General features: G+C 42.3%; 2 pseudogenes; one reads left to right on the top strand and one right to left on the bottom strand.

The window, feature by feature from the left end:
- Positions 1-33,621: 33,621 nt before the first annotated feature.
- Positions 33,622-33,740, bottom strand: LOC134938914 (5S ribosomal RNA; annotated as a pseudogene).
- A 2,012-nt stretch (positions 33,741-35,752) lies between these two features.
- LOC134938903 (5S ribosomal RNA) lies at positions 35,753-35,871 on the top strand (annotated as a pseudogene).
- The last annotated feature ends 36,218 nt before the right edge of the window (positions 35,872-72,089 follow it).

The raw sequence follows: 72,089 nt of genomic DNA, 5'->3' as shown, positions 1-72,089 counted from the left end.
TAGGCTGCTGATTACCGTAATGATACGCTACCAGCGTAGCGGACGCTCGAGACCACGAGGAGATCACAAGCGGCGCTGACGCTCACAGAATTAAACCTTAATAAATATACCTTAAAGAATGTACTTATACTGTAAACCTTTATGCAGTGATAATGTGTAGATGCAACGCAATGTAACCTTGTTAGTTTAAAAGCTGTATGAGCGACTGAGACGCTCAGAGAACCCTTAGAAATATAATAAACACTCAAATACCGGTCTAAGGTTCTAACACCTTTAAGGGAGAGAATGAACGTTCAATTGCAAAAGAATATACAGTACAATTTATACACTACCAGGCTAACATAAATATCTAACAGAATTACTACACGTTAAAATACAATAGTGGCACAATTACATTTAAAGGGGAAGGAGAGAGAGAATGGCTTACAACAAATTAGGAGGTAAAATGGCTGCAGAGAACTTACGCACAAGGGGAAACAATCGCATGCGCCTTCCTGGATATCCAGCTCCCGATTATCAGTGATGAGAATGTTATGCACACCAGTGCCTGCAGGAATGTACTGGTGTTTGAACTGTTATGCACACCAGTGCCTGCAGGAATGTACTGGTGTCTGAACAGAGAGGGATGCAAAACAAATGAACTCACAGACAGACTGGGAAATATGACATAACGTACACAGAAGGTGATAGGGTAACAAAACCAACACAGAGTGAACAGAGAAGCCCAGAGGCTAAGAAACTGGGTGTCTCCCTAGTATTAGAAATGCTCAGATGGAAAAAGCAAGATGTTGTGTTTTAATACGTAGAGAACCCGAAATGCTGTTGCTAAGGGCAACAGCAAAACCCTAAAGGGTTACCAACGGGTGTGGCAGTAAACTCCTTGGTCAGAGATGGAATAATAGACACAAGGAGAGTCTCCACAATCCTAATTCTCACTTGCAGGGCCCAGGTACAGCTTACTGCCACTAAACTGACACATGGACACCCTGCACAGTGAGAGAGGATTAAGCAGGCAGGTCTGAAAGTACAGCCACAAACCTGCTGGGTTCACAGAATATCAAAAGAACCTCAGCAGGCTAAACGACTGACTCCAGTCTTACTGCTAGGTCTGGATTGGCAGAGTGTAGTACCAAATCCCCAGGCCTATTTGCAGTAAGCAACAACAAATACAAAGCTACACAGTACTGGCTAACTTTCAGGAACTGACTAACCAACAAAGATTCAGCAGCATCTGCTTAACCTGAGAAGAGGCCTTATAAAGCAGGTGCTGTCCACGCCCCCCTCAGACCTCACAGACTGTGAGCACAAAAACCAGCACCGGATCCCCTGCCTGTAACCACTGCACAGCAAAAGACCCGAACCGGAGTATCAGCTGCGCTCAGGTTACTCCGCTAGCACTTGTCTCCCGGTTGCCATGACGACGTGGCAGCACAGGGCAGGAGACCCTAACAGTACCCCCCCTCTGACGAGGGGTCAAAGAACCCCTACCACCGGGTTTATCGGGGAACTGCGAGAAGAAAGAGCGTATCAGTCTGGGGGCATGAAGATCACAACTGCGCACCCACGACCGCTCCTCCGGGCCATACCCCTTCCAGTGCACCAAAAATGACAGCCGACCCCGAACCATCTTGGAGTCAAGAATCCTTTCAACAACAAACTCCCTCTGGCCACGTATCAGAAGAGGGGAAGGTCTTCCTCTGGAAGAAGGATTACTAATCGCCCGTTTTAAAAGGGAACAATGAAATGTTTTATTGATACCCAAAGAACGGGGCAGATCTAACTGAAATGCCACCGGATTGATAACCCTGGTGATCTTATAAGGGCCGATGAACCGGGGGCCTAACTTATGAGATGGCTGTCTCAACTTCAAATTCTTGGTAGACAACCAGACGAAGTCTCCTAATTTGAAGCTGCAGGGTCTTTTCCGCTTATCAAAAACCCTTTTGGTCACTAATGACACAGACACAAGGGCTTTCTTCACTTTCCTCCAAATACCTCTAAGGACCGAAACGACAGAGGAACCACCAGGCGTGGAGTCCAGGGGGTCAAAAGAATTGGCCTTAGGATGATGCCCATACACACAAAGGAAGGGAGAGATCCCTGTAGCAGAGTGAGCCGCGTTGTTATAGGCAAACTCCGCCATTGACAGATGAGCAACCCAGTCAGTCTGACACTTGGAGACATAACACCTGAGGAACTGCTCCAAGGACTGGTTCACCCTTTCAGTCTGCCCATTAGACTGCGGATGGTAGCCTGACGACAAGCTGACAGAAATCTGGAGATCGGAACAAAATGCCCTCCAGAATTTGGCCACAAACTGGGATCCGCGGTCAGAGACCACATCAAGTGGCAACCCGTGGAGACGCACAACATGCAGCATAAATAATTCAGACAGGCGTCTGGCCGATGGCAGCCCAACCAGTGGAACGAAGTGCGCCATCTTCGAAAACCTGTCAACGACAACCCAGATGGCTGTCATCCCCGAGGATTTGGGCAAGTCCACAACAAAATCCATTGAAATATGGGTCCATGGCTTAGATGGAATAGAGAGTGGATGTAATGGGCCAACAGGAACCCCTCTAGGAGTCTTATTTCGGGCACAGATGTCACATGCCCGAACCCACTGATCCACATCCTTAGCCACCGAGGGCCACCACACCGCCCTAGATAGCAACTCCCGAGTTCTGGCAATACCCGGGTGACCTGCCGACTTCTTGGCATGGAATTCCAGGAACACTCACTGTCTTAACCTAGGAGGCACAAACAAAAGACCTACCGGAAGGTCTGGAGGAGCCTGCTCCTGTGCTCTAAAGACTAATGACAAGAGGTCCTGGGTAATGCCCACTTTAATACATGATGGGGACACAATGGGCAACGGCTCCTCGCTGGTCTCCTGGATTGGAGCAAAACTCCGCGAGAGCGCATCAGCCTTGATGTTTTTTGACCCAGGGCGATATGTTATCAAAAAATTAAAGCGAGCAAAAAACAAAGCCCATCGTGCCTGCCTGGCATTGAGACGCTTCGCTGACTCTAAATATGCCAAATTCTTATGGTCGGTGAGAATTGAGACCACAAACTTAGCCCCCTCAAGCCAGTGTCTCCACTTCTCGAGTGCATCCTTAATAGCCAACAATTCCCGGTTAACCACGTCATAATTCATCTCGGCAGGCGAAAATTTACGGGAAAAGTAAGCACAGGGATGAAGGCGATTATCAGACACTCCCATCTGAGAGAGCACTGCCCCAATACCCATCTCAGAGGCATCCACCTCCACCACAAAAGGACGCTCTGGATCTGGGTGTCGCAGCACCTTGGCCGAGACAAATGCCCTTTTGAGACGGGCAAAAGCCGCTTTGGCCTCACGAGACCAGTGAGCAACATCCGCCCCTTTCTTAGTGAGTGCCACCAAGGGCGCCACTATAGACGAAAATCCAGCGATAAATCGTCTATAAAAATTTGCAAAGCCCAGGAAACGCTGAAGCGCCTTCAAACTAGTGGGCTGCACCCAATCCAGGACTGCCTGTACCTTGGAACCCTCCATTTGGAAACCTTCTGGGGAGATAATATATCCTAGAAATGCGATTTGCTGAACTTCAAATTCGCACTTCTCCAGCTTCGCCTCAAGCCGGTGGTCTCTGAGTTTCTGGAGGATTAAGCGTACATGCTTCCGATGTTCCTCCAGGGAATGGGAGAAGATTAGGATGTCATCTAAGTATACAACTAAGAATCTATCCAAATATTCCCTGAGCACATCGTTCATGAAATCCTGGAAGACTGCCGGGGCATTACAGAGCCCAAAAGGCATCACCAAATATTCATAATGCCCTGAGTGGGTATTAAAGGCAGTCTTCCATTCATCCCCCTCTCTTATTCGGATTAGATTGTACGCACCGCGTAGGTCAATCTTAGAAAAAATGGTGGCAGTACGAAGCTGGTCAAACAAGACCGAAATGAGAGGCAGTGGGTATGAGTTTTTAATCGTGATACGGTTCAATTCCCTGAAGTCGATGCAGGGTCGCAATGAACCGTCCTTTTTACCCACGAAGAAGAACCCCGACCCAACTGGAGACTGTGAAGGTCTGATAAATCCTTTAGCCAAGTTCTCCTGAATGCCATAGCCTGAGTCTCAGGACGTGACAGGGAGTACAACCTGCTCTTGGGAAGCTTAGCATTCGGCAACAAATTAATGGCACAGTCATAGGGGCGATGGGGAGGTAGTACCTCTGCAACTTTTTTGGAGAACACGTCCGCAAAATCTGCATAACACCCTGGCAATCCTGGCAAACTTAGCTGCGAGAGCCTGACTGGAAGGCTCAAGCAACTCCTGAAACAATCAGTACCCCAACTAAGAATCTCCCCAGAGACCCACTCAAATTGAGGATTGTGGGCCCTTAACCAGGGTAACCCCAACACCAATGGGGCAAAAGTACAGACAGTCACATAAAAGGACAATTTTTCAGAGTGTGTGGCTCCAATAAACAAAGAAATCTGGCTAGTGCAAGAGGTAATTTTACCCTGGGATAATGGTTCCCCGTTTAACCCACAAATCTCAATTTCCGACGCCAAGGGTACTAAGGAAACAGAGTGTTTCAGGGCGAATTGGCGGTCCATAAAAACCCCGTCGGCCCCACTGTCCACAAAGGCCCCAGTCTTGACAGTTTGACCGAGGATCTTCAAGGTCACCGGAATGATAAAAGTCTTCTTGGGAAATTCTGACTTCTGGCCTGACAGGATATTTCCCATCACCCTCAGGCCCTGAAGTTTTCCTGCTTTTCTGGGCATGATACTACCACATGACCCTTATTCCCACAGTACAAACACAACCCCTGCTGTCTCCTCCGCATCTTCTCACGCGAGGATAGGCGGGTAGCCCCAATCTGCATAGGCTCCTCGGAAAATTCCTCAGAGTCTGAGGTTCCCTTGGGAAAGAAGGAAACCTCGGTCTCCCTTTCAAGCCTACGCTCTCTCAGCCGTCTATCCACCCGGATGGATAACTGCATGAGCTGATCCAAGCTATCAGGCAAGGGATATTGTACCAGTTGGTCTTTTATCTGGTTAGAAAGACCTCTTCGGTACTGGTGTCTCAGGGCTGGGTCATTCCACTGGGTATCATGGGCCAACCTCTGAAACTCCGTACAGTAAACTTCAACTGGCCTTCGCCCTTGCTTAAGGATCGAAATCTGAGCCTCGGCTGAGGCCGTCTTGTCAGGGTCATCATACAACATGCCCAGTGCCGTAAAAAAAGCATCAACACTTTTAAGCGACGGACAGTCAGGCTGCAACCCATATGCCCAGACCTGTGGGTCTCCTTGTAGCAAGGAAATCACTATGCCCACCCGCTGAATCTCTGACCCAGAAGACTGAGGCCTAAGCTGGAAATATAACTTGCAGCTCTCCTTGAAACAAAAGAACTGCGAGCGATCTCCAGAAAAACGATCCGGAAGATTTACTTTCGGCTCCTTAACCCCTGAAGGTGCTGCTGCTACGGGAGCTCCGCCAGCGGCCTGGGAGGTGTGCATTTTAATGGACAAATCATTAAATTGACGAGTCAGGACCTGCACCTGATCGACCACCTGTTGCAACGTATTTTGAGGGGTATGCTCCATATTCCCACAAAATTTCAACAGGAGTATTGGGCTGCTGAATATGTTATGCACACCAGTGCCTGCAGGAATGTACTGGTGTTTGAACTGTTATGCACACCAGTGCCTGCAGGAATGTACTGGTGTCTGAACAGAGAGGGATGCAAAACAAATGAACTCACAGACAGACTGGGAAATATGACATAACGTACACAGAAGGTGATAGGGTAACAAAACCAACACAGAGTGAACAGAGAAGCCCAGAGGCTAAGAAACTGGGTGTCTCCCTAGTATTAGAAATGCTCAGATGGAAAAAGCAAGATGTTGTGTTTTAATACGTAGAGAACCCGAAATGCTGTTGCTAAGGGCAACAGCAAAACCCTAAAGGGTTACCAACGGGTGTGGCAGTAAACTCCTTGGTCAGAGATGGAATAATAGACACAAGGAGAGTCTCCACAATCCTAATTCTCACTTGCAGGGCCCAGGTACAGCTTACTGCCACTAAACTGACATATGGACACCCTGCACAGTGAGAGAGGATTAAGCAGGCAGGTCTGAAAGTACAGCCACAAACCTGCTGGGTTCACAGAATATCAAAAGAACCTCAGCAGGCTAAACGACTGACTCCAGTCTTACTGCTATGTCTGGATTGGCAGAGTGTAGTACCAAATCCCCAGGCCTATTTGCAGTAAGCAACAACAAATACAAAGCTACACAGTACTGGCTAACTTTCAGGAACTGACTAACCAACAAAGATTCAGCAGCATCTGCTTAACCTGAGAAGAGGCCTTATAAAGCAGGTGCTGTCCACGCCCCCCTCAGACCTCACAGACTGTGAGCACAAAAACCAGCACCGGATCCCCTGCCTGTAACCACTGCACAGCAAAAGACCCAAACCGGAGTATCAGCTGCGCTCAGGTTACTCCGCTAGCACTTGTCTCCCGGTTGCCATGACGACGTGGCAGCACAGGGCAGGAGACCCTAACAGAGAACCGTTGAGAAGAGTAGAATGGAGCTGGCCCAGGTCGGCTTGTCTTTATATACACTTACACACAGTACAGTACAATGGTCCCTACATTCTTATTGTTCATTGGACACAGGAATCCGTCTCCGCATTATAACAAAAGGTCATAGGTTGGTTCATACAGGTGGGCTGTGACTATTTCAAACTGCTCAAGTGGGAGGGAAACTCAGGTTTCTCGCCGCATGGGAAATAAACTGCAAATATAGCAAATGTCCATAAACTTCTTATAGTCATAACTATACGCACGAGCGATTAATCCGTTTCTAACCAACACCGGAATATTGCTAATTATATACCCTTCCGATGGATACTAAACACCACTGTGTAACCCCTGTCTGACCCTTCGTATCAAACAAAGAGGGATCTCTTTGTCTCTGAACATGCTACATTAACTAAACTTTCAGATTCTATCAACGGGACCATAATCTACAAAATACATTATATGACTAAAATATGTAACGATTGAGTCGCCCGCTAGACGCACACAAACTCTACCGTAAATGCGCATACCATGCGCCTGCGAGTGCACGCGACTGCGAGTATACGCACTCACGGGAGAGCTCATGCACGTGCAGCGGGCACACGCATGAGGTGCATATATGGCAATGTGCAGCGTGATATTTTTCTGACTTTGACAGTGTATTAGGGGTGCTACTACTGTGGGTATTATGTGTATTAGCGGTGCTACTACTGTGGGCTTTGTGTATAAGGGGCTTTAATGTGTGTCATAACATGAATAAGTCAAACAGATTTCACTAATAATGACGCAAAAAAGGTAAAAATATTTAATTTAAGTACGCATATCCTTTCTGAGAACGAAATCTCTGTGCTACAAAAGGGTTTGAAATATGCCCCCAGTAATTTTGCGAATCCCTTTGATCTATATATAGATATTCAAAAATATGTCAGAAAATTAACGGTAAAAAAGTTTTTTGCCAATCAAGCACCCCAAAGTGACCTAAATTCGGTCTCTCTCACTCCCTATAAACCAAAGTAATTTTTTTTTCCCCAGACACGTACAGGGACCTTTTCTTGAATCCTTTGCCAAATTAGTCATGGATGACCTAAATAAATTACAAGATCAGCCAAAAAAATTGTTTAATTTAACAGCAAAGGAAAGGAAAGCATTGAGAGACCTTAAGAAGGCGGATACCTTTATTATCAAACCTGCAGATAAAGGGGGGGATTGTCTTAATGGACATTGAGAAAAACGAAGATGAGGTTTTCAGGCAGTTGAATGACACCACTGCTTATAAAAAAATTAAGAAATAACCCTAGTGATTTAATCTACTCCAAACTTAAAAACCTGGTAGAAAAATATGAAAAGAAGGGGACTTTAAGTAAACAGGAGGTGAATTTCATTATGATAGAAAATCCTAATTTGCCTGTAATATATATCCTCCCAAAAGTCCATAAAAGCCTTGTAGATCCTCCAGGGCGACCAATTATATCAGGAGTGGACTCCATTACAGCAAATTTGTCGCAAGTAATCGATTATATTCTCCAACCCTTAGTCTTATTAAATAAATCACATTTAAAAGATACCAAGGACTTTTTGTTGGCTTTGGAAACTATTGAATGGGAAGAGGGAAACTATCTGGTCACTGAAGATGTTACCTCCCTCTACACCATTATCGATCATAGACAGGGTGTAGAGGCAGTTAGAGGTTTTTTGAATTTATCAGACCTTTCAGATGATGTAAAGGAATTTACTGTGGAGGGTATATCCCTGATTCTGGAGAATAATTTTTTTCTGTTCAAGGATCAGTTTTATCTCCAAAGAACGGGGACGGCGATGGGCACCAGGTTTGCCCCAAGCTACGCCAACCTCTTTATGGGGCAGTGGGAGACCGATGTCATCTGGTCTAACGGCGTGCTTGGGACGAACCTGGTGGCCTATCTCCGCTACATAGACAATATTTTTTTCGTCTGGCGGGGTGATGCAGATTCCTTGAGTGTTTTTTGTGAAGATCTAAATTCTAATAATAGAGATATTAAGCTGTCTTTCAATATTGATCAAGAGTCAGTTAATTTTCTAGATATAACAGTCTACATAAATGACGGTAGGATAAATACTAAGACATTTTCTAAGCCTACAGACTCGGGGGCATATATACTAATGGATAGCTGTCATCATCAAAGTTGGCTTAATTCCATCCCTGTGGGCCAATTAAAAAGGTTAAAGGGAATTGTGGTGACAATGTGATTTTTAAAGAACAAGTCTCTGACTTATCCAAGAAATTTTAAAACTGTGGATAAAAGGGTGCCAATATGGCTAGGGCCATGGAGGATATTAACATAGTGGAACGGAATGATCTGTTAAAGAAAAATAATTCGAAAAGACAGAAGGATAAGAAATATGAATGGGCATTTATAACAGATTATACTGTTCAACATAAGTCTATTGAAAAGATTCTCCATAAACACTGGAATCTTGTGAGAAACGATCCTGTTATCGGTTCCCTTGTCCCAGCCAAACCCGTACATATTTACCGTAGGGCCCCCAACTTAAAGTCCAAATTAGTATCGAGCACCCTCCATACTAAAGCACCCACATCTGGAATCACCTCAAAAGGCTTTTTCAGGTGTGGGAATTGCATGGGTTGTAGGAACGTCAAAAGTGGCGGTTGTAGTAAAATTGACAAAATATCTATTAATGGGAAAGCTATCGAAATAAGGGATTTTATCACTTGCGACACGAAAAATATAGTGTACGCCATTACATGCAAGTGTAATTTAACTTATATAGGACGTACATCAAGACCTTTTAAAATAAGGTTAGGGGAACATATCAGAAATATTAGAAAAGGAATGGAGTCCCATTCACTATCTGCCCACTTCAAATTAAAACATGATTGCCGCACTTCAGATATTAGTGCTTTTTGTGGTCTAAAGCACATTAAAAGCTCCCAGCATAATAATAACACAGCAACCAGTTTGGCTAAAATGGAAATGAGTTGTATTTTTAATTATAACACAATGTATCCTGCAGGCTTAAACAACGATTTTGAGCTTGAATGGTTTATGTGATTGGCTTCTCTTTCTGTGTTGTCAATTTTCTGCAGTTAAATAATATATAAAAGAATCGCTAAAAACATTGTATTTATATATTATATATCATATTTGTCCTCTGTAAGATCGATAGCTTATCAGTATATTTTATGTTTACTCATAGGCGTTATTATCAACATATCTCTTAAATTCCAATTCTGATGTCCGGGATATATTACTAATGTCTTAGAAACTACGTTTCCCATGAACCCCGTCACCGGAAATGCGATACTTCCGGGTATGATGACTTCCGCCGGGAAATAGGAGAAAGAACATCAGTGGACTACGTCCCCCAGAAATCCCGGGAGCGGATACAAGTTGGAGAAATTCCGCTCGAGGCACACTAAGAATGGACTCCAATACCCATGATGCCTGGGGTGCATAACTTCCGTTCCGGCGCGAATGTTTATTCTAAATAGTTTATTTGAATCCTGGGTTTGCATTATGTTAATTTAGGCACTATGAGGACTGTAATTAAAATCTCATGTGTTTGTTATCCTCTGCGGAAACGGCAAGGAGGATTATTTTAATAATAATATATCATTTAATTATGATGTCACTTCCTGCCAATTTTTGATTGGACAACTGCCCTTTAAATATCAAGCCACCACCACACTCCATTATATCTTGATAAAGGCCCAAGCCAGGGCTGAAACGCGTTGACAAGCAGGAGTGTGAGTAGTGACTACGTTTTTTCTGGATGTCTATTTATTTTTTTAGTTTTTTTAGTTAAAAAATTATATCTTTTTTCCTTGGATCTCCCTTTTTTTCCTTGTCGGTTCTGCTAAGGAATCTTTTTATCTTGTATGTTGTACTTTTTATGGACTTAATACAGTTTGTCTGTATTTGTGACTTTTAATACATTTTTGTACCCCCCTACCTCCATTTGAGGAGAGTGAGTTCTTTTCTGGGGATGCTAAGCCGCTACTACTAAGAACACTGTACGGGGAACTGAACTTAAAGATACCTTGATGAGAGTACTACTACATTAAGAACTGTGAGTTTGGGTACGCATAAGTTGACCCACAGATTTCCTGTTGATATTAAAGATACCTTGATGTGCTTATTACCCATCTCGCAAGTGTGAGTTTTGGGGTACGCTCCATCTATATATTACAAGTTTCTAAAGATACCTTGATGCGCTTATTACCCATCTCGCGAGTGTGAGTGTTGGGGTACGCTTCACCTATATACTACAGATTGCATTAACACACCGGGCATAGTTCAAGTGAATGAGGCCTTGGTACTGAAAAAGAAACCTTGATGGGCTTATAAATACCTGATTAAAGTGTGAGTGGGGTACGCTTTAGAACCACCACTAGTCTTCTATAAAAAGAGCCATTTAGATTCATTTGACGTATATAAGGAATTTACTACACATTGGTGCTTTTGTTTTCATATTTCCCTACATGTTGTCATACCTTGGAGAAATCACACCAGTCAATATATATTGAAGACTCCACCACAGGAATTGCCAATAAGGGATGTAATGGTGATATCTTTTTTAAATTTTTTGCTATAGCGCTGTTGGTATAAATACAGATCTCAAATTTCTGGCATTATTACTATGTGGTGTAATGTGAATAAGATTTACTATTGTGCGGCGTAATTTAAAATGGGGATACTATTGGGTGACCACGCCCCTTTCTTTGAGATCATGCCCCTTTTTTGCGGCAGGCGCCAATGGCGCACATAATCCCTTTAGAGCTGCAGTGGGGGAGGGGAGTGTTCCACCGCCTCTCCAGGACCACTTTAAGCACTGATGGAAGCCATATAGAGAGTTCAAATTGTCAGCCCTTGGCTGACATTGCACCAAGTAGAGAGCCTACCGATATCCCCAGGACCTAATCAGAAGGTCCTTTAGGAGATAGAGGAGCCTTAGGTCATATATAAAATTTATATGTATTGTACCAATCATATTGTGCAGTGGTGTACGGAGAATCACTCAGTCAGTCTCTGCTCCAGTAAAGTTTATATTTTAAGTTTGCAGTGACACACAGTCAGCCTATACGGTAGGTTTATTTTGTTAGAAGCCAATTAACCTACTCTACTTTTTTGTTTTTGGACTACGGGAAGTAGCTGAAGTACAAGGAAGCCCATACAAACACAGGGAAAACATATAAACTTTGGCATATTTATTAATGGGGTCACTAACAACAATAACCATTAGTTTGGGGACAGTATACATGTCCTTCTAATACCAAGTATAATCTTACTGTTTACATTCTTCTTTAGATATACAGTAATAAGATGGGCACTTGTTGATTATGGCACAAAAAACAGTAGTAGCGCTAGATGGTCATATATGAGAGAGATAGGTCAAATCTAGTACACATGATTTATTGGATCACATTTAAAATGTTCATATAAAAATTAATAAAAACAATGAAGAAATGAAAGAAAGCGGTATGTATCTCAAATGAGCTGTGCCCCTCTCAATTCAAATGGCTTTCCCTTGATTGGCTGTGTGAAGGTTTCACAGTGAGAGTGGAATTCAGGTGAGATCTGCTGCTTGTGCCCACTCTATGTGGATTGGATCCATTGCGACATCTACACCTGGACCAGGTCCCCAACACTGCACCATCTTGGGGAATTCCACTCTCACCGTGAAACCTTCACACAGCCAATCAAGGGAAAGCCTTCTGCGGATGCCAACCGCTTAAACGCCTTGAGAACTGCTGGTGGTAATTATACTACACGGTGTGACGTATATGGGACATTCAAGAAACAGGGGACTGTTATTTGGAACAGGTTAAATGAACTATTTACATCCTCTCCCATTTGAATTGAGAGGGGCACAGCTCATCTGAGATACATACCGCTTTCTTTTATTTCTTCATTGTTTTTATTAATTTTTATATGAACATTTTAAATGTGATCCAATAAATCATGTGTACATGATTTGACCTATCTCTCCCATATATGACCATCTAGCGCTACTACTGTTTTTTGTGCCATAATTGTTTGGGGTCTGACCAACCCCTTGTGTTTAGCTGCTGTGTTGAACCTACCCTCCCAGCGCCAGGAGTAAATTCACCTTCGGGTGTTTTTTTCACTTGTTGATTATGGGTTCCATAATAGAATTATAGGGGTAGGGACAGCACACCCCTGCCTCTACTATCAGAGAGTTTCCCATCACTTCTATCAATCCCCTTGGCAAGCCCCTCCCTTTGCTGCCAGTGAACATTGTGTATGAGGAATGTCAAAGAAATTATCTATTTTTATACTTTTGCAATAGAAATTGTCTATTTTTATACTTTTGCAATAGAGTACTTGTAAGCAGTCTAAACGCCTCCAATTTGAACTTTAGTACACAGATCCAAGTGATTATAAGGACATTAATCTGTAAAAACTGTAAGAGTATTTGTGCTGCAGCCAGTTTTAGTGAGAATTGGCAACAAGGAACACCTCAGAGTGAGCAGATAGCGAGTTCGGGAGCACCATTACTTGTTAGACCACTCCAGATGTTGGTGTCTACATGGCCAAGTAATTACCTGTTTCTATGCAAGTTGGTAGAAATACAGTTTGCCAACTCTCTCACCACCTGGGGAAAAGAAAAACAGTTAATATAAATTTGAATGAGAGACCTAAGTTGTTTTGTGTGGCTTATGTTCTAGGAAATGGGCAGTTAGAGCCAGACCGGCCTTGCATTCCATTTCAGTTTCTTGTTATTGTCAACCTGCACAACATAATATATGCAGATAACTGCACAATATCTGCTGCACTGTCTCTCTTATTGTCTGTTTTGTTTTGAAGTAAGCCACCATCTACCCCAAGGTTTGGCTATCTTCTCAAGCTCAACACAAGGTGAAGGGGGAATGATACTAGGTCCTGATCGGTGCATCCCTCAGGTGATGCCCAAGGTATGTGCCCTCAAGCACATATACTGTACTGTATGAAGTCATGTCAAGTACACAAAACCATTCTTCTCAACTATTGTGTACATTTAATGCACCTATTTATTTATTTGTCTGCCTATTTGCTTGTCTGTCTGTATGTCTATCAGTGACACATAAATATTGTATGCACAGTCAAGCTCTCAGGCAACGGTAATGGATAATAATAATGAAAACTGTGTTATATTAACCATCAGCAGGGAATGTTATACATAAATTGGGTATGAGGACATTAATCAAATTGTTAGCAACAGACCTAATTTGCAAATACTTATTACATGGTTTCATCCCTGCTATTAGAAGGTCTATCACATAATTACTGGATTGTTGTAAATGATGGTTTGAGTATCTATGGCAAAAAGAAATTGGCTTAAGAAATTATTTTCTGATATATGGCACCCTTGAGAGCTCTTACGCAGACAATACTTGCACATACACACATTACAAAGCTCAGCTTGATATAATCCACTGCCTTTTTTTTTATTTATTATCATTGTATGTATTAAATGTCCCTATTCTTAGATTGAATGTGTTGTGCTAATGTTATGTACAATGATTTGCTATCCAAATAGTTGAATAAAATTGAACATAGATATATTGTAAACATTTTAAGAAAATGCAGTCTACCATGCATTTGGTTTAGATTTTTATCTAAATTTTGAAAATATATCTGATACATGGTAGAGAGGTGTAGAGATTACACACACACACACACATATATATATATATATGACATATTGCGAGTTATGATTTTCTGTTGAAACTAGATTTGTTAAGTGGAAGTTATAGAGGACCGGCATAAGACGACCTTATGTTAGCCCATGAAAGATATGTTATTAGCATGTTATTCCACTCTGGAGAGGGGGTTGGTTTTCTTCATTAAAATGCATTTGTCTGAGGACACCCTGTGAACTGGAAACACAATTAACTGAGTAGCGGTTCATATACCAAGCCTATCACATAATACTTACTTAGGAGAAGCTGGCACAGAGTGCAGGAGGGGGTAAGCTCTTAACAGTCTAGGCACCAGGGGGAGAATGTAATAGCATACCTCCCAACATGATCCCCTCCAGGAGGAACAAAACGCTCTGCTTCTGGACTTTTCTCTTAATTTATGATTGCTGGCACCTGTTTTGAACAGATTAATGGATAAGAAAGGTGTTTCACCACAGGTGATAGCAATCATAAATTAAGAGGGAAGTCCAGGAGCAGAGCATTCTGTCCCTACTGGAGAGGGTCATGTTGGGAGGTATGAATAGGTTGTGAGAATCAGGAAGTGAGAGCTTTTGTGTAAGTTCTCCTGTTTTTTAAAGTAGCAATCATTTACATAGCAAAACCAGGTTGATTTTGCCACTTTAAAAAAAGAAACAGGAAAACTGTCACAAAATCTCTAACTTCCTGATTCTCACACCCTATTATCCCCCCCCCCCCCCCGCCCCCAATTGTGACTACACATAACAGATAAATGGCAAACCATATGTGATCTATTTTAAAATACATTTTATATTTCTTTAACCACCAGGAGCTTCCAAATTCATATACTTTTTTTTAAGTTTTACACAGCGTAGGTACGATTACTAGGATGTGTGGTTTAAAAAAAATAAGTTATGTAACTAATCCCACATCACATTACTGTGTTCAATCCATATTTTCTGCAGTTATTACACAAGGGAAGCTATGCATCATTTCTGGGATGGTCCCATATTTAATTAACTTTAACAGACTGTCATCAGAGACTTGGGAAACTTCATCCATGGGGTGGTGTGATCAGCTAATTAAAGGTATGGGCCCTTTATTCTAGGTTCAGACTGGGGTATATTTTTCTAAGATGAGCCTGTACTTGCATGTACTGCTTTTCCTGTTGTTCCTACCGGCCAGATTAGCTGCATATACTGTGTAAATTCTCATTTCTATTTGAAATTACAACACATTTATAACTTGTAACCCTTTTTGTTTATAGCCTTTGTGTAAATAAGCATTGTACTTTTTGTGAATAAAGTGTTCTTTATTAGTCTATTTTTTATATGCTTCAGAACCCGGTCTTTAAGGAGACGTTAGATAACCAAGGTTATGCTACAACTATTGTTTGTTGCTAGAAGCAAGCAGAGACCGTGTACAGATGGAGCCACGCTCATCTTGGCTTCTCTGCTGTGCCTAGGCACACCAAGGTTTATTAGCATAAGCCCTTCATATATTGTTCTCAGCTGCAATACAATACAGAGAGAACAATACATCAAGGGATTAAATTATTACAGCAGGGTATTAAGTCCGACTGCCCTGGCTCAATTAATCCTATTAAAGGCCAAAATTAAGATGGCTTCATCTGTAACTGCGTGGTAGTATGTGTTGCCAAGCATGTGCAATTATTTGGGAACCTGTGGTCCTCTGTGTGTTTACCACGGGTGGTATTGTACCATGGGCAGTTAGAGAGAATATTTAGTGTGAATATTATATTCAGCTCTGCCCTCACTGAATCAGGAATTAGGGCTCAGCATGATCCCAGTCTTGACACTACTGTGATACAATCAAGGTAAATCAAATTACTGCCTCTGTCCACAGTCTTAGTGCAAGCATCAGGGATACCTGCTGGGGGTCCCTGACACATTGCTATGTTATAAACTATCAGAGTCAGGAGTTCAAGCCAATGTGTTCATTTGGAAACTTTTTGTTTAGGTGTTCAGCAACAGTAAGCACAGTGATGTGAATATTTACTAAAATTATATTATTAATGATAGACTTGGTTATTTTATGCCATTATCTTTCAGAACCATACTATTATGCTAGATAACTATTAATCTACTTTGTTCGTAAAATCTAAAATGTTCTACTATTGGATTATGGTTGGGGTTAGGCAATGGCAATCCTGTCGATGCATGGAAAAAGTGGTCTGGAGTAGCATGAAAAATATAACTGCTAACCTGCCATTTAAAACAAGTAGTTTACTTAACAGACAAGGTTCAACCACTGGTACAATGGGAAAACAGCCATCTATGTGTTGTGTGTAACTGGTCACTTACTCCACTTATATGGCAGTGCTGTTCATATATTTACCTAACGGTTTTGGCTGATCTGCTTAGTGGACTACAGTCCTGACTTTTGTGTACTGTACCTCATGGGCATTATCTATCATCTTCTTTCAGTATATTTCATTAACCTTCCTTTTTGTATCATTGAAATATAAGGATCACATAATGACATACTGTTTATGAACTTTTGTACAGTTCCACTTGCAAAATATAGTCCTAGGTAGGTACAGTAGCTACCTTCTTCAAGCAATCAAATAAACTATAGATGAGCAGGTCCCAAACTCTGAGTCTGGCTCGGGGTTTCCCACAAGACTCTGATCCCAAAAAGAGGCAAAACGTCATCATTCTGCTGTTGTGTTCTCGTGGGTTTTGGATTCTATTAAGGCCCCCAGTGATCATCACCATCTTCAGTACGGCTGTGGGGAGTGTACTGGATGTACGTGTCCATCTCAGTGCTGTGTTGTCTGGCGTAGGGTGGGTGCTTTGTCTGCTGTATCAGTCCAAGGGTGTTTTGTTTGCTGTATCAGTCCAGGTGTCAGGAACCACAGTTCACGCACTGCTCGCACACGCCACTTACCGGCACGCTTGTGTATTCTGTGCCACAGATCAGCCACTGGTGCTTTCTGTGGTTACTAGCATGATTTCCACTGACTCTGGCAGAGTCACATGATCCAGAGTCACATGATCCAGGTTATCCAGGTAATTACTTGCTGGTTCTGTGCATGCTGCTGCTGCTGCCAGCAGCAACCAATCAGCATCCTTCTGGGGGGATATAAGCAAGCTTCCCAGAGTCCTCATTGCCTTGAACAACTTGTCAGTTCTCCTGCAAGTTCTCCAGCATTGCTCTCAAGGCTCCAGGCTTGCTCCAGAGATCCGTTTTCCCGTGTCCTGCTGTACCTGCTTTTCCTGGTTATTTACCTGCCCCCAGAGACTTCCACTATCTCCATCTCAGTGTGTTACCAGTCTGCGGTGCTCAGTCCAGGATTCCCCTCACAGGCTCCGATATCCTCAGCTACCCAAGTACTCCTGAGTTCAACATCTCTGATATACTTACCTTTTCACGTCACCATCCAACTCACTATCGATGTTTAAATACTTCAGTATAATCCGGTAAAATGCATCCCTGTATACCCGAGTGTCTCACAGCCTCCACAGAGGAACCTGAGCAGAGGGCTGCGACCTGCCCATCAGGCACAGCGAAGACCATATCCCCTGGCGGGGGCCACTGGTGAAAACCCCTGGCGAGATAGCCTCTGCTTCAGGTCTCGCCAATTCTCTGTGCTCACTGTGTAATCTTCTAGAGTGCTCCAGCATATGACTTGTCCATATCTCAAGCCACCTAACTTCTGCCTCCCTGCGCCCTCCACTGGCTCACCCAGGTCGTTACCGGGAACACAATCAGACCAGCCCGTGACAGATTGTTCAAGGCCGATGGACTCAGCACATTACCACAGTGTGGGCCCAGCGGCTCTTCAGGAAGTTATTTCACGAATAGAGACACAGGAAGCCACACAGCAGCAAGTCACTACCTACCTACAGGAAGTGTCCACTTGCTTGGGTGCCCTACATCAGTCACTCAGGTCACCTGCCCCTGTTGTGTCCACTCCACCAGCTGCTCATTCTTCTGTGTCTGTCTCTCACTTACAGTTTCCTGCTCCTAATAAATATGTTGGCAACCCCAAGCTCCGTAGAGGATTTCTCAATCAATGTGACATCCAATTTGAACTACAACCACAGAATTTCCCTTCTGCTAGGACCAAGATAGCTTAAATTGTCTCCCTGCTAGCTGGTTCAGCTTTAAGTTGGGTATCACCGCTGTGGGAAAGGTCTGACCCTTTACTCACTGATTACGTCAAATTTATTTCCGCATTCAGAAGCATATTCAACGAGCCAGGTCGTGCGGTGTCTGCCTCTACAGAGATACTCCATATTAAACAAGGCTCCCGTCCCATGGGACAATCTGTAGTCCAATTCCAGACCTTGGCTTCCGAATTAAAGTGGAACAATGAAGCACTAACTGCTGCTTTCTGGTTAGGAGTTTCGGAGTGCATTAAGGACAAGTTGGCTACCCGTGATCTTCCAGTTCAGTTAAAAGATTTAGTCTCCCTGTGTGTTAAGATAGACCTATGTCTCAGAGAGAGAGGTCTAGAGCAGCAGGAAAAAGTTTTCTACAGAGTTTCTTCCCCGCCTCTGCATCGTCCAGTGTCTGCTAGCATAGAAGAACCTAAGCAAACAGGTTAATCTAGGCTCTCACCGGAAGAACGATCCAGGAGGCAAAAAGAGAAATTGTGTTTGTATTGTGCCACTTCCGGTCACTTTATCGGGTTCTGTCCTGAGCGTCCGGGGGAACACCAAGCCCTAACCTGCAATGGGGGAGTCAGGTTAGGATGTTTAATAAAGTCTCCTCCTTCTCCTGACTTAGTACTTCCAGTTACCCTTGTGACTCCAGCAGGCTCCTATCATGTCTCTGGGGCATCAGGGAACTTCATTACCTCAGACCTTGCCAAGAAATGTAATATTCCAGTCTCTTCATTGTCTCAGCATCTCTACCTGACTGCAGTCGATGGTAGTAAAATTTTTGGCAGTGATGTCACACATCAGACAGCTCCTGTTACCATCCAAGTGGGGGTTCTTCATCAGGAACGCATTGAGTTTCTCATCATTCCTAAGTCATCTTACGACATTGTGCCCACAGCATATGAAGAATTTTGTGACGTATTCAGTGAACAGGCAGCTGATGTGTTTCCTCCTCATCATAAATGGGATTGCCCCATTGACCTTCCCGGAAAGTCCCCTCCTAAGGGGCACACCCGAGACTAAAGCAATGTCTGATTACATTCAGGAAAAACTGCAAAAAGGTTTCATCCGCCCTTCCTCCTCTCCCGCTGGAGCGGGTTTCTTCTTTGTAAAAAAGAAAGATGGAGGCCTGCGTCCCAGCATTGATTATAGAGGCTTAAACAACATAACAGTCAAAAACAATTATCCTCTTCCTCTCATAACTGAGCTGTTCAATCGTGTCAAGGGAACAAAGGTCTTCACCAAACTGGACCTCAGAGGATCATATAACTTAATCAGAATCCGTGAGGGCGATGAATGGAAAACAGCTTTTAACACCAGAGATGGGCATTACAAGTACCTTGTAATGCCCTTCGGATTAAGTAATGCCCCTGCAGTTTTCCAACAGATTGTGAATGATATATTCAGAGATGTATTAAACAACTTCCTCGTAGTATATCTTGACGACACCCTGATAATTTCCCAAGATCTCCAAACCCATCGCAATCAGGTGAAAGTAGTCCTGTCCCATTTACGTGCAAATAAATTGTGCAGTAAACTCTCTAAGTGTACCTTTGAAATACCCTCTATACCTTTCTTGGGGTACATTATCTCCGGGTCAAAATTACAGATGGACCCCGAAAAACTTGAGGCCATCAACGGTTGGTCCCAACCAACTACACTAAAGGCTGTCTAGTGCTTCATTGGCTTTGCCAATTATTATAGAAAATGTATTAGGGGATTCTCCACGCTCATCTCTCCAATTACAGCCCTGACCAAAAAAGGAGCAAATCCCGCAGCCTGGTCCGAAGAAGCCTTGTCCTCGTTCCATCTGCTAAAACAAGCCTTCATCTCGGCTCCTATTCTCCAGCAACCAGACCCTGATAAGCCCTTTTCCCTTGAAGTTGATGCCTCTAATGTGGGTATTAGCGCAGTGCTATCCCAGAGCGCGGAAGATGGGTAGCTACATCCATGCAGTTTTTTCTCTCCAAAATTCCTTCCTGCAGAGAAAAACTACTCCATTGGCGATCAAGAGCTGTTAGCGATCAAGTTGGCATTGGAAGAGTGGAGGTACTTGTTAGAGGGTGCCAAATTCACCGTAATCATTTTTACAGACCACAAGAACTTGCTCTACCTCCAAGCAGCCCAGTGCCTGAATCCTCGCCAAGCCCGATGGTCACTATTCTTCTCGCATTTTTATTTCAAGATCTTGTATCGCCCAGGCTCTCAGAATGTAAAAGCAGACGCGTTATCACGGTCCATGGAGGAAGATGTTCAGCCTCATGACCAGCGTCCCATCATCAGTCCCACTGCCTTTGCCACCACTCATGTGTCTCCTATGCCACCTCCAGGGAAGATATATGTGTCACCTGAACTTCGGCTGAAGTTACTATCTTGGACTCATGCCTCACCCTTTTCTGGACATCCTGGGTTTCTCAAGACACTTGAACTTGTTTGTTGCTCTTACTGGTGGCCCAAAATGAGGAAAGACATCCAAGATTTTGTGGCCTCTTGTTCCACATGTGCCCAACATAAAGTACATCGCCAAGCTCCTGCAGGAGCTCTCCTCCCATTGCCCATTCCTACACGTCCATGGACACACTTATCCATGGACTTCATCTCAGAGCTCCCGAAGTCCCAAGAGTGTAACACCATTTGGGTAGTGGTGGATCGATTCTCAAAGATGGCACACTTTATACCACTCACCGGTCTACCTTCGGCTCCCAAGCTCGCCAAAATATTCATACAGAATATTTTCAAGATTCATGGACTTCCTACAGAAATTGTCTCTGACCACGGTGTACAATTCGTAGCCCGCTTCTGGAAATCCCTTTATTCTGCCTTACAAGTGAAGTTAAGTTTCTCCACAGTATACCACCACCAGTCCAATGGGCAAACGGAGAGGGTCAACCAGGACCTTAAAGCATTCCTCAGGCTCTACATTTTCCTCTTTACAAGATAACTGGGTTAGTCTACTTCCTTGGGCACAGTTTGCAAATAATTTCAGGTACCATACGGCTATGGGTTATTCACCATTCTATATTGTGTACGGTCAACATCCGCGTCCACCTAACTTTGAGGCGCTACCAGCTTTAGAAGTGCCAGCTGCATCTTTTATACTCAAGCACTTTTCTCTAGTTTGGAAAAATTTCCATGTCTTGCTCAAGAAAGCTTCCGAGCGATATAAAGTCTTTGCTGATCGCAAACGGCGAGCTGTTCCTCTGCTAAAACCTGGAGACAAAGTTTGGCTCTCCACTCTGAATCTACGTTTAAGGGTTCCTTCCATGAAGTTTGCCCCTTGATTCATAGGCCCATTCTCCATGGAACAAATGATCTGTGGCATACAAATTAAAACTACCAGCCTACCTGAGAATACCTAATTCTTTACACATCTCCTTGCTGCGGCCTCTCATTCCCAACCGCTTCCAAAAATCTTCCCCTGAGTCCCCCAGAGTGTACACCCATCGAGGAGTTGAGTTCTAGGTTAAAAAATTGTGGATTCTCGCCAGAGATATGGGCATATCCAGTATCTTATCGATCGGAAGGGCTATGGCCCAGAAGAGAGAGAAGCTGGGTTAATGCCTCTGATGTTCATGCTCCTCATCTGATCTCAGCCTTCCACAGGGACAATCCTTCCAAGCTTCGTGGGTGTTCGGTGCCCACCCTAAAAGGAGGGTACTATCAGGAACCACAGTTCACGCACTGCTCACACATGCCACTTACTGGCACGCTGGTGTATTCTGTGCCGCAGATCAGCCACTGGTGCTTTCTGTGGTTACTAGCATGATTTCCACTGACTCTAGCAGAGTCACATGATCCAGAGTCACATGATCCAGGTTATCCAGGTAATTACTTCCTGGTTCTGTGCATGAGGCTGCTGCCAGCAGCAACCAATCAGCATCCTTCTGGGGGGATATAAGCAGGCTTCCCAGAGTCCTCATTGCCTTGAACAACTTGTCATTTCTCCTGCAAGTTCTCCAGCGTCGCTCTCAAGGCTCCAGGCTTGCTCCAGAGATCCGTTTTCCTGTGTCCTGCTGTACCTGCTTTTCCTGGTTATTTACCTGCCCCCAGAGACTTCCACTATCTCCATCTCAGTGTGTTACCAGTCTGCGGTGCTCAGTCCAGGATTCCCCTCACAGGCTCCGGATATCCTCAGCTACCCAAGTACTCCTGAGTTCACCATCTCTGATATACTTTTCACGTCACCATCGGACCCACTATCGATGGTTAAACACTTCAGTATAATCCGGTAAAACGCATCCCTGTATACCCGAGTGTCTCACAGCCTCCACAGAGGAACTTAAGCAGAGGGCCACGACCTGCCCGTCAGGTGCAGTGAAGACCATATTCCCTGGTGGGAGTCACTTGCGAAAACCCCTGGCGAGTTAGAATCCGCGCCTCTGCTTCAGGTCTCGCCAATTCTCTGTGCTCACTGTGTAATCGTCTAGAGTGCTCCAGCATATGACTTGTCCATATCTCAAGCAACCTAACTTCTGCCTCCCTGCGCCCTCCACTGGCTCACCCAGGTCGTTACCGGGAACACAATCAGACCAGCCCGTGACACCAGGGGTGCTCTGTCTGCTGTATCAGTCCAGGGGTGGTCTGTGCTATATCAGTCCAGTGGTGCTCTGTCTTATGTATCTGACAGGTGTGATCTGTCTGTCCATCCAGGGGTTTTGCCGCAATGTAAAATTAAAAGAATAAAAGCTAAAAACAAAAAGCCTAAAAATATAATTACAATATGAAATATATAAATATATTTTTGTTTGTGCTGTATCCCAGTGTACTATATAATTTTTATTTTATTTTCATAAGTACTGTGACACTGCCGGTCAGACAGCAGTATATTATTTCATTCTCGTACGCATATTGTGGGATCTTGTTGGTGAAGGTCAACCACAGTTTTCGATTACTATTTCTGATGCACACATGTATTGTGTGACACTGTGGGTGAAGGTAGGGCCGGAGCTTCCACTAGGCAGCTTTAGGCAGCTGCCTAGGGGCGCCGGGACCTGAAGGGGCGGCCTCTTACAGCTGCATGAAAAAGGTAGTGTGGTCTAACATCTCATAGCAGCCGCACTCCCCCTGGCACTCGTATCTACAATAGCCGCGACTGCCAAGCTCCTGTATTGCAGCATCCAGCTCCACCTGGCACAGGCAGTAATTTTTACAACTCCTGGAGTCCTGGCTGGAGGTGACATGCGGTGCTGCTCTTCATTCCAGACTCTTTCACAGACTACTCAGTCCCAACTCTGCATCGCAGCCTGCAGGTAAGGTGGCTGCACAGTGCACTCTCTGCATTTAATAAGAAAAGAGGGGGAGAGCAGCAGTCTGGGGGGGGGGGGGGAGAGGAGTAGTTGGCATGCACACAGATGGTGGAGGGTTAGAACAGAAGACATTTAAAAAAGTGTGGTGGGGGGGGCAGCAGGAGCCCACACAGGCTGGGGAGATGGGGAGAAGGGAGCAGCCATACAACAGACGGGGTGGGGGAGAGCAACAGTATGCCTTTCTCCTGAAGGGCAGGTAGGGGGAAGTTTTGCCTAGGGTGCTGAGAGACCTTGCACCGGCCCTGGGTGAAGGTGGTACCACAGTAATATATTTTATTTCCTACTCATACACGTATTGTATGACACTGTTGGTGAAATTAAACCGTAGCATTAGATAACAGTATTATCTTTTATTATTATTGTGACACTATTGGTAGTACATTTTTTGTACAAATTGTGGTGTGTGCTGCTGTATCCCACTTGTTTCATGTTTGTTGATAGATATGGAGGACAATTGAGAGGAGAGGCATAGACAGCTTAATTCAGGGCATGTAAAATCAAAGAAAAAGTCGAATTAGTAAAAGTCAGCTTAGTGCAATAACATAAGCAATAAAAATTGTTGGACCGTCACGAATGCCGGCAATGATTAATTACAATTTTTAAAAATTAAATTAAATTACTAATCAATCATTCCGTCCACTACAAACATACTCTACCTCCCTTGGGCCCCTGATCTAGTTTTTGATAAAGATCTGTATCAGATCATTTTTGCTGATTTTGGTATCATATTTTATTAAGAAAAAATTACAAAAACAGCTAAAATCACATGATTTTGACTTTTTTTTGTTCCTAGAGTATTATTAACCCCAATGACATTAATTTCCAGGTAATTTTGACCACAGTACAAACTATGAAAATATATATTGTCCAATATATACTTTTAGGTGCTATAATCATACTGTATGTGTAGATTATTTTCAGCCTCAATGTAGGAGCAGTTCCTGAAAGTTATGTTTGACCTGGAGAAGATAACCGCTTCATCCAGCTTTATGCAAGGTACAGTATGTAGTACCATGTAAATGTTATTGACCAATATACACAAATAATTTTTGTGTTAATTCAACATATTTCCACTTTATTGCAGACATTGTGGAAGAAAGGGAGTGCAATTGCGCCAAGTCCCTGATGCGGCTTCCTTATATGGAATCCAAAACCTGAAAGATCCGACACTAAATATAAAGAATATTGAGATGTGGTCAAAATTGACTGGAAATTAGTTGAAATTAATGTTATTGAGGTTCATAATACTGTTGGAACAAAAACAGGCACAAATTATGTGATGTTAGCTGTTTTTATGATTATTATTTTTTAAATACAGATCCAAAACAAATACTGATCCAAAACTCATAATGGAGGTTTTTATAGAACAAATACAGATCCAAAACAAAAAGGAGATACAGATTCAAAACAAGAACCCAAAATCCACATCTCTAAAATAAACCTCTTAAAGCATCTACAAAGATATTTTATTTATTTTTAAGACACTGTCCTGAGATGAGCAGATCTGATTTTCCGAGTACCGGACCTATGCGAACATTCCGATCTGAGGCGGGATCCAAGTCCGGCTTGGGTTTTCCCACCTGACTCGGATCCCAAAATGATCTAAAATTTCATCCTCCTGCTGTCGGATTCTTGCTGGTTTGGGATTCTATAAAAAGTGATCAAGGCCATTTTCACTGTGGCTATGGAGCTTGTATATTGAAACTGTGTCCGTGCTGTATCTGTCCAGGGGTGCTGTGTTGTCCATCCATGGGTGCTGCTGTGTTATAAATCAATGGGCTGGGGCTATTGTGTCCGGCCATGGCTGCTCTGTCCGTACAGGGCTACTGTGTTGTCCATCAAGGGGCTGCTGTGTTAAACCAGGGGTTCTCTGTCCATCCAGGGGTGCTGTGTTGTTCATCTAGGGATGCTTCTGTGTTGTCCATCAAGGAGCTGCTATATCTGACCAGGGGTGCTCTGTCCTTCCATCCAGGGGCTCTTTGTAAGGGCTTGTATTTTAAAGTGCTGCTTTGATTTGTAAGTGTGAGTTGGTAACAGAAAAAGGAGCAGGAAGCTGAGTGAAAAGGAGGTGCAGTGAGCTGGAACAACTGCTAAGTGGAGTATACGTGCTGCAGGAGAGAGTACTACGGCTGCATAAAAGTGAAGGACCAAGAACCGCACAAAGATAGATAAGTATAAGCCAGCTTAATTATTGTATAAGTGAGATTGTTTGTCTTCTACTTTTTATTTTTGCTGCTTTTTATTTGAGAGTAACAGGGAGTTAGACCTTACAAACAATATGGGAGGGGCTGTGATTGGGGACCTCACTCAGTGCATGTCGTGCAAGATGTATGCACACCTGGAGCTACCGGCCCAGTGTGATTACATCTGCACAAGGTGTGTGCGAATGGTTGCCCTGGAAGCCCAGGTAACTGATCTAGAGCAAACCGTTACGCGACTGAGGGAGATTCACAATCTCGAGCGAAGTTTAGACAGAACGGTGGAGGAGTTGCAGGAGGGGTCACTGGTAGAAGAGGATGATGATCAGGTAGCCAGCTGGGTCACAGTTAGAAGGAAGAAAAAGAGGGGGGAGGCTCGACATCTCTGTACTATCAAACCCGAACAAATTTGCCCGACTGGACGAGGAATCGGAGGATGATAGTGAAGAAATGACGGTGCCGGAGGAGACTGCTCCCTCTAGCATCCAGAAGAGCGGTCCCTCTGGCGCGGTAGGGATAAAAGATAGTGAGGTACCTAGTCAGATGGTGGTGGTAGGGGATTCTTTCATCAGGAAGGCAGATAGGGCAATCTGCTACCGGGACCGTGATCGCCGTACAGTCTGTTGTCTCCCGGGTGCTCGGGTATGGCACATCACGGACCAGGTAGATAGATTGTTGGGATGGGCTGGGAAAGACCCGGCGGTCTTGGTGCACGTTGGCACCAATGACAAAGTTAGCGGAAGGTGGGATGTCCTTAAGAAAGACTATAGGTACTTAGGAAAGAAACTGAAGGCAAGGACATCTAAGGTAATATTCTCGGAATTATTACCCGTGCCACGCGCTAGTCCAGGGAGGCAGAGGGAGATTAGGGAGGTAAATGTGTGGCTTAGGGATTGGTGCAGGAAAGAGGGGTTTGTGTTCCTGAAACACTGGGCGGACTTCTCAGTCAGGCGCCATCTCTTTTGTCGTGATGGATTGCACCTGACTGAGGAGGGGGCAGCGGTGCTGGGGGGAAGGATGGTTAGAAGGTTGGAGGAGATTTTAAACTAGGAGCCTGGGGGGAGGGTTTAGCTAGAAACTACGGGTCATGCAGTGAGAATAGTGGGGATGGCGGTAGTAAACGAAATGGGGGAGAAGTTGGGGGGAGGGTAAGAGCAGGCGATAAGGTAACTAACATGGGTACTAAAAGAGATTTTACCAAAGCACTAACCAATGACGATTACAGGTCATCATTGCTACATAAGGTGAAAGATGTCCCTAACACAAGGGAAAATACTTATCTTAGTTGTATGTATGTAAACGCCAGAAGCATTACTGGTAAAAAGGGGGAACTAGAAATACTTGCAGCAAGCAAACAGTATGAAATTATAGGCATTACTGAAACTTGGTGGGACGAATCTCATGATTGGACAGTCAATCTAGAGGGCTATACACTGTTTAGGAGAGACAGACTAAATAAAAAGGGTGGAGGGGTGTGTCTTTACGTAAAGCTATTTTTAAAATCTGATATACGTGAAGATATTCAGGAGGGGACTGTAGACACTGTCGAGACATTATGGGTAGAAATTGCATGCGGGGAAAAAGGAATAAAAAAGTTAGTATTGGGTGTATGCTATAGGCCGCCTGGTATCAACGCATCTGATGAGGAATTATTAATAAAGCAAATTGAAAGAGCAGCAGGAGTAGGAGACATAGTAGTGATGGGAGATTTTAACTATCCAGAGATAAACTGGAAAAACGATTCATGTGATACTGCTAGGGGCAATATGTTTTTAAACACACTTAATGATAACTACTTAGTTCAACTAATTGAGGAACCAACTAGGTACAATGCAATCTTAGACCTGTTATTAACAAACAATGGAAATTTGGTATCAGGTATTATAGTAGGGGAACCCATAGGAAACAGCGACCACAATATGGTCACATTCAATATCAGTTTCCATAAACAGCCATATACTGGCTGAACTAGGACTCTAAACTTTAGCAAAGCAAATTTTGATAAGATGATGGTATTTTTCAGGGATATTGAATGGGAAGGTATGTTTTTAGAAAAAAATGCTACGGAGAAATGGGAGGTACTAAAATTCCTGCTAGCTAAAAATACACTCAAATTTATTCCTACGAGCAGCAAAAAAAGGAATAAAAATCATAAACCGATGTGGCTTAACAAAAAGATTAAGGAACTTAAGGGCAAGAAAAGGCGAGCATTTAAAAAATACAAATCTGACGGGGAAGCAGAGTAATTTCAGCACTAGGAATGTAACAAAATATGCAAAAAGGAAATAAGAGCGGCTAAAGTAGAAACTGAAAAACTAGTAGCAAAGGAAAGCAAAGCGAATCCCAAAAAATTCTTTAAATACATTAATAGCAAGAGATTAAAGAAGGAGAGTATAGGCCATTTAAAAGACAAGTTGGGAGTCTTAAGCAAAAATGATAATGACATAGCGGACACACTAAATGAGTTTTTTTCAACAGTATTTACTAGAGAGGACCCAATTCAGGGACTAACATATAATCTCAATAATGAGAATATCCCACTGATAGGTACTTATTTAAGCGAGGAAGTAGTCTGTGACCAATTAAAACATTTAAAGATTAATAAGTCACCAGGTCCCGATGGTATTCACCCAAGGGTTCTAATGGAGCTTCATTCTGAACTTGCAAAGCCGCTATTTTTGATCTTTAAGGATTCAGTAATATCAGGTATGGTTCCCAAAGACTGGCGTATAGCGGAAGTAGTGCCTATATTAAAAAAGGGAAGTAAAGCTGAACCAGGTAATTATAGACCAGTTAGACTTACATCTATAGTGGGGAAAGTATTGGAAGGTATTCTAAGAGATAGTATTCAGAAGTTCCTTGAAGTCAATAAGGTCATTAAAAGGAATCAACATGGGTTTATGAAGGACAGATCCTGTCAAACCAACTAACTTAGCTTTTATGAAACAGTAAGCGCAAACCTAGATCAGGGTAAAGAGGTGGATGCAATCTTTTTAGATTTTGCCAAAGCGTTCGATACTGTACCACACATGAGACTTATCTACAAGCTACAAGAATCAGGGCTAGGAAGCACTATATGCACTTGGGTCAAAAACTGGTTAGATAATAGGGAGCAGCGCGTTGTGGTTAATGGATCTTTTTCACCTTGGACTGAAGTGCTAAGTGGTGTGCCGCAAGGCTCAGTATTAGGACCGCTATTGTTCAATATTTTCATTAACGACCTAACAGAAGGTCTAGAGAGCATGGTGTCAATTTTTGCAGATGATACCAAATTGTGTAAAGTTATAAATGCGGAGGGGGATGCTGAGTCGCTTCAGAATGACTTAGTTAAATTAGAAGCTTGGGCAGCGAAATAGAGAATGCGCTTCAATACAGACAAGTGTAAGGTAATGCACTGTGGTAACAAGAACAAAAATAACACCTACCTACTGAATGGAGTAAAATTAGGGGATTCTGTACTGGAAAAGGACTTAGGTGTCCTCATAGATAGCAAACTAAGCAGTAGTACCCAAAGTAGGACTGCAGCAAAGAAGGCTAATAAGATATTAGCATGCATAAAACGGGGAATTGATGCTAGGGACGAGAGTATTATATTCCCGTTATATAAATCACTTGTGAGGCCACACCTTGAATACTGTGTACAATTCTGAGCACCTTACTACAAAAAGGATATCCTGGAGCTAGAAAAGGTTCAAAGGCGGGCGACCAAACTAATTAAGGGTATGGAGACGCTGGAATACGAGGAAAGGCTTGCAAGACTAGGCATGTTTACACTGGAAAAGAGGAGATTAAGAGGGGACATGATCAACATTTACAAATATATAAGGGGACAATATACAGATCTTGCGCAGGACCTGTTTTTGGTTAGATCAACACAGAGAACTCGTGGACACTTGCTCAGGTTAGAGGAGAGGAGATTCCACACAATACGGCGTAAAGGCTTTTTTACAGTAAGGACGATACGTGTTTGGAATTCCCTGCCTGAGGGAGTTGTAATGGCCAACTCAGTCAACTCCTTTAAGAATGGGTTAGATAAATTCCTAATGGATAAGGATATCCAGGGTTATGGGGCATAGAGGGGTTAATCGGAACGGCAGTCAGCAACTTCAGTCAAAATTTTATACAAAATAATCGTGCATAGGAGACCACAAATAGGTTGAACCCAATGGACAATTGTCTTTTTTCAACCTTAGATACTATGTTACTATGTTACCCCAGTGTAAGAAAATCAAAAGGTTAAATTAGAATTTAAAAAATATTTTTATTTGTGCTGTTCTAAGCTATTATTTTTCATATGCAAATACTGTGACAGTGACAGTCACTTTGTGAGGAAAAAGTTAGTAGAGGTACAGTAGGGATGTTAGCAATCTAGGCACTGCCTCCATGTTACATCATTTGTGGTGAGTTCATGAAATTTATTTTACAAGATTATAATGTAATTAACATCCTCATCATCAATCTCCTCATTAGCAATTGGAGGTACTGTAGTCCTTCCAACAAAATTGTTTGTGGGTGCCCAAACAAACCAAGCACTTCAGTCACAAAAGTGTCAATTTCTGTTGCTGAAGTGCTTGGTTTGTTAAACTGTGCATTTTGTTTTAAAATCCCACATAAAGGTGGGTGGGAGAGCCCAAGGACAATTCCATCTTGCACCACTTTTAATTTCTGCACCACTCTGTGGCAATGTTTCATAGAGGTGCTATAAACGCGTTCGTGCTACTGCTCTGTCAGTTAGTAACCAGCCAGCTTGCTGCAACCTTTCGTCTAAAATTTATGAAAACCATATTGTGAGCTGTGAGGTGGTCAAAATTAACTTGAAATGCTAATGACCAGGTGGGGTTTGTTCCAGGCAGGCAATCAAGGGACAATACTTGATGTATCATTAGCCTTATTCACTCTATAAATTTGCTACATACTCCTACTCTCTTGCTTTCTCTGGATGCAGAGAAAGCATTTGATAGGATTAGATGGCCCTTTATGTTTGAGACCTCAGACACTTTGGGTTTGGTGGCGACTTTCTCACTGGGATTCAGGCCTTGTACTCGGACCCATCAGCTCGGGTTTCTGTAAATGGATTAGCCTCCTGCCCATTGAAGATTAGAAATGGCACTAGACAGGGATGTCCTTTATCACCCCTGATATTTGCCTTAACTATTGAACCGCTAGCGGCATGTATACGCAGTTCACTTGATATTGTGGGGATTGTGGTTGGTGGGTCCGACTATAAGATATCATTATTTGCCAATGACGTTCTCCTCTCCCTCTCCTCACCTCACACCTCCCTGCCAAACTTGTTCCACCTTCTCACTGCCTATGGACATCTGTCAGGCTATAAGATTAACTGGTCCAAAACTGAAGCCTTGCCCCTTCACATACCCTCGGCCCATCTGTCGCTCTTGAAATCTAACTACAAGTTTTCCAGGCAACTTACTAAGTTTCATTACCAAGGCATTTCTATTACGAGCCACTATAGTGCTCTTTACAAAGAAAACTTTTTCCCTCTGCACTCGACCATAAAAGCGGACCTGCATAGGTAACAATCTCTTATCATTTCATGGTTGGGGCGTATAGTGGTCCTAAAAATGAACATTCTCCCACGCCTCCTTTATCTGTTTCAAACTTTACCAGTAAAGGTCCTTAATTCTGTTTTAGTTCAGCTTCACTCCTGGTTTCTCCATTTTGTATGGAGGAATAAAATAATTGGAATGAGTTTTTCGATTTTAAGGAAACATACGGCGGATGGGGTTATCCAGATATTCACTTATATTACTTCACTTCTCATTTAAGTCAAGCTATTGCATGGTACGACCCCACCTCTACGCTTAGGTGGCTTCAGCTGGAGACAGATCTCAGCCATTAACAAGAAAGCGCTATTCAAATCTGGTGTGGATTTTATTTTTAACAAAATTACTTAACACAATTATATTTGATGCCGGCCGGCAACACATTAAAAAAAAACATGGAACAATCTCAATTTAAAACTTAAAATTAAAAAATGTTTTTAAAAAATATATATGTATATATCTCTATTTTAAATCTCTTCCTTTAGTGCTCAGGCGCCAAAGCGCAGCTTATAATTATATCAAAGGGGAAAATATTATATATACATATCACATGTGTATACCATGTGTAGGACTTAAGCAGCATATGAGAATAATACACATGTCTAAAGCTCATTGAGAAATACAGGGCTAATTAGCAGGAGTTTTTTTGTATATTGGTATACATATGTGATATGTATATATAATATTTTCCCCTTTGATATAATTATAAGCTGTGCATTGGCGCCTGAGCACTAAAGGAAGAGATTTAAAATAGAGATATACACATATAAATTTTTTAAAAACATTTTTTCATTTTAAGTTTTAAATTGAGATTGTTCCATGGTTTGTTTGTTTTATGTGTTGCCGGCCGGCATCAACTATAATTGTGTTAAGTAATATTGTTAAAAATAAAATCCACACCAGATTTGAATAGCGCTTTCTCGTCTGTTCTTTTTAGTTTTCAATATTGAGGGGTAAAAAAACCAATGACCCCTGAGAGAGCTGCATACAAATCTGTATAATTACGGCGCCAGGAATTTTCTTGTTTCTAGATCTCAGCCATGTCACCACACTGGCCTCTCTGCTTATGATACCTGCCAACGCCAGACCTTCCCACATCAGCTCCCATCCTGTCATCAGTTTCACATGCCAGACCTGGGATTATTGTACACATTATTACAAATTCCTCTCGTCTCCCTCCCTACTTACCCCACTATGGGATAATCCAATCTTCCCTCCAGGCAAATCTTTGATACGTCCCCGACCATGGATAAGCAGGAACATACGCTTTGTTACAGATATTTTGGATAACGGTACTTGTATGTCACTACCTGACATTATAACTAAGTTTAACTTCCAAGAATTGAACCCATTTATATACTTCCAGAAAAGACATCTTGTAACCTCCCTGACTAACCCTTCACCCCTTTGCTCCTTATCTACCCTAGAGTCTATATGCTACCATAGGCCTCTAGCTCAGGGTATTATATCTACCATTTACTCCCTTCTCCTATCATATAGGCATCTTCCTACTCCATTGTTCATACTTTAGTGGGAAAAGAACTTGGGTCCACCTCCTGATAAATAGGCTTGGTCTGACATCTATCTGTCTATTTTTCAAAGTTGTATATAGGGGGTATACCGCACAAGAGAATATAGAGCTAGATATTTGTAATTACCAAAATACAATAATAAAATAGGAAAAGGCAATTGTTTCCAATGATTGTTATATTTGGTGGTGCACCCTGAGTCAGTAGGAAACGTCTGGCAACAAGGGAGAAAAGAAGACTCTTTTGTGGATGCACTCTTGAATGATTTATAGTATTCAGAATCAGATAGTTAAAAATCTTGAATTTTTATTCGTATCATAAAGTAAAACATCAAGTAGTTGGACACATGTTGAAGAAAAACAACACACATGAAAAGAATAAGTCAATAGTGCCAATAAATATTGGATAGTGATTGTGAGCTGTCTGGGTTGAATCAAGTTTACAATCAAACAATAAATCCACAAATTTGACTCCAAAGCCTGCCTGAGAAGGAGAGATATATGATATGAGCTCTACACTGGTTACAATTGCTATCAATTGGTGGTTAGTAGGGCATACTGATTGTGTAGGAGGAATGAAAAAGAAGAGAATATGATAGGAAAGATGAATCTGCTGTCAGCGTTAGACATGGAGCATGAATGCCGAAAGTTTCTACTACACCGAGTATTCCTCAAAAGTCTCCTATTTGAGTACTGACTCAGCCCGACACTGATTAGCTTCCAAGATCGGTTGGGTTCGGGCGTTTCCAGTGTGGTATGATAGTAGAAAAATATATATATGTGCCGATAACCTTGTGCTCTAGAATCACTGATGAGAGTTCATGAAAATTTTGGGGAATAGGAGATGGTGAGGGGCCCTGGGAGGAGAGCTATAAGGGGGGATCTGCTGCCATCGTTAGACAGGGAGAACCCTGAATCAATGGTGAGAGTCCCGAAAGATAGTAAAATAAGAGAACCACACAGAGATAAGTGGGTTATGGGATTCGATACAGGGGAACATTCAATTTTAGTGATAAATTGGAATCTGTGTACAATATACACTGATCATAGAGTACATATATGAGCATACACTCCGTGTGGAGTACATACATAGGCATACACTCCGTTGAGCAGCATGAAAAAATTCTTTTTACCAATAATCCTCTCCTGATGAGGAACTGCGATCTATATACAGAGTGATGATTAGCTGTAGGTATCAGGTAATAATGAAGATATCAGGTACAAATACCAAGTAAATAGTAAATAAGAAGAGGGTTGAGAACCTCATAAGCTTCCAAAGGTACAGGTTTTTAGCAAATGAATAAACATTTATGCACAATGTATTGAATAAGATATGGATAACCAATGATGGTCTATGAAAGATATGTACCAAATTAATTATATATATATAGTGTATAATAATAGTGGTTCTGACCTCCTAATAAAAGATAGCAACTGTAAGGGGAGCAGTATGTACCAAATTAGTTAGATATATATAGTATAATAATGGTGGTTCTTATCTCCTAGTACAAGATAGCAACTGTAAGGGGAGCTGTATATATATACCCCCACCGTATAGGCGGAAAAAGCAAAACAGTACTATGGCCAGAATAAGTATACTGGTTATAAAGTACTCGTATATATATATATATATATATATATATATATATATACACTCATTAAGCAACGTATCACAAAGTGACAATCCTCTTCCAATGGGGAACTGCGGTCATAAGATGATGATACTATGATCAAAATAAATTGTGGTGACTGAATACTAAAGTGCTATTCACAAACAGTCCTAATAAGGATCATAGGTGTCAGCGATATAGTACCCCTAGGGTAGTAACCAACTGCAGCCTTAAAACGGTAGGTCCGTGATGGTTTTAATTAAAGCGTGGAATGGTTACATGTATGCACAGGTAATCAGTGCAGATATTACCCGTGAATGTATAGGGGATGATCGCGGGATGCCTCGCAGTGAAGAAGGTTCTCTGGTGGAAGATACTGGAAAGTCACTGTGCTGTGAGCCGGTCAAGTTCGTCCGAACGTCAGATGCTATACAGCAGACGTTTCTCCGGTTCAAGGGTTGCTGAGAAGCCGCTATCCTGGATCGAGCTGCGGCGCAGGCAGGAGGTTGGAGATGTGGGTGGTCCCGGACAGCCCGGGGTCGGAAGACGCGTTTCGCCCGTTAGCCGGGTTTGGTCACTTCCATAGACCATCATTGGTTATCCATATCTTATTCAATACATTGTGCATAAATGTTTATTCATTTGCTAAAAACCTGTACCTTTGGAAGCTTATGAGGTTCTCAACCCTCTTCTTATTTACTATTTACTTGGTATTTGTACCTGATATCTTCATTATTACCTGATACCTACAGCTAATCATCACTCTGTATATAGATCGCAGTTCCTCATCAGGAGAGGATTATTGGTAAAAAGAATTTTTTCATGCTGCTCAACGGAGTGTATGCCTATGTATGTACTCCACACGGAGTGTATGCTCATATATGTACTCTATGATCAGTGTATATTGTACACAGATTCCAATTTATCACTAAAATTGAATGTTCCCCTGTATCGAATCCCATAACCCACTTATCTCTGTGTGGTTCTCTTATTTTACTATCTTTCGGGACTCTCACCATTGATTCAGGGTACTCCCTGTCTAACGATGGCAGCAGATCCCCCCTTATAGCTCTCCTCCCAGGGCCCCTCACCATCTCCTATTCCCCAAAATTTTCATGAACTCTCATCAGTGATTCTAGAGCACAAGGTTATCGGCACATATATATATTTTTCTACTATCATACCACACTGGAAACGCCCGAACCCAACCGATCTTGGAAGCTAATCAGTGTCGGGCTGAGTCAGTACTCAAATAGGAGACTTTTGAGGAATACTCGGTGTAGTAGAAACTTTTGGCATTCATGCTCCATGTCTAACGCTGACAGCAGATTCATCTTTCCTATCATATTCTCTTCTTTTTCATTCCTCCTACACAATCAGTATGCCCTACTAACCACCAATTGATAGCAATTGTAACCAGTGTAGAGCTCATATCATATATCTCTCCATCTCAGGCAGGCTTTGGAGTCAAATTTGTGGATTTATTGTTTGATTGTAAACTTGATTCAACCCAGACAGCTCACAATCACTATCCAATATTTATTGGCACTATTGACTTATTCTTTTCATGTGTGTTGTTTTTCTTCAACATGTGTCCAACTACTTGATGTTTTACTTTATGATACGAATAAAAATTCAAGATTTTTAACTATCTGATTCTGAATACTATAAATCATTCAAGAGTGCACCCACAAAAGAGTCTTCTTTTCTCCCTTGTTGCCAGATATTTTTCAAAGTTGTCTATATCGACTTTGGTCAAGGAAGACGCCTATAAGATTTTTATAGATGGTATTGGTCCCTACTAAACTACACAAAATATATTTATCTGTTTCTCCTCAGTGCTGGAGAGGTTGTGGTGAATTGGTTTTTTTTATCCATATATAATGGACATGTCCCAAAATAGCTTTGTACTGGGATATGATTGCGACTTTGATAAACAGATTGATCAGTGTTCTTGTAACTAAAGACCCTTGGTCTTTTCTCCTGGGTCTTCCAATTACTACACTAGATTCAACCACCAGCAAACTAGTAGTTCAGATGCTAAATGCAGCCAGATTCCTAGTTGTGCTACACTGGAAACAGTTAGAGACACCCCCTCAGTGCCTAGTTATTGATAATGGTGGTAATTCCAAGTTGATCGCAGCAGGATTTTTGATAGCAATTGGGCAAAACCATGTGCACTGCAGGGGAGGCAGATATAACATGTGCAGAAAGAGTTAGATTTGGGTGGGTTATTTTATTTCTGTGCAGGGTAAATACTGGCTGCTTTATTTTTACACTGCAAATTAGATTGCAGATTGAACACACCCCACCCAAATCTAACTCTCTCTGCACGTGTTATATCTGCCTCCCCTGCAGTGCACATGGTTTTGCCCAATTGCTAACAAAAATCCTGCTGCAATCAACTTGGAATTACCCCCAAAATCTGTTATCTAGCAAGTATGGAAAAGATTACTGCATATCTTAATAATAGATCCTACAGGTTCTTACAGATTTGGGACCCATGGTATCGCTTTCAAAAGCCCACACATGGCTTATACGTACCTTGTGGACTTTCAGCCCTACTGTTCTAAATGTATTTATTTTTTCTTTTATTTTTTTGTGCTTGTGTTTACTTCCCCTACTCTATATCAGTGCCGTACATAACTAGCCCCTCTTACTCTGTTTATTTTCATTGTGGCAGAAGCATTATGTGTTAGGAACCTATGCCACGTCCCACACTCCTTAGGGTGTAATACCAGCAGGACACCCCCCCGCTTCCTCTTCACTGTTCTCTCTCTTTCCCCTTTCTCTCTCCCCAACTCTCTTTCTTAACAGTTATTTCCAATGTGTATCACTTTATCTATGACTGTTTAATGTTGCTATGCATATTGTTTCTGACAGTGTTAATATTGTATATACCAGATGTAAAGTCGTTCCCATTATTATAATGCGTATCCAATCTCATCTGGTTGCTTTTTATTTTATACCCTTGTATACTTAAAACTCTAAATAAACCATTTAAAAAAAATTACCTGGAAATGAGTATAAATTAATGTTATTAAAGTTAATAATACTGTAAGAGCAAGAAACAGGCCTAAATTCTGTGATTTTATTAGCTGTTTTTATGATTTTTTGCAAAAAAAAAATAGACCCAAAACTAAAACCAAAACATGCAAGGACGGTTTTCAATACAGATCCAAAACATGAGGGAGATACAGATCGAAAACCAAGACCCATGACAAGGGCCAGTGCACAACTCTAGTTATAATGTACAAGAATGTAAAAATATTCCAAATTCTGGGGGTTATTCAGAGTTGGTAGCAGTTTCCCTAATATAGCAAAAACTGCTACTGCTAAAATCACAAGGCTGCCCAGCGATGCAATTGCATTTCAATTGCAATCACATCGCAGAAAGCTGCAAATAGAGGTCAACCCTTAATTTCATACACACACTGCCCCCGAAGCCGCACACACACTGCCCTTATAGTCTCAAACACACACTTTACGCTACGGACTTAAGCAGGTTAATGTTGCAGCAAACAACCCCCCCTTCCCCCGCCCAACATGACTGGCAGTAACTAAGAGGGGCACTAACTGAGGGGACACTGACGGGTGCTTGTTACTCAAAGTCACGTGTGTTCATGATAAAACGCATTAGGACTCCACCCTTTGTGCCGGACTTGCTTCTCACCGCACCACAGGCTCCATTGCTACTGAAGCCTAGACTGCAGCAAGCCACCGCTACAGCACATTTAACTGTACAGGGATATAAGTCTTCTCTAGGCGGACACACATCCAGCTGCCTGTATACTGTGATCCAAATGGCTACGTTACCCGCAATAGTGGTGTGAGACGTCCTTTGAGTATTTATAAACCGAAGACACTCGGGTCATCTTAAACATTGGAAAAACTCTGCTATTATATGGTTACACTGTGTCTTAGGTCATTGCAACATTCGGACAGCATCTGGAATATTGGATACTCCTGTAGTGTCCAAAGATGCTAATTGCGTCACAAAGCCTTGCTACATTTTGAAATTTAGTATCCTTGAGCCAACCAGCTGCTTTGGCTACATATAAAACCAAGACTGTTCTGAACACTAATTTACAGCCTGGATTGATTAATAGCCTGCGCAAGGATAGCCGTAAGTCTCTGGCCTGTTATTAACTCTTTCTTTTCTGTTTATTTTTTTAATTTATTATCACGGATATCAGCCTGTTTTTCATTGTTTTTTTATTCTACATGTATTTATCACGGATGTGGAGATTATATGTTTTTTAATGTATGCACATTAAATGTACTTCATATATTTTTACATTACTGGCTCTTCTGGCACATTTTTTATTTGAAGTGTGTGTTCTGACCCCATGAGCACTGCTATTTCTTATTTGAAGTGTGCTTTCTGACCCCATATGCGCTGCTATTTTCCTTTTTATTAAAATAATGACAGAGACTGAATGAAGACTGAATAGATTATTTGAAAAAAGTGAAAATTGAGATGTGGACTACAGTATATCAGCATCTATTTTGCAGAAAATTATAAGAGAAAAGGCAATACAATAATAAAAATTGATTGATTGATTGATTGATTGATTAATTAAAATTATCATGTGTGAGGCCTACATCAAGAGATGTAGGGTGTTCTGCAGGAAAAAGGCCATAAAATACAAGAATGATTGATTGATTGATTGATTGATTGATTGATTGATTGAAATTAACATGCATGAGGAGCCACATAATTTCTGGTTAAAAATGTGTTGCAAATTAGTACAGATTTTAGAGCAATACCCAAACCAATAAAAATGTTTCTGCAGACAAAGACTATTATCAATGCCCTCACACAGCTCATAATTAAAAGAAAAGCAGTGCAAGATGGAATTGTCCTTGGGCCCTCTCACCCACCCTTATGTTGTAAATGAAAAAGGATATGCAGAGTTTAACAAACAAACCAACCACTTCAGTGACAGGAACAGCCACTTTTGTGGCTGAAGAGCTTGCTTTGTTTAGGTCCCCACAAATACATTTTCTGAAAGGACTAGCTCATATGACTAATGAGGAGGTAAATGATGAAGTTATTAATTACAAATTATTATAAGTTTGTTAAATACATTTCATAAACTCGCCAGAAATGTTGTAATATTGCGTAGCACCTCCTCGCCTAGATGGTTAATGTCCCTACCTCTACTAACTTTGCTCCTTAAAAATGGAGCAGATGCCTTCACAAATGTTGTATAGATTTTGGTAAAAAGAATCCCATACCCGAACAGTGGCTTTTTTGCTCTTATGCCCAGGCATCATAATGGCTTTCCTTTTTTCACGGGCAAGAACTGCAGCCGTGGGTGGCTGACTTACACAAACAACATCCTTAACATCCTCATCCTGTTGCACTTCCACACCAACATCCTCAATTTTTATTATGTATTCATCACCATCTTTACTTGTATACATTTGCAGAGGGTGCAAAAATTGTTGAAGGAGGCTTCTCTACTGGTACAGTTAGCTGTGTGTCCTCACACATAGCTAACGTGGCCAGTTCTAGACTCTCCTGAGGGATTTGTGAATACACAATTTGTTCTTCAGCCTTAGAGGTATATTTACGAAGGTTTGAGGTTTTTTAGAAGTGGAGATGTGGCCCATAGCAACCAATCAGATTCTAGCTATTTTCTCCCAGAAGCAGGTAGAAAAATGTTAAGTGGAATCTGATAGGTTGCTATGGGCAACATCTTAACTTGTAAAAAAATCACACCTCAGTAAATATAACCCTTAGTGTTAAATTTTTGGGCACTGATGATTGTTGGTTTTTAAAGTGACACCTCTACCTCTTTTTGTTAACCTTATGCTCCTTCTGCTCTTCCAATGACTGATCATAATCTATATCAACTCACAGCGCTTATATTATTAACATGGTGTTTAAAAAAGTAAAAAAAAAAGAAGAAAACACTTTTTTCCATCACACTGTGACTCACACAGCACTTATTATTAATGCAGTGGCACGGCACCTACTGAGCACTTTTTAACACACACATGTTTTATAAAGAAATAAAACTTTTTCTATTTTTTTCAAAAATGACAACAACTTCACCAAAAGCTTTTGCAGGCACCAGTGTGCACCAATAAAGGGATACTGCTGCCCTGTAATACTATTAGGAGCCTTGGGCTGCACTGTGGTGCACCAATTAAGGATTAATGCTGTCCTGTATTATGAGATCTGGGCTGTACTGCAGGCTTACAGCACCAATGTGACTGACTGTTCACCAGTAAATAAAATAGAGGGTTGAAATTATCGTTGAAAAAAAAAATAATGCATTAAAATATAAATAAATAATGCTGCCATTAGGAGCTCTGGGCTGTGTGCAGTGCCCCAGTAATGAGGATAAATATTGATATTTGCCCTGGCAGTCTAATGGCTGTGCTATATGTTCAGCATCTCTAACACCCGAATTACCACTGAACGAACTTATATTGAATCCAAAACACACAAGACCCAACACTGGGAAGATGATATTTTGCCTTGTTTTGGGATCTGAGTCAGACGGGAAGACCCAAGCCTGGACTTGAATCCACTCGGAAATGCAAAATTCTGGTGGGTTTGGTTTTCTGATAACCAGACCCACTCATCCAGCGTTGGACTGGCCAATAGAGGTACAGTTAAAACCCCCGGTGAGACCCACTGCCCGGGCCCCCCTTCTCTTCCTTTAGGGATCAAGTTCCAGACTATGTACTTGAATTATACATTATACCGCACAGGAGTATTGTGTATTTTCTACAGTGCCTAGGTGTTATTATTCTGGTACATTATCATGCATACAATAGCAGTATTTACTATATATATTTATCAAGGGGCCCAGTCCATGTACTCTCTAATAGTTAGTCAAACCAATATAGTGCCTGACCACACCACCTCTGGTGACTGGCTACACCCCTAAACATGGGATCCTACCACTGGATTCCCCCAGTGAGCCTTTTATGCCCCAGTCCGACATTGCACTTATCTCTAGAAAAAGCAAACACTAAGGGGTCTATTTATCAAGCCTTAGATGGAGATAAAGTAAATGGAGATAAAGTACCAGCCAATCAACTCCTAACTGTTATTTTTCAAACCCAGCCTGTGACATGGCAGTAAGAAGCTGATTGGTTGGTACTTTATCTCCATTCAAAGCTAAGTAAATAGACCCCTAAGTCTTGTAGTTTGTATAAGTAGTGAAGATTTATTAAAACTAGCAAGTACCTCTACTGTATGTCATGCAGAGAAGACGTCCTCAATGTTCTCAAAATGTACATACATTCTGAGTTACGTTTGAGTGACAAATATCAGGTCCCTAACAAAAGATACTACCTTTCAATGAATTAAATCAAGGCTATAATAAAGGGCCAGCCTTGACTATACCGCGCATCGGTGCATAGCGATGGGATGATGCGAAAAAGTTATCACATGGGCGGTCGCAAGTAGATTGACAGGAACAAGGCGTTTGTGGGTGGCAACTGACCATTTTCAGTGAGTGTCTGGAAAAATGCAGGCATGTCCAAGTTTTTGGGGAGGGTGTCTGACGCCAAATCCGGTCCCGGACAGGCTGAAGTGATCGCAGCAGCTGAGTAAGTCCTGGGCTGCGCAGAGACTGCACAAAATCAGTTTGTGCAGCTCTGCTACACATGCATTCGCACACTTGCACAGCTCTAATACCCTCCCCCTGTAGGCGGCGGTCTGCATTATGCCCTTAGTTGGGTTCTACAGTTCTCTCTTTGAAGCAAACCAGGACTGCCTTTTAACACTGCGAGTCTCAAGTTGTGTCGTGGATGGACTATAGCTGCAGCGGACCTTGCCAGGATTTCCATTAGGTTTTTGCTCAGTGAATGTACATGGACACAGCCACATCTGACAGCTAACAGTGCCACTCAGCTGGCACCCTCGACCTGCTTTGGGAGACTGCCGGAGCTAAAATTGGAATGTATCATCAGCGCTACCCTCCTACCAGTGCCTTATATATGCTAGAAGGGAGATAATAAATTAATGCAGGGCAATAGCAGTGTCAGCACTGCTCTGTCAATGTTGTTTCATTTCAGCTGTTAATGATCATGGCAGAAACTGTTACTAACAGCGTGATATAATCCTTTTAACCTGTCAGAGACTTACTGTATGCTTTTTACAGTCTGAAATATTTATTTGTGACATTTGAACATAATCATTTGGAGATACTGTTCTCAAGTGGCTTTATTCAGGTCAGCATCTAAGTGTAGCACTTTTAAACAATTACACACGGTCCTCAGTCATTTAAAGAAATTGCCACTTGGAAGCCATGGATTAATTTCTAACCCTAGTGGTTACCAAAGGCAACAGTTGCTATTACCCTATAGAAATGTGAATACACCCAGCCGGCATAAGCCCTCACTACTTATACATTTGACATTGTTATTGGTCTCACAGAGGCAATTACAAAATTCAGAGTGCATGTTGCAAATTGTTTCAACACACTTCTCACAGGCGCTGTTATTTGGATTTCAATAATGTGAGAGATAATGCTACAATATATCTTCTGAAGTCTGGTAAACTAATGTATTGATACAGTCTCAGGAGGCACTAGTGCTCATTATTTGAATCCCTATTTGGAACAGTAGAATTTTTGTGGTTTTGTGAATACATTTCATTTATTGTGTACCTATTATATTTGTGCAATTAAAATCAATTTATTGTAATCCTCCTGCTCTCCCATCCTTCTTTTCTATTACTTCCATTGGACCACACACATCAGAGTGTATTACTTAATTGGTGCTGTAACTCTACTTGTTGACTTTGGAAATGGCTGATGACTTTCAAAAATATGCAGCTTTCAAATAATTTTTTTTTGTGATTACACTGACATTCCTGTGACCATCCTGCTGTGTAACTTTTGAACACTGTCATATTTAAGGTGACCTAATCTTTTATACCAGAGTTCGAGTAACTGTGATTCACTTGCTATCATTGCATAACAGTGTTTTAAGTACATACAGTTACTGACACCTTGTGCATATAGCGATAACAGTCTCTTTTGTTTCTCATAATGCCCTTTCGTTTGGCAAAAATAACTCTGTTCAAGGACACTGATGGCTATAAAAAAATGATCCCATTTCTGGTACACAAAGTACATTTTGGATTTGTGACTGTGACTTTTTTCTTGATACTTTTGTCAAGCAAGTTTCAAGTGTCCCAACTTTTGTAACTGTCAGCTTTTAATTGCCAATTCCTTGATTGTGATAAGACACACTCATTTAGTTTGGTGAACTACTCCTCTTTGCAGCTGAAATGTTTTGTTGCACCTGAATCAATATACCAACAATCCTTTCTATGTGTTTCTCTGTAACACTCAGGGCCAACTCATCCTTGTCTTTACATTTCTGGTTTTGCACATGATTCACTTTCCTCTGTTTCCAGTAAATAGCCTCGTGAACTGTCTTATGACAAATATTACATTGGAACTTAAACTTTCTAAAATTTTAACTCTTTGCTTGTAATGCAGATATCTCAGCATTTCATTCACAGGACACAAATTCGCATTCAGTATGGTATGCCGGCATCCGGGATCCCAGCGGTCAGCATACTGACATTGGGATCCTGGCCACCAGAATGCCGGCAGGGGGGCAAGCACAACGAAGCCCATTGCGGGCTTGCTGCACTCGCCATGCTGCAGGTTCGGTTCTATTCCCCCTCTATGGGTGTTAGCCCCTGGGATTCCGGCTGTTGGCATTGTTAGTGGTTGGGATTCTGGCATCGATATCCTGACCTCCGGGATCCCAACTGCCAGCAATGTAACTGTATCCCACAAATTCCTAAAACTGTATAAGCTTTAATCTTACTTGGTCTGTTGATAGCATTGAAGTGTTTGCCTTCAACTCCACAGCTAAGAATTGAAATTAGCTTTGATCTTATTGGGACTGTTGTTAACTTTGTAGTGTTTACCTCCAACTCAACAACTGAGAATTCAAACTCTGGTGTTACATTTTGAAACATGACTGCTATTTCTGCTATTTCCTGTTATCTGGGATTCCGGCTGTCAGCATTGTCAGTGGTCGGGATTCCGGCATCGGTATCCAACCCTCCAGGATCCCGACTGCCGTCAATGTAACCGCATCCCACAAATTCCTAAAACTGTATTAGCTTTGATCTTACTGGGTCTGTAGTTAACTTTGTAGTGTTTAATTCCAACTACACAACTGAGAGTTCAAACTCTGGTGTTAAATTTTGAAACATAACTGTTATTTCTTTATCATCTATGTGCACACCAACAGATGTTAACTGCTGAGAGATAGACACTATCCTGTCTTTATAATCACTCATACTTCTGTATTCATGTAACTTTGTATTATACAATGCATGTCTCAAATGTATTATTCTCATGAGACCTCCATCCTGTAATGCTTCCAACAGTGCTGTCCACATGTCTCTAACTATCATTTTCCCATGAATTATTGAGGTATAAATGTTGTTCAACACTGAAACGTTGGTGTCCATTTCTCTCTCTACATCTTACTTTGCTTGGACTGCCACCAGGATCTACTGTCACTTTCCACAATCTTTCCCACTTTAGTTGCATTTGCATATCAAATTCCAATGCTGGTACAATTTCCTGCACTTTTTTGTTTAATAAACCCCATTACAGGTGTAGCTCCTTCATGTGCACTCCTTACAGGCATTATGATTGCACCTTTTGTACTCTAAAATGTCATTGCTGAGACACTTTTAGTTTTAAACACACTGAGCTTTCTTGACTCTGTGCTGTTAGAGCTGTTTGTGTATTCACAGTACAAGAGGCCAAGATGGCACATCTGAGCTGCTCTGGCATTTGTAACAGTCTTCACTACTGTATGTGCCTGGGACAATTTTGTATATACTGAAGTGTAATGTACATTTGACAGTTTTTCACTAGTGTGCCTGGATGTCTTTTTACACTTGAGCACTCTGGGTGTCTAAGTGCTTTTACATTTAGCACCCTGGGCCCATAACATGTTGGAAATATGTGTGTACATGAGGTAGTATGGCAGCACACCAAAAGAATGCATTTGACCCAATCACAAGTCCAGTGATTTAACCAGCTGGTAACTCTCCTCTCAGGGTGTAAATAGAAATTTGTGGGGCCCATGTCAAAATTATGAAAGCCCCTTCCAGCTTCTAGAGAGGTGCCTCTCTCCACAGTACTCCACTGAAGTGGGCTTGCCTAGTGCTGCCCAGTTGGTGCTGGTCCACCTGTATATTAGCTCCTTGTTAATATAATATATACTGGGGCCCAGTTTATTTAGCCTTGGAGAGTAATAAATTGCACTGTGATAAAGTACCAGCCAATCAGCTACTAACTGTTATTTTTCAAACACAGCCTGTAACATGGCAGTTCGGAGCTGATTGGTTGGTACTTATCGTGCAATTTATCACTCTCCAAGGCTTGAAAATCTGGGCCTGGGAGAGAATCCCCTGTAATATTCATGTCAGTCCCCCTGTATGTTATTAGTGTGCATTATACTAAGCAGGGTGCACTGCAGTCACATTGTTACATGCAGGGTGATGATAGGTGGATACTTCATTTAGCCAGTGACTGGCTCTGTGCTATGAATTGTGATCTCATGTGCAGTATCTTAATATCAGAGTAGGGTGGGATTCGAAGGTGTCTATTTATGGCTTCACAAGACCTGTTACTAGACATATTAGCGGCATGTGTGAGAAGGACCATCTGTGTCTGTCCCCCCACTCCGCCCCATGTGTAAAGAGTAAGGACACTGTCAATGCTTTGAGACTCACTTATGTTTGAGGTCTACAGTAGATGTATGTGCTTATGTTTCCACCTGCGACTAAACCTGTGTGAATTCATTGGCCGCTGTGCTACTTCTGGCAAGTATCATGATTAGCCCCACCACGACAGTCTGAGCCTACACGTACCCACCCTTGTTCATCTGCCCAGGGGCAGATTGGGATGAAAAATCAGCTGGGAATATTTTTATAGAAGTAGCTCTAATGCGGGTGAGGTCTTGTGGGGGGATCTCTTGCAGGGGGACTGGATCCCTTGTCATAGGGCCTGATTCTGAGTTGGATGCAGTTTTAGTCTTCCATGCACCTTTTCCTGCAGATGCATCTGTGACTTTAGCCTAATAATGCTGCAATGCACTTCCCTGGTGAACTTCTGTGCTTCCGAATATACAAGGACTGAGATGCCCACTTTCATTGACTACACATTTGAAACTTCCACCAGTCCTTTGCTAGACGCAGATCATCTATCTGAGTATGGCCTCCAATTTGAGCAATTCACCATCTCTATAGCCACCCCCCTGTAACTGCCTAGGAAAATCCAACATATTTCTAACACTCTTCAAGGTGCATGTGTCTAAATCTGTATTGCAACTCTGCACAAACACCATCTGGATGCATGCGCATAAGCAGACGATAAAAACAATGCATAAGTTAAAAAAATGGCCCCCACAAGAAAAAACCCACACATTGGCCTTCACTGAAAATAAACACATTGGCCCAGACAGAAACCAATACAACACCTTGCCCTTACAGAAAAAAACCACACAATGCCCCCTACAGAAAACGATAAAATACATTGTCCGCCACAGGAAAAAAAATTAAACACATTGCCCCGGCCCTGCGGGGAAAGCTTGCCCAGTGTCCCAATCCACTACTACCATGAATAATCCCTTGCACACAACACACATCTGCATGCCACAGTCATTGTAAACCTGTGCATATCCACTTAATATCACACACATTAATCCAGCAATAACAATTACCAACAAATGTTGTAGCACATATATCTGCCCAAGTGAGAGAGAATATAGGGAAATTGAGAGAATAGGTGGGGATTGGTGAGATGGGAGGAGAAGGTGGAAATAATGGGGGACAGTAGAAATAGAAGAGGGAGAGAGAGAGCAAATGGGCAGATGGGAGGAATAGGAAGAGAGAGTACAGGGGAGAGAGAGAGAGAGTTGTGAAAATAGAGATGGAGATTAAAACAAATTACAATATACACAAAGGCTGATGACTCATGGTCTAAAATGGGCCTCATTCAGGTTTGTTATCAAAGCAAAAAAGCACACAACTGGTCAAAACTATGCCACACTGCAGGTGGGGCAGGTGTAATATGTGCAGAGATATTTAGATTTGGGCGGATTCAATTGTTCTGTGCAGGGTAAATACTGGCTGCCTTTTCATGTAGCCCACAAATGTTAGACAGCTTTATTTTTACACTGCAATTTAGATTAGAGTTTGAACATATCCCACCTAAATCTAAATCTCTCTGCACTTGTAACATCTGGCCCACCTGCAGTGCAGCATGGTTTTGCCCAGTTGTGTGCAATAGATAGATGGATAGATAGATAGATAGATAGATAGATAGATAGATAGATAGATAGATAGATAGATAGATAGATAGATAGAGTAATTTTTGCCTTATTCAGCTTCAGTTGCAAAATTGCGAATCGGGTGATTATCGGCAAACTGAGCATGCACTGTAAACTTATTACGCATGTGCAAAGACAAAATTGTGATCGCAATATAGTGATTTGCAATCACAATTTGATTGACATTTAGTGGCTGTTTGTGGGTGTTATCATGGCATTTGTGGGGAGTGGTTGGAAAAATGCAGGTAGCTCATGGCCATTTTCGGGGCATGTATCTGACATCACTTGCAATGGATTGCGACTAAAAACATAACTCCAGTGCAACTGCATTCTCTTCATTATGAGTAGTTCTGGCTCAAACGTAATTGTCGATGGTACTTGATTTCTGCGATTGCATACGCAATTCTGCAATTGCATCGGTGGGCATCTGTTACCTTTCTGGGCGGCTCTTCACATGTGATTTTTAGCAGAAGCAGGATAGAGACAAATCGTAATTTCTGTCTCAATGGTGATCCAAGCTGAATTAGGCCTTTTGTTCCCATTTATTTTGGGACTATTGCCAGAGGCAGAGGAACCGTCACTGGTAAAAGTGAACAGAAAAGAAGTTAAATAACTATACTATACCACCAATGTTGCTAGCACTTAGGGCACAGCTAGCAAGACCCTTATACTTGATTTTTCTATAGTTCAATTAGATCAGATATGGTACCAAGGGATTGGCGTATAGCTAAAGTAGTGCCATTATTTAAAAAGGGGTCCAAAATCATCCTGGTAACTATAGACCAGTTAGTTTAACCTCTATAGTAGGTAAAATATTGGAAAGAATTTTGAGGGATAGCATAGAGGATTATCTGTGGAATACTAAGTTTATTAGCAAGAGTCAGCATGGGTTTGTGAGAGACAGATCATGTCAGACTAACTTAATTAGCTTCTACAAGGAAGTGAGCAAGAATCTTGACCAGGGCAAAGCAGTGAATGTGGTCTTTTAGATTTTGCAAAAACCTTCGATACAGTGCCTCACAGGAGACTGATCATCAAATTAAGGGAACTTGTGCTAGGAAATACTATTTGTACACTGCTCAAAAAAATAAAGGGAACACTAAAATAACACATCCTAGATCTGAATGAATGACATATTCTTATGAAATACTTTGTTCTTTACATAGTTGAATGTGCTGACAACAAAATCACACAAAAATGATCAATGGAAATCACATTTATTAACCCATGGAGGTCTGGATTTGGAATCACCCTCAAAATTAAAGTGGAAAAACACACTACAGGCTGATCCAACTTTAATGTAATGTCCTAAAAACAAGTCAAAATGAGGCTCAGTAGTGTGTGTGGACTCCACGTGCCTGTATGACCTCCCTACAACCCACACAAGTGGCTCAGGTAGTGCAGCTCATCCAGGATGGCACATCAATGCGAGCTGTGGCAGGAAGGTTTGCTGTGTCTGTCAGCGTAGTGTCCAGAGCATGGAGGCGCTACCAGGAGACAGGCCAGTACATCAGGAGACGTGGAGGAGGCCGAAGGAGGGCAACAACCCAGCAGCAGGACCGCTACCTCCGCCTTTGTGCAGGAACAGGAGGAGCACTGCCAGAGCCCTGCACAATGACCTCCAGCAAGCCACAAATGTGCATGTGTATACTCAAACGATCAGAAACAGACTCCATGAGGGTGGTATGAGGGCCCGACGTCCACAGGTGGGGGCTGTGCTTACAGCCCAACACCGTGCAGGACGTTTGGCATTTGCCAGAGAACACCAAGATTGGCAAATTCGCCACTGGCGCCCTGTGCTCTTCACAGATGAAAGCAGGTTCTCACTGAGCACATATGACAGACGTGACTGAGTCTGGAGATGCCAAGGAGAACATTCTGCTGCCTGCAACATCCTCCAGCATGACCGGTTTGGCAGTGGGTAAGTAATGGTGTGGGGTGGCATTTCTTTGGGGGGCTGCACAGCCCTCCATGTGCTCACCAGAGGTAGCCTGACTGCCATTAGGTACCGAGATGAGATCCTCAGACCCCTTGTGAGACCATATGCTGGTGCGGTTGGCCCTGGGTTACTCCTAATGCAAGACAATGCTAGACCTCATGTGGCTGGAGTGTGTCAGCAGTTCCTGCAAGACGAAGGCATTGATGCTATGGACTGGCCCGCCCGTTCCCCAAACCTGAATCCAATTGAGCACATCTGGTACATTATGTCTCGCTCCATCCACCAACGCCACGTTGCACCACAGACTGTCCAGGAGTTGGCGGATGCTTTAGTCCAGGTTTGGGAGAGATCCCTCAGGAGACCATCCGCCACCTCATCAGGACCATGCCCAGGCGTTGTAGGGAGGTCATACAGGCACGTGGAGACCACACACACTACTGAGCCTCATTTTGACTTGTTTTAAGGACATTACATCAAAGTTGGATCAGCCTGTAGTGTGTTTTTCCACTTTAATTTTGAGGGTGACTCCAAATCCAGACCTCCATGGGTTAATAAATTTGATTTCCATTGATCATTTTTGTGTGATTTTGTTGTCAGCACATTCAACTATGTAAAGAACAAAGTATTTCATAAGAATATTTCATTCATTCAGATCTAGGATGTGTTATTTTAGTGTTCCCTTTATTTTTTTGAGCAGTGTACATGGATAGGTAATTGGCTGGATAACAGGGTACAAGGAGTAGTGGTCAATGGGATGTTCTCCAGCTGGGCACCAGTAGTCAGTGGAGTATCACAAGGGTCCGTACTTGGCCCGCTACTGTTCAATATATTTATTAATGATCTAGGGATAGGCACATTGTCAATCTTTTCAGATGATACTAAACTATGTAAGGTAATTAATTCAGAAATCGATGTGGAGTCTCTACAGAATGACTTACTTTAACTTGAAACCTGGGCGTCTAAATGGGGAATGAGGTTTCAATATTGAAAAATGCAAAGTTATGAACTTTGGGATTAAAAACAAACTTGCATCCTACACACTTAATGGGGAAAATATATGGGTAACAATAGTGGAAAAAGATTTGGGGGTGCTCATAGATAATAGGCTTAATAACATTACACAATGTCAAAAAGCAGCAAAGAAGGCAAGTAAAGTCCTTGCATGCATAAAACGGGGTATTGAGACAAGGGACGAGGATGTAATCCTGCCTCTGTATAAATCATTGGTATGTCCGCACCTGGAATATTGTGTTCAATTTTGAGCACTGTATTATAAAAAAGATATCAGGGAGCTGGAAAGAGTTCAAAGGTGAGCTACTTAACTGATTATAGGGTTAGAGACACTGGAGTATGAGGAAAAGCTTACTAGGTTAAATATGTATTCCCTTGAAAAGAGGAGACTAAGAGGTGACATTATTAATATCTTCAAATGCATAAAGGGTCAATACAAAGAGTTAGCAGGGGATTTGTTTATTGATAGAACTCTGTACAGGACACGTGGGCACTCACTGAGGCTAGATGAGAGAAAATTCTGTACGAAACGTAGGAAAGGGTTCTTCACCATAAGGGCAATAAGGATTTGGAACTCTGAGCCAGAGAAGATAATAATGGCAGACTCTGTAAATGCATTTAAAAATGGATTGGACAGTTTTCAAGCTGAAAAAAGTATCCAAGGCTATAACATTTATTATATTGACATTAAGTACTGTATATGGGAGTGATACGAAATATATTTGTCAATCGGCTTGCAACCATTACTTCAGCTGGTGCATTATAATGTGCACTCCTTACTACAGAATACAGGTTGAACCCAATGGGCATTTTGACTCTTTACAACCTCATTAGCTATGTTATTGCAATTTGAGGTAGATCAGTTTTTAAGCATTTTCTGCAGCCCTATAGACAACCTTTCATGATATAGCAATGGAGTGTATCTGTGCTCCATATTTGGTATTTACCCATGTTGCCATGACCTGTTTGATTAGCTGACCTCTATAGACTCTATGCCCTTAGGCTAAGTTGCATCAAACTGGTCTGTTACACCACAAACTCATTCATATGAGAGTTTCATAATATTGTAACCAGCCATACTTCTTGATGCAGACATCATGCAAGATGGAAGGACAAGCACAAGTTCTGGCAAATCAGATTGAGGTGATAGTATGCCTACATTTTATAAGTAATGATGGTAAGAACTCAACTATATACTTCTTTGATTCAAAACAACAATGGATATATTAATGGGATACTAGTTCAAAATAAAAGAAGTTTTAGCACTCAAAATACCTGAAAAAAATTTGTTCCACCCACCCTATAAAATTAGTTTGTGATTATATTACTTTTGAGCATTGTAACTGCCTTCTTTTTGGCATGCACCCCACCCATTTATCCATACAGGCTAGTTCCAGCATCATATTTGTGACCTGTAGGTAAGTAGCACAGATAACGGTAATTTCCATTATTACAAAAATAACCTGTTAGTGTAGGTTCTGATTGAAGTCAACATGTTGTAGTACAAGGGTGTCCATCATTTTTTTTAAAAAAAAAGTACAATACAAGCCTTATTTTAGTCTTGATATAGCACAATGTTGCAGCATTGTCTCAGTTATGTTTCCTATTGTGTTAAGCATGCTTTCAGTGTTCAGTGTGCTCAGAGTATGAGAAATATAATATACACTACAGTAGCTTTGATCATTTGTAAACAAGTTGAGAACATGGCACTTACCATCTCTTTATGAGAAATAACATTTACTTTAATTTACTTGTATTCCATGCTATAAAATTAAATTCTGTATTGACAGCGATGATACCCACACTCAAGAGCTATTTTACTCACCTAAGTTGTGCTTTGTCAATGTGTAATGAGACAATTGTGCCAAAAAGATCCCATGTTTGTCAAACAGTAAGGGGCTGAAAGATCTAAGCTTCTTATTAGCCAAATGTTTGTCTACAGATTAGAGAAATGTTCAGCATGTTCCTTCTCCACTGATATCAGGCAATGGCAGTTTGATAGTAATAAATGAGACACTAGACACATTAAATGGCCTTTACACACTGTCAGATTTGATAATCTTATGTCTATTGAAGTGGTGTAAGCTACTAAAACTCTTTCTAATGAACTCACTAAGCCCAGAGGAAAGGAAACTGTTATTCTGGGTTAACACTACTTGTTTACTGCAGGAAATAAATGGAGCCTTTTTATTCTATCACCCACAGCAGGCTGGGGGCAAATTTGGCATCTTTTGTTGTTTGTTTGTTGTTTGTTTAAGGAAAGCTCCCATAGCATTGTAAGCATGGCCAATCTCATATATCTTCACTTGACAGATAACTTTTACTTCTCTGCTCAATGGGATGGATTCTCTGAAGCTATTGTAAAAGTTTCAATGTGGATATAAATTGTAGTGGTAGATATTTCATTATCTCCCTAAATAAGATTATTCTGATACTAGCTTACAAAGATGCGAGATTTCGGTTGTTTTATATAATGTGTACTTTGTTCTTTGTAAAACTTTGAATAAACTAGCATTAAACTAGCGTATTAAACTCTGTTCCCTTGTGATAATTTGTGTCAAACCTGACTGATTACTCCAATAAATCATTTATCCAGTGAGCTTAATAAAATATGGATAATATGGTAGACCCAGAAAGCCATGCTGATTTAAAAGACGTCTTAATGATGGCACCCCTGAATTAATTGAAGAGAGAGGTTTAATTATCTTAACACTTTTGATATTTGTAAAAGAATAATTTAACCTCTCAATACAATAACACTGTGTAATACTACAAATTTTTCATTGAAAGTATATGGTAAGGCCCAACTTTAAACAGGAGGTGGTCCAATGCATATTTTTTTATATAATAATAATAATTATTATTATTATTATTATTATTATTATTATTATTATTATTATTATATTAATTCACTTAATGTGAGGAACATCTAAGTCATTTTGTTTAGAGAAAACATTGTGTTCCTTTTCTCAAAGCAGGAATTCTACCCACAAAATGTGTCTTTTTTAATATACATCCATTATTTCATTTACAATTTCCTGTCTACAAAATTAAACCATGCCTTATGGTAAGAGGGAGAGTTTTCTGTGAATCCCCCAACTAACTATATGTGGGGGGGAAATTAAATAAAGAAAAAACAGATCCCAGATGCAATTAACCATTATGATGTTAGGCATGGACATAACAAATTAGCATATAACTGTGATTTAAAACTGCTTTTAATGCTGTAAATGTCTGTACATAAAAAAATAATTCTAGCTGAGTTATTGCAAATAGATTTTCATGCATTTGAATTCAAATATTTAAAGCTACATTAATTAAATTACCATGCATTTCTTTTTACAAGTTAGAAACTCATCCTTTTCAAATCACTACTTATATAAATTTCACCCATGGCCAGGTCTATATTATTATCTTCTCTGGTACATTTGAAATTATAATAATATTTTGCCATGCTTTTTAATTTTTTATTTTAAATGGAAAAAAATCCAGCTTCAACTGGTCAGTTAGATAACACAATTTTATGTGTTGGCTATTTGCTTAAAGTAGCTTGGGGCTAATTTAATTCCTGAGTTGCTTATTTACTGATTCTTCATGGGATTTCTTCCAGTTAAAATAGAATCATGCAATGCATTTTTAAAGCAATTTCTCTTTGTGTGAAGTTGACAAATATGTTTCCAACTTTCTCTAACATGTAAGGATGGAAAAAACTGATGTAAAATTTAGCTGGAATTTTAGAAAATAACATGTCTGATGGACCAGTAGTGTAATGCCAACTGTAAGCCTTACCCAAACAGAAATAATAGTAATACTTTAGCTATTTCAATACATTGATACTACATTGATAGTGTCTTTCTGGAATCACTTATAGTACATACAGTACAACAAAGTTTCAAAAATGAGCTATTTTTGTCTTTGTTAACCAGTATTGTTTATTCTAAAGATCCCCAGAAGTCTCCATATTTGTTTGCTATAATGGAGTATAGTAAAACCACACACTTTGTGCCAAAGTTAGGCAGCAATTTTAAGGCATTTTTCTCATGGCTTAATCGTACTTAAAATGCAGTAATTTCCCTAATGTAATGGGAACTAGTGATTGCACATGTATAGGTCTGAGGCCATATATAAAGGGGCATCATAGCATGGCTTTTCTCTGGGATCAGTGTTGTCATGCTCTTTCCCCACGAGACATGCGTCTATTGAAAAAATGGGGGAGGGGCGACAATTCTTTCACTGGCACAGGGCATCAAAAAATCTAGTTACGGCTCTCTCCTGTCTCATTTATAGACAATTGGAAGAGCAGTTGTATTAAAGTAATTGTATTAAACAATGCAGAAACCATTTACAAATGTTTTTTGAGTTGAAAGTAAAATATTGTAGTCAATACAAAGGCTGAGACCCTCGTTCTTCTCCATGAAAAATATTATAGCCCCTGCTGGCTACATGAATGGTCTAATAAAACCTCTTACTAAATTATATCAATGTATTTCAAATCAGGTTCAGAGTGGTAATAAATTCATCCAAATGTATGTGCCCCATAAACTAAAGTGATAAGGTAATCATATTAAAAATGTTAACAATGTGAGGGGCAATGCCTCAATCTGTTTCTTGTCAAGAATGTTTGAATCATCTGTATAAATTTTATGCAACTTCCCGTGTTCAGAAATAAGAGCAGTTCGCGCTGCTGAAGTCATACATGGTTATTCACCTTATACATAGGGGACTGATTGGAATTTATCCCTTTGGCTTGCCAATTTATAATAGGTTTTTGCTTAACTAGCCAAGGAATACCAAAGACAATTGGAAAACTAGGTAAATTAACAATATCTAATGAAAGCCCTTCTTGATGGACCTGGGTGGTCCAGAAAACCAATTGAGCAGTTTCTTGAGTCCCTTGAACAGAAGATTTCCCATACTCCAGAGATTTTTACTGTGAAGAAGGCACAGTGCTAGGACATTAATTGCAAAATTGTAATGGTGACAGTTATGTATTTCTCATCTTCATTACTCCTTCTATGCTGATAAAGGACCCAGGACAATTCCGATCTGCATGGGGTCAGAATCCCAACAATAATTCTTATAAGTCAAAATCTTATTGACTTGGGCAATAGACCCACCACAGGAATGTTGGTTAGATGATATTCAGCAGATGCACCCCAGTGAAGGTTGCCAAAAGCTCTTCCAAATGCTTGCAGAATTAGTTTCAAACTAACATATGATTCTGTCTCTCTATGTATGGAGTGGGTCAGGGTTACCCTTTAAATAAGTTTAAGATTAACTTCATATTGAATGAAGCAGTGGAGGGGGTTCTTCATCAAATGTGAAATGCCATTCAACATTGAAATGTAATTGTTTGAATGGAGCACAATTTCCATTAAACCTCTCAGGTAGCTTGAGAGGAGTTTCTGTCTTTTAGACTGCAGCTAGAGGAATACTGACAGCTTGTTATGGCCAGAGTTTGGGGTAAGGTGGACTGAGCTATCTGTATCTCATCAATCAGTCCTTGCATAGCTGTGAGCAGGTCCTTCAAGTGTTGTATTGCTTGTATAAGTTGACCCATTTTTAGGATTAACAAGTCATTCACAAGGTCAAGATGTTAATGCTTGTTACACTGGAGTAGGAATCCAGTAGCTGGAGAGAGATAGAAGTCAGACAGTGTGAATGAGAAATCCAGTGTAACATGGCAGTGAGCAGTGGAGGATTTCCCAGTAGGTACGTGAGGCACATGCCTAGGGATGCTACTTGCTGGGGGGTGGCACTTGGATACTTGTTTTATTACTTTCAGTGCAACATTTTTACCATTACCTACAAAATATTTCCACTGTGCAATACCATATGCCATCTTGAGTGTAGTGTGGACAAGTAGGACATAAGCAGACTGCAAGCTGTCCTAAATAGTAAATATGCATATTTTATTAAAAAATAAAACAAAAGGTCAAAGCTCGTGGCTTGTTTTATTATTATATTAAACTGACATTCGCCAAATGAGTGCTTGTAACTAAATAATGAAACTAATGAAATTGGGGGAAAGGCAGCCATTAATGTTTTGCCTAGGAACATCCTGACCACTAAATCCTCCCCTCATAGTGAGAATGTACACTGGGGCATGGTCAAATTCTTAAGTATAAGTTAGAACACGTAAAGGGGCACAGCAAACTAAGGGAGTCCAAGAGATGTGCTGAAGTATGAGTCTAAGGTTAGGTGTATAGTGACTCATTCCAGGGCAAAACAGCAGGCACGGATGGTAAGGGAGACATGGTTAGAGAACATGGGCAGGCTTTGGTACATAGTATCTACACTTGCAGAACAGGAAGATAAGGAAAGTATGGAGTATAGGTCAGTTATCACAAGCAGGGTTCGAGATACAATGGGGATAGTAAAAAGCATAATGGCAGGCAAATGGGACTCAAAAGACAAGGTCTATACAATGGCAGAGGTCAAGGCATGGGAGAGTTATCTTTACACAACTTAGGCATAGGAGTGCTTACCATTGAAAGACAGGATGGGCTTCCTTAAACTAGTATTGAAGATTGTTGACAATATGGACAAAAGGTATAAAGTATGGAGCAATATGCATGAGATCCAGTTATTTGGTGGAGCCTCAGATCACACTGGTGAGCATTGGCAGTAAGCGTATTAACATCAGAACCAAATCATCCACACTATGGGCCTAATTCAGTCCTGATTGTAGCAGCAAATTTGTTAGCAGATGGAAAAAAACGTGCACTGCAGGAGGGGGGGGGGGGGGGCAGATATAACATGTGCAGAGAGAGTGAGATTTGGGTGGGGTGTGTTAAAACTGAAATCTAAATTGCAGTGTAAAAATAAAGTAGCCAGTATTTACCCTGCACAGAAACAATATAACCCACCCAAATCTAACTCTCTCTGCACATGTTATATCAGCCCCACCTGCAGTGCACATGGTTTTGCTAGGCTGACCATACTAGCCCTTTAAACTGGGACACTCATGAATTACACAGGTTCTATGGCTGACTGACTTCATGCCTGCATTTCACCTGGTTTTAATCAGCCACAGAACCTGTGTAATTCATGAGCGTCCCAGTTTAAAGGGCTAGTATGGTCAGCCTAGTTTTGCCCAGCTGCTAACAAATTTGCTGCTATGATCAGGTCTGAATTAGGCCCTATGTGTGAGCAGTAGCATTGTAAACTGATCTCAGAGTCTACAATGGACAGGCCAGAGCCCTGCAACTGTGCTTGTATAATTGCCTCTTATGACACACACATACACTTTTTTTTCAGCAGCCAGGCATGTAAATGTAGTCTTGAGTTTAGTATTTACAGTATTTTTGAGTATAGTATTTAGATCAGAAACAATTAAATACAGTATGGCTTGAAGATCCCTTACCTTTTGCTTTTAGATCCCAGAGATACATTTTATTGGTATTATATTTTTTGCATGTCATTTAAATGAAATTGTGTAACGGAGTAGTTATGTAATTTGTATTATTTTTTTCAGCAACAGCCTTTTTTATAATTTTCTATTATTAAATGTGTTGTAGTTTGAAAATGCTCTTTTTGTAAAATGTATATGAAGATCCTATGCATCTGTAATTTGCACAAACTATCTAATTAAGCAATTTAGATTGAATATGCTAATGCACAGCAAAGAAAAAAAGTATAATTACAAAAGGACTTCAAGAGGATAATTACAAATGGGAAATGGTGAATCAAATGCAATTCCTATTTTCTTTGATTACTATATCCTGCCTTTTCATAGGAAGAGATAAAGACTTTATTTAAATATTTTGATTTGGCTTTAGTAATTTCTGAAATGCTTGCTAACAAATAACTGATTTCAAACAATTGTGTATTATTGACATATTAATCAGATTTCATTCACTTAACACGTAGAAATTTGCCTTGTGATTTTATTAATCAGTTTTTGCATTATACATTGAAAGTATGAATTACAGAATACTGATGAATAACAGACACCGAAAGTTAATTGTGTTGCAACATATTTATGCAAATAGTTTTAAACACCATTCACATTTATGTTGTATTAGTTTACTTCAGGGGCGGATTGGGAACTAAAAGTTGCCCTGGAAAAATTTCTAGAAGTGACCTCACATGGGCGGCACCAAATGAACTGTAGGCGGGACAAACACCAAAGTAGGAAGGATAAGTACATCACTACACTTGTGTGGAAGTTGTTGGTTTTAATGTTATTGGTAGTCAAGGCCCCAATACTCACAGACATTTAGCCTGCAGTGACAAACCCCAAACCTCCATATTCCAAACATCACTCAGTCACCACCACCAAGACTGTACACAAACCCCAAAACCTCCAGCAAACAGACACACAATCATTAAAACAAAGAGAGGGGCTGGGTACAGGAAAGGGGGCTGACAAACACACACACACACACACGGCTGGCACACACAAATGGCTGGGTGCAAGGGCTGACACACAGGGCTGGGAAGAAGGGACAGGTGAAGTAACACATACAGGGCTGGGTACAGTAAAGGGGGCTGACACACAGACACAAGGCTGGGTGCAGGGGTTGACACACAGGGCTGGGCAGAGAAGCAGGGTCTGGCACACATACAGGGCTGGGTAGAGGAGTAAATGCTGGCACACATACAGTGCTGGGAAAGGGAGGGGACTGGCACATACACAGGGCTGGGTAAGAGAGGGGACTGGCACACACACAGGGCTGGCTGCAAGGGCTGACACACAGGGCTGGATACAGGAAAGGGGACTGGCACACATACAGGGCTGGGTACAGGAAAGGGGACTGGCACACATACAGGGCTTGGTACAGGAGAAGAGGCTAACTACAGGAGCAGAGTACAGGAGCAAGGGCTGGGTACAGGAGCAGGTGCTGGGTACAGGAGCAGGGGCTGGCACACATACAGGGCTTGGTACAGGAGAATAGGCTAACTACAGGAGCAGAGGCTGGGTACAGGAGCAGGCGCTGGGTACAGGAGCAGGGGCTGGCATACACACAGGGCTGGGTGCAGGTGCTGACACACAGGGATGAGTTCAGGAGAGGGGACTGGCACACATACAGGGCTGGGAACAGGAGAGGGTCCAAGTACAGGAGAAGGGGCTGGGTACAGGAGCAAGGGTGGGGTACAGGAGCAGGGGCTGGGTACAGGAGCAGAGGCTGTGTACAGTAGCAGGGGCTGGGTGCAGAGGCTGACACAGAGGGCTGGGTTCTGGAGAGGGGCTGGGTACAAGAGCAGTGGCTGGGTGCAGGAAGAGGGTACAGTAGCAGGGGCTGGCACACATACAGGGCTGGGTGCAGGGGCTGACACATGGGGCTGGTTACAGGAGAGGGGGCTGACACACATACAGGGCTGGCTACAGGAGAGGGGCTGGGTACAGGAGCAGGGGCAGGGGCTGGATACAGGAGCAGGGGCAGGGGCTGGATACAGGAGCAGGGGCTGGGTACAGGGGCTGGGTGCAGAAGAGCTGCTGGGTACAGGAGCATTGGCAGGGGCTGGGTAATGGAGCTGGGTGCAGGAGAGGGGCTGGGTACAGAAAGCAGGGGCTGGGTACCAGAGGGAGGTGCAGAGGGAGGTGCTGGGTACAGGAACCGGGGCAGGGGCTTGGTACAGAAGGTGGGTGCAGGAGAGGGGCTGGGTACAGAAGCAGGGGCTGGGTACAGGAGCTGGGTGCAGTAGAGGGGTTGTGTAAAGGTACAGGAGTGGGGTGAGGGAAAAGGGCTGGGTATAGGAGCAGGGGCAGGGGCTGGGTACAGGAGCCGGGGCAGGGGCTTGGTACAGGAGGTGGGTGCAGGAGAGGGGCTGGGTACAGAAGCAGGGGCTGGGTACCAGAGGGAGGTGCTGGGTACAGGAGCCGGGGCAGGGGCTTGGTACAGGAGGTGGGTGCAGGAGAGGGGCTGGGTACAGAAGCAGGGGCTGGGTACAGGAGCTGGGTGCAGGAGAGGGGTTGGGTACAGGTACAGGAGCTGGGTGAGGGAGAGGGGCTGGGTACAGGGGCAGGGGCTTGGTACAGGAGGTGGGTGCAGGAGAGGGGCTGGGTACAGAAGCAGGGGCTGGGTACAGGAGCTGGGTGCAGGAGAGGGGTTGGATACAGGTACAGAAGCTGGGTGAGGGAGAGGGGCTGGGTACAGGGGCAGGGTCTGGGTACAGGAGAAGGGTCTGTCTGACCCACACACCCACCCCTGGGTAGGGGATAAGTGTTTGATACACTGGGCTGTGTTCCCCTAATCCAGCTACCATTGTACCTCTTTGCTGTATCCCATATTTATGTATGTTCTTTAGCAGCTCCGTGACTGTGTCCAGCAGCAATCACTCAGCCTCAGGCAGGAAGTTAAAGTAAACACTTCCTGTGTAGCCTGAGGCTGAGCAGAGGCTGTGCTGTCAGTGCTGCCGGCAGCCACTAGGTGGCTCTGCCGGTTATGGGGAGCAAAAAGAACACACAGAAAAAGTCACTCAGCCGGAGGCTGGTCCCGCAGTAGTGTCGGACTCCCGGGAATCTCCCCGGTACATCTTATGGCTAGTCTGGACCTGGTTCACTTTCACTTTAGGTGTGGAAATCATTAGTATAGTAAATTATTATTTTTTTAAATGTATTATTCTGTTCAGTAGAGATATCAACTGCATTAACTTTAATTTCAATGAGAGCTAATTTTCAGCAGAAATTATTGTATAACATTAACATCACGTCAATTCAGTTGTAAAAAAAAAAAAGAAAAGTGCAATTACAGTATGCAATGAAGGTATCAAAATTAGACATTGCTGATTGAGTCAGAGTTAATGGGCAATTGAATTCTTGAAACATTTGAAAGCTTGGTGTTCTTTGAATAGTCTAACACGCCTTTCACACAAAGTCAAATTATTGGGGGTCATTCCGAGTTGTTCGCTCGCAAGCTGCTTTTAGCAGCTTTGCACACGCTAAGCCGCCGCCTACTGGGAGTGAATCTTAGCTTCTTAAAATTGCGAACGAAAGATTTGCAATATTGCGATAAGACATCTCTGCGCAGTTTCTGAGTAACTCGAGACTTACTCTGCCAGTGCGATCAGTTCAGTGCTTGTTGTTCCTGGTTTGACGTCACAAACACACCCTGCGTTCGCCCAGACACTCCTCCGTTTCTCCAGCCACTCCCGCGGTTTTCCCAGAAACTGTAGCGTTTTTTCACACACTCCCATAAAACGGCCAGTTTCCGCCCAGAAACACCCACTTCCTGTCAATCACATTACGATCACCAGAACGAAGAAAAAACCGTGAGTAAAATTCCTAACTGCATAGCAAATTTACTTGGCGCAGTCTCAGTGCGAACATTGCGCATGCGCACTAAGCGGAAAATCGCTGCGATGCGAAGAAATTTACCGAGCGAACAACTCGGAATGACCCCCATTGGGTGAAGAAGCGCTACCCGGTGATTTGTCGATAAACAGGGATCCTTTTTCTTGTGAAAGGGTTAACCCAGGTTGAAATTCCCAGGACTTCGACCCAGAAATTTACTAGGAGCGGAGACCCAGGAATTTCTACCCGGTTTGACTCTTTCACACAGATGAAATACCCGTGTTGATCCACAAATTACTGAGTATAAATTCTTGATCCGGTAACTTGCTTGTGTGAAAGGGGAATTAGGCAGGGCCTGGCAAAACAACCCGACACTCAAATGCTTGGTAACAGCTGGGATTTTCAGACATTTACTGTATGTCTGAAAGGGTATAACATAAATAGTAAGCTATTCATTCCTTATGTTTTCTTGTATGTTTACATTTTCTTTACGTATTAAGCAAACTTGTTTCATTTAACCAGAAAAAGAGAGCTCTCCAAAATAAATTGATATAGGCCACATAATCTAACTAATCAGTTGTGCCATGGATTATGTTGGAAGGAATTAGTGATGAGCGGGTTCGGTTTCCGAGAAACCGAACCCACCCGAGCTTTACCTTTTTAACACGGGTCCGAGCAGACTCGGATCCTCCCGCCTTGCTCGGCTAACCCGAGCGCGCCCGCTGTCGGATTCTCGTGAGATTCGGATTCTATAAGCAGCCGCGCGTCGCCGCCATTTTCACACGTGCATTGGAGATGTAAGGGAGAGGACGTGGCTGGCGTCCTCTCCGTTTAGTAGAAGTCAGAAGACAGTTGATTTGATTGCTTGTGCTTGTTTATTACTATAATTGTGGGGAGGATTGGGGAGCAGCTGTTAGGAGGAGTACAGTGCAGAGTTTAGTTTTTTTTATCCGTTCTCTGCCTGAAAAAAACGCTCCATACCATATCTGTGCTCAGTGTGCTGCATGATATATCTGTGCTGAGTGCTCACACTGCTTAATTGTGGGGACTGGGGAGCAGCTATAGCAGGAGTACAGTGCAGAGTTTTGCTGATAGTGACCACCAGTATACGTTTGTCTGCCTGAAAAACACTCCATATCTGTGCTCACAGTGTGCTGCTTTATTGTGGGGACTGGGGACCACCAGTATAATTAATATTATATATAGGAGGAGTACAGTGCAGAGTGCACTGCTGTACCTACCTCTGTGTCGTCATCCATTAAGTATACTATCCATCTACATTCCTATACCTGTGGTGCATTTTAGTTTAGCAGTTTGCTGACAGTGTCCACCAGGTCCAGTATACTATATATAGCAGTACGGTAGGCCACTGCTGTACCTACCTCTGTGTCGTCACTCGTCATCCATTAAGTATACTATCCATCCATCTACATTGTATACCTGTGGTGCCTTTTTTCTAGACTAGTTTAGCAGTTTGCTGACAGTGTCCACCAGGTCCAGTATACTGTATATAGCAGTACGGTAGGCCACTGTGTGCTGTGTACCTACCTCTGTGTCGTCACTCGTCATCCATAAAGTATACTAGTATCCATCCATCTACATTGTATACCTGTGGTGCCTTTTTTTTAGACTAGTTTAGCAGTTTGCTGACATTGTCCACCAGGTTCAGTATACTGTATATAGCAGTACGGTAGGCCACTGCTGTGTACCTACCTCTGTGTCGTAACTCGTCATCCATAAAGTATACTAGTATCCATCCATCTACATTGTATACCTGTGGTGCCTTTTTTTTAGACTAGTTTAGCAGTTTGCTGACAGTGTCCACCAGGTCCAATTTACTGTATATAGCAGTACGGTAGGCCACTGCGTGCTGTGTACCTACCTCTGTGTCGTCACTCGTCATCCATAAAGTATACTAGTATCCATCCATCTACATTGTATACCTGTGGTGCCTTTTTTTTAGACTAGTTTAGCAGTTTGCTGACAGTGTCCACCAGGTCCAGTACACTGTATATAGCAGTACGGTAGGCCACTGTGTGCTGTGTACCTACCTCTGTGTCGTCACTCGTCATCCATAAAGTATACTAGTATCCATCCATCTACATTGTATACCTGTGGTGCCTTTTTTTTAGACTAGTTTAGCAGTTTGCTGACATTGTCCACCAGGTTCAGTATACTGTATATAGCAGTATGGTAGGCCACTGCTGTGTACCTACCTCTGTGTCGTAACTCGTCATCCATAAAGTATACTAGTATCCATCCATCTACATTGTATACCTGTGGTGCCTTTTTTTTAGACTAGTTTAGCAGTTTGCTGACAGTGTCCACCAGGTCCAGTTTACTGTATATAGCAGTACGGTAGGCCACTGCGTGCTGTGTACCTACCTCTGTGTCGTCACTCGTCATCCATAAAGTATACTAGTATCCATCCATCTACATTGTATACCTGTGGGGCCTTTTTTTTAGACTAGTTTAGCAGTTTGCTGACAGTGTCCACCAGGTCCAGTATACTGTATATAGCAGTACGGTAGGCCACTGCGTGCTGTGTACCTACCTCTGTGTCATCACTCGTCATCCATAAAGTATACTAGTATCCATCCATCTACATTGTATACTTGTGGTGCCTTTTTTTTAGACTAGTTTAGCAGTTTGCTGACAGTGTCCACCAGGTCCAGTATACTGTATATATTAGTACGGTAGGCCACTGCGTGCTGTGTACCTACCTCTGTGCCGTCACTCGTCATCCATAAAGTATACTAGTATCCATCCATCTACATTGTATACCTGTGGTGCCTTTTTTTTAGACTAGTTTAGCAGTTTGCTGACAGTGTCCACCAGGTCCAGTATACTGAATATAGCAGTACGGTAGGCCACTGCGTGCTGTGTACCTACCTCTGTGTCGTCACTCGTCATCCATAAAGTATACTAGTATCCATCCATCTACATTGTATACCTGTGGTGCCTTTTTTTTAGACTAGTTTAGCAGTTTGCTGACAGTGTCCACCAGGTCCAGTATACTGTATATAGCAGTACGGTAGGCCACTGCGTGCTGTGTACCTACCTCTGTGTCGTCACTCGTCATCCATAAAGTATACTAGTGTCCATCCATCTACATTGTATACCTGTGGTGCCTTTTTTTTAGACTAGTTTAGCAGTTTGCTGACAGTGTCCACCAGGTCCAGTATACTGTATATAGCAGTACGGTAGGCCACTGCGTGCTGTGTACCTACCTCTGTGTCGTCACTCGTCATCCATAAAGTATACTAGTATCCATCCATCTACATTGTATACCTGTGGTGCCTTTTTTTTAGACTAGTTTAGCAGTTTGCTGACAGTGTCCACCAGGTTCAGTATACTGTATATAGCAGTACGGTATGCCACTGCTGTGAACCTACCTCTGTGTCGTAACTCGTCATCCATAAAGTATACTAGTATCCATCCATCTACATTGTATACCTGTGGTGCCTTTTTTTTAGACTAGTTTAGCAGTTTGCTGACAGTGTCCACCAGGTCCAGTTTACTGTATATAGCAGTACGGTAGGCCACTGCGTGCTGTGTACCTACCTCTGTGTCGTCACTCGTCATCCATAAAGTATACTAGTATCCATCCATCTACATTGTATACCTGTGGTGCCTTTTTTTTAGACTAGTTTAGCAGTTTGCTGACAGTGTCCACCAGGTCCAGTATACTGTATATAGCAATACGGTAGGCCACTGCGTGCTGTGTACCTACCTCTGTGTCATCACTCGTCATCCATAAAGTATACTAGTATCCATCCATCTACATTGTATACCTGTGGTGCCTTTTTTTTAGACTAGTTTAGCAGTTTGCTGACATTGTCCACCAGGTTCAGTATACTGTATATAGCAGTATGGTAGGCCACTGCTGTGTACCTACCTCTGTGTCGTAACTCGTCATCCATAAAGTATACTAGTATCCATCCATCTACATTGTATACCTGTGGTGCCTTTTTTTTAGACTAGTTTAGCAGTTTGCTGACAGTGTCCACCAGGTCCAGTTTACTGTATATAGCAGTACGGTAGGCCACTGCGTGCTGTGTACCTACCTCTGTGTCGTCACTCGTCATCCATAAAGTATACTAGTATCCATCCATCTACATTGTATACCTGTGGGGCCTTTTTTTTAGACTAGTTTAGCAGTTTGCTGACAGTGTCCACCAGGTCCAGTATACTGTATATATCAGTACGGTAGGCCACTGCGTGCTGTGTACCTACCTCTGTGCCGTCACTCGTCATCCATAAAGTATACTAGTATCCATCCATCTACATTGTATACCTGTGGTGCCTTTTTTTTAGACTAGTTTAGCAGTTTGCTGACAGTGTCCACCAGGTCCAGTATACTGTATATAGCAGTACGGTAGGCAACTGCGTGCTGTGTACCTACCTCTGTGTCGTCACTCATCATCCATAAAGTATACTAGTATCCATCCATCTACATTGTATACCTATGGTGCCTTTTTTTTAGACTAGTTTAGCAGTTTGCTGACAGTGTCCACCAGGTCCAGTATACTGTATATAGCAGTACAGTAGGCCACTGCGTGCTGTGTACCTACCTCTGTGTCGTCACTCGTCATCCATAAAGTATACTAGTATCCATCCATCTACATTGTATACCTGTGGTGCCTTTTTTTTAGACTAGTTTAGCAGTTTGCTGACAGTGTCCACCAGGTCCAGTATACTGTATATAGCAGTACGGTAGGCCACTGCGTGCTGTGTACCTACCTCTGTGTCGTCACTCGTCATCCATAAAGTATACTAGTATCCATCCATCTACATTGTATACCTGTGGTGCCTTTTTTTTAGACTAGTTTAGCAGTTTGCTGACAGTGTCCACCAGGTCCAGTATACTGTATATAGCAGTACGGTAGGCCACTGCGTGCTGTGTACTTACCTCTGTGTCGTCGCTCGTCATCCATAAAGTATACTAGTATCCATCCATCTACATTGTATACCTGTGGTGCCTTTTTTTTAGACTAGTTTAGCAATTTGCTGACAGTGTCCACCAGGTCCAGTATACTGTATATAGCAGTACGGTTGGCGCTGGGGAGGAAATTGACAAGGAGGATTCTGATGGTGAGGTGGTTTGTTTAAGTCTGGCACCCGGGGAGACACCTGTTGTCCGTGGGAGGAATATGGCCCTTGACATGCCTGGTCAAAATACAAAAAAAATCAGCTCTTCGGTGTGGAATTATTTCAACACAAATGCGGACAACAGGTGTCAAGCCGTGTGTTGCCTTTGTCAAGCTGTAATAAGTAGGGGTAAGGACGTTAACCACCTCGGAACATCCTCCCTTATACGTCACCTGCAGCGCATTCATCATAAGTCAGTGACAAGTTCAAAAACTTTGGGTGACAGCGGAAGCAGTCCACTGACCACTAAATCCCTTCCTCTTGTAACCAAGCTCCTGCAAACCACACCACCAACTCCCTCAGTGTCAATTTCCTCCTTACCCAGGAAAGCCAATAGTCCTGCAGGCCATGTCACTGGCAAGTCTGACGAGTCCTCTCCTACCTGGGATTCCTCCGATGCATCCTTGAGTGTAACGCCTACTGCTGCTGGCGCTGCCGTTGTTGCTGCTGGGAGTCGATCGTCATCCCAGAGGGGAAGTCGGAAGACCACTTGTACTACTTCCAGTAAGCAATTGACTGTCCAACAGTCCTTTGTGAGGAAGATGAAATATCACAGCAGTCATCCTGCTGCAAAGCGGATAACTGAGGCCTTGGCAGCCTGGGCGGTGAGAAACGTGGTTCCGGTATCCATCGTTAATTCAGAGCCAACTAGAGACTTGATTGAGGTACTGTGTCCCCGGTACCAAATACCATCTAGGTTCCATTTCTCTAGGCAGGCGATACCGAAAATGTACACAGACCTCAGAAAAAGACTCACCAGTGTCCTAAAAAATGCAGTTGTACCCAATGTCCACTTAACCACGGACATGTGGACAAGTGGAGCAGGGCAGACTCAGGACTATATGACTGTGACAGCCCACTGGGTAGATGTATTGCCTCCCGCAGCAAGAACAGCAGCGGCGGCACCAGTAGCAGCATCTCGCAAACGCCAACTCGTTCCTAGGCAGGCTACGCTTTGTATCACCGCTTTCCAGAATACGCACACAGCTGAAAACCTCTTACGGCAACTGAGGAAGATCATCGCAAAATGGCTTACCCCAATTGGACTCTCCTGGGGATTTGTGACATCGGACAACGCCAGCAATATTGTGCGTGCATTACATCTGGGCAAATTCCATCACGTCCCATGTTTTGCACATACCTTGAATTTGGTGGTGCAGAATTATTTAAAAAACGACAGGGGCATGCAAGAGATGCTGTCGGTGGCCCGAAGAATTGCGGGCCACTTTCGGCGTTCAGGCACCGCGTACCGAAGACTGGAGCAAAACCAAACATTCCTGAACCTGCCCTGCCATCATCTGAAGCAAGAGGTGGTAACGAGGTGGAATTCAACCCTCTATATGCTTCAGAGGATGGAGGAGCAGCAAAAGGCCATTCAAGCCCATACATCTGGCCACGATATAGGCAAAGGAGGTGGAATGCACCTGACTCAAGCGCAGTGGAAAATTATTTCAACGTTGTGCAAGGTTCTGCAACCCTTTGAACTTGCCACACGTGAAGTCAGTTCAGACACTGCCAGCCTGAGTCAGGTCATTCCCCTCATCAGGCTTTTGCAGAAGAAGCTGGAGACATTGAAGGAGGAGCTAAAACAGAGCGATTCCGCTAGGCATGTGGGACTTGTGGATGGAGCCCTTAATTCGCTTAACCAGGATTCACGGGTGGTCAATCTGTTGAAATCAGAGCACTACATTTTGGCCACCGTGCTCGATCCTAGATTTAAAACCTACGTTGTATCTCTCTTTCCGGCAGACACTAGTCTGCAGAGGTTTAAAGACCTGCTGGTGAGAAAATTGTCAAGTCAAGCGGAACGTGACCCGTCACCATCTCCTCCTTCACATTCTCCCGCAACTGGGGGTGCGAGGAAAAGGCTAATAATTACGAGCCCACCCGCTGGCGGTGATGCAGGGCAGTCTGGAGCGAGTGCTGACATCTGGACCGGACTGAAGGACCTGCCAACGATTACTGACATGTCGTCTACTGTCACTGCATATGATTCTCTAACCATTGAAAGAATGGTGGAGGATTATATGAGTGACCGCATCCAAGTAGGCACGTCAGACAGTCCGTACGTATACTGGCAGGAAAATGAGGCAATTTGGAGGCCCTTGCACAAACTGGCTTTATTCTACCTAAGTTGTCCTCCCTCAAGTGTGTACTCCGAAAGAGTGTTTAGTGCAGCCACTCACCTTGTCAGCAATCGGCGTACGAGGTTACTTCCAGAAAATGTGGAGAAGATGATGTTCATCAAAATGAATTATAATCAATTCCTCCGTGGAGACATTCACCAGCAGCAATTGCCTCCAGAAAGTACTCGGGGACCTGAGATGGTGGATTCCAGTGGGGACGAATTAATAATCTGTGAGGAGGGGGATGTACACAGTGAAAGGGGTGAGGAATCGGAGGATGATGATGAGGTGGACATCTTGCCTCTGTAGAGCCAGTTTGTGCAAGGAGAGATTGAATGCTTCTTTTGTGGTGGGGGCCCAAACCAACCAGTCATTTCAGTCACAGTCGTGTGGCAGACCCTGTCGCTAAAATGATGGGTTCGTTAAAGTGTGCATGTCCTGTTTATACAACATAAGGGTGGGTGGGAGGGCCCAAGGACAATTCCATCTTGCACCTCTTTTTTCTTTCATTTTTCTTGGCATCATGTGCTGTTTGGGGACAATTTTTTAGAAGGGTCATCCTGTCTTGATTGACACTGCAGTGCCACTCCTAGATGGGCCAGGTGTTTGTGTCGGCCACTTGGGTCGCTTAGCTTAGTCACACAGCCACCTTGGTGCGCCTCTTTTTTTCTTTGCATCATGTGCTGTTTGGGGAGTATTTTTTGGAAGGGCCATCCTGTCTTTATTGACACTGCAGTGCCACTCCTAGATGGGCCAGGTGTTTGTGTCGGCCACTTGGGTCGCTTAGCTTAGTCACACAGCCACCTTGGTGCGCCTCTTTTTTTCTTTGCATCATGTGCTGTTTGGGGAGTATTTATTGGAAGGGCCATCCTGTCTTGATTGACACTGCAGTGCCACTCCTAGATGGGCCAGGTGTTTGTGTTGGCCACTTGTGTCGCTTAGTTTAGTCACACAGCCACCTTGGTGCGCCTCTTTTTTTCTTTGCATCATGTGCTGTTTGGGGAGTATTTTTTGGAAGGGCAATCCTGCCTGACACTGCAGTGCCACTCCTAGATGGGCCAGGTGTTTGTGTCGGCCACTTGGTTCGCTTAGCTTAGCCATCCAGCGACCTCGGGGCAAATTTTAGGACTAAAAATAATATTGTGAGGTGTGAGGTGTTCAGAATAGACTGAAAATGAGTGGAAATTATGGTTATTGAGGTTAATAATACTATGGGATCAAAATGACCTCCAAATTCTATGATTTAAGCTGTTTTTGAGGGTTTTTTGAAAAAAACACCCGAATCCAAAACACACCCGAATCCGACAAAAAATTTTCGGTGAGGTTTTGCCTGAAACGCGTCCGAATCCAAAACACGGCCGCGGAACCGAACCCAAAACCCGAAAAATTTCCGGTGCACATCACTAGAAGGAATGCAACCTTTCCTGCTGTATATATATATATATATATATATATATATATATATATGTATGCAGAACACATATGTACTGTAACAAATGCAGATATTAAATATTAACACAGTCAATAAAATATCTGTATTTATTTTACCAGATATTACCTTTAAATGGTTAAAGAAAATCTTTAGATGTTACATAAACCTTGATTTGAAAAGTATACAGTGATCATGCAAAGGAATTTCCCTTTATAATAATGTAGAGGTTTCTGATTGAATTGAAGCATACCAGGTCAAAATATCTCATGTTCCATTACAAGATCAACATTATACTCTGATCAGCTGTTGATTTCCATTTGTTTTAGTGCCCACCTGCTGCCTGAACTAATTTAATAGCTACCATATCAACAGGATACTAAATAGCTTTCGAGATGTGTAAAGGCTAAAACAATCATAACTCTAAAGTTGCTGGCCTAGATTTTTTTTTTTTTTTTTGCAATTGCAATAGGTTAAAATATAATAACGATATTGAATGAAACTTTCTAAATAGAATACTTAGAAAATAAAATATATATATTTTTTATCTTGATGAGAACAACAAAAACACTGAAATATAATAACAATGCACAAACTCAAACATTATAGAATGTAACATTGAGTTATTATGGAATTATTCATAAAGAAATAAAGAATGGTCTCATTTCGGGGGAGCCTTGGAGCATGGAGAGAGATAAAGTGGAAAGGTTGGCTAAAGCAACCAATCATCTTGTAACTGTCATATCAGACACTGCTAGATAGTTGACAGAAGCTGGTTGGTTGCTTTGGTCGACATCTTCAATATATGTCTCTCCAAGGTTTGATACATCTTCCCCTTTGACTTTTATTTGAATGTAGTCATTAATAACTTTTCTCTCTTTTAATAGTAATGTAATATGTTAAATTAAACCAATGATTGAATTAGTGAGCTAGATTACCAACTTAATTTTATGTTGTCATTGTACTACCAGTGTGTGGGAACATGGGTACAGATCTGAGTGGTCCGTGGCATGTTCTGAAGAATCACTAGGTGCAGAAAGCTCCTCAGCAGGGGCAGAACTCCCAGAGGCAATGGAGACTCCTGCCTCTGCGCTCCAAGCTCTAAAGGGGCACCTACACGTACAGCAGCACCTGTGTGGATCACAGCGGATTCAAAGTATGACTGCTGCTCTTCTAACGGAGCTTTGCTGCTGCTGCATAGATAATTGGCTCTGTCCCAAGAGCTCTGCTAACACCATATGGTACCGCTCAGCCTGCGCTGCAGTAAG

Source organism: Pseudophryne corroboree, chromosome 1, assembly GCF_028390025.1.
Source record: "Pseudophryne corroboree isolate aPseCor3 chromosome 1, aPseCor3.hap2, whole genome shotgun sequence".
NCBI classification, from domain to species: Eukaryota; Metazoa; Chordata; class Amphibia; order Anura; family Myobatrachidae; genus Pseudophryne; species Pseudophryne corroboree.
The sequence above is the reverse complement of the archived record's forward strand: the minus strand, read 5'-3'. Positions and strand labels throughout refer to the sequence as shown.